Source organism: Vigna unguiculata, chromosome 7, assembly GCF_037176805.1.
Source record: "Vigna unguiculata cultivar grain cowpea cultivar isolate G323 ecotype 2 chromosome 7, ASM3717680v1, whole genome shotgun sequence".
NCBI classification, from domain to species: domain Eukaryota; kingdom Viridiplantae; phylum Streptophyta; class Magnoliopsida; order Fabales; family Fabaceae; genus Vigna; species Vigna unguiculata.
This window is the reverse complement of record NC_140798.1, coordinates 28,765,275-28,837,363: the sequence shown is the minus strand read 5'-3', so window position 1 is coordinate 28,837,363 and position 72,089 is coordinate 28,765,275. Positions and strand designations below refer to the sequence as shown.

General features: G+C 31.0%; 6 protein-coding genes and 2 non-coding genes across 10 annotated transcripts in view; 3 read left to right on the top strand and 5 right to left on the bottom strand.

Annotated features, from left to right (window-relative positions):
* Positions 1–20,814: 20,814 nt before the first annotated feature.
* On the bottom strand, positions 20,815–24,659 carry TLP3 (tubby like protein 3). Its single transcript, XM_028081389.2, has 6 exons — positions 23,853–24,659; positions 22,742–22,829; positions 22,418–22,547; positions 22,009–22,188; positions 21,344–21,831; positions 20,815–21,143 (listed from the first exon to the last, which is right to left on the bottom strand). The coding sequence occupies exons 1-5, from the start codon at positions 24,183–24,185 to the stop codon at positions 21,360–21,362; spliced, it is 1,203 nt and encodes a 400-aa protein (XP_027937190.1). The 5' UTR covers positions 24,186–24,659; the 3' UTR covers positions 20,815–21,143; positions 21,344–21,359.
* A 10,311-nt stretch (positions 24,660–34,970) lies between these two features.
* Positions 34,971–38,649, top strand: LOC114191805 (uncharacterized). 2 transcript variants are annotated; one of them, XM_028081207.2, is made up of 4 exons: positions 35,060–35,105; positions 35,247–35,347; positions 35,665–35,796; positions 36,554–38,649. In XM_028081207.2, the coding sequence occupies exons 3-4, from the start codon at positions 35,709–35,711 to the stop codon at positions 38,473–38,475; spliced, it is 2,010 nt and encodes a 669-aa protein (XP_027937008.1). In that variant the 5' UTR covers positions 35,060–35,105; positions 35,247–35,347; positions 35,665–35,708; the 3' UTR covers positions 38,476–38,649. The 2 variants fall into 2 exon arrangements, with proteins under 2 accessions (XP_027937009.1, XP_027937008.1); XM_028081208.2 differs by lacking the exon at positions 35,247–35,347 and having other exon boundaries at positions 34,971–35,105.
* A 352-nt stretch (positions 38,650–39,001) lies between these two features.
* AGP26 (arabinogalactan protein 26) lies at positions 39,002–39,864 on the bottom strand. Its single transcript, XM_028081209.2, has one exon. It carries the CDS (start codon positions 39,758–39,760, stop codon positions 39,344–39,346), a length of 417 nt encoding a protein of 138 aa, XP_027937010.1. The 5' UTR covers positions 39,761–39,864; the 3' UTR covers positions 39,002–39,343.
* Positions 39,865–41,999: 2,135 nt separating this feature from the next.
* TRNAL-AAG (transfer RNA leucine (anticodon AAG)) lies at positions 42,000–42,080 on the top strand. The gene has a single exon. It is a non-coding gene; the product is annotated as a tRNA-Leu (tRNA).
* Positions 42,081–42,606: 526 nt separating this feature from the next.
* DEG2 (DEGP protease 2) lies at positions 42,607–53,411 on the bottom strand. Its single transcript, XM_028082317.2, has 20 exons — positions 52,968–53,411; positions 52,140–52,190; positions 51,607–51,680; positions 51,467–51,530; positions 50,856–50,900; positions 50,161–50,268; positions 49,535–49,612; positions 49,357–49,423; positions 49,147–49,205; positions 48,394–48,493; positions 47,604–47,683; positions 45,596–45,652; positions 44,744–44,847; positions 44,252–44,339; positions 44,070–44,155; positions 43,935–43,959; positions 43,773–43,844; positions 43,509–43,559; positions 43,360–43,420; positions 42,607–43,268 (listed from the first exon to the last, which is right to left on the bottom strand). The coding sequence occupies exons 1-20, from the start codon at positions 53,265–53,267 to the stop codon at positions 43,024–43,026; spliced, it is 1,815 nt and encodes a 604-aa protein (XP_027938118.1). The 5' UTR covers positions 53,268–53,411; the 3' UTR covers positions 42,607–43,023.
* An 845-nt stretch (positions 53,412–54,256) lies between these two features.
* On the bottom strand, positions 54,257–54,328 carry TRNAP-AGG (transfer RNA proline (anticodon AGG)). Its single transcript has one exon. It is a non-coding gene; the product is annotated as a tRNA-Pro (tRNA).
* A 2,243-nt stretch (positions 54,329–56,571) lies between these two features.
* On the bottom strand, positions 56,572–59,286 carry LOC114189804 (U1 small nuclear ribonucleoprotein C-like). Of its 2 annotated transcripts, XR_003605735.2 has the most exons (8): positions 59,133–59,286; positions 58,987–59,028; positions 58,858–58,900; positions 58,150–58,191; positions 57,792–58,062; positions 57,059–57,325; positions 56,793–56,904; positions 56,572–56,606 (listed from the first exon to the last, which is right to left on the bottom strand). XR_003605735.2 is itself a non-coding variant. In XM_028078502.2 (7 exons), exons 2-6 carry the CDS (start codon positions 58,992–58,994, stop codon positions 57,072–57,074), a joined length of 618 nt encoding a protein of 205 aa, XP_027934303.1. In that variant the 5' UTR covers positions 58,995–59,028; positions 59,133–59,286; the 3' UTR covers positions 56,572–56,904; positions 57,059–57,071. The 2 variants fall into 2 exon arrangements, 1 of the variants encoding a protein (XP_027934303.1); XM_028078502.2 differs by having other exon boundaries at positions 56,572–56,904.
* A 7,215-nt stretch (positions 59,287–66,501) lies between these two features.
* LOC114192517 (Mitochondrial substrate carrier family protein) overlaps positions 66,502–72,089 on the top strand; it is a 9,929-nt gene continuing 4,341 nt past the window's right edge. Inside the window, exons 1-7 of the mRNA XM_028082262.2 lie at positions 66,502–66,710; positions 66,866–66,979; positions 67,859–67,920; positions 68,006–68,242; positions 68,317–68,487; positions 68,601–68,650; positions 69,052–69,184. Of these exons, the coding sequence (XP_027938063.1) occupies positions 66,671–66,710; positions 66,866–66,979; positions 67,859–67,920; positions 68,006–68,242; positions 68,317–68,487; positions 68,601–68,650; positions 69,052–69,184 (807 nt within the window). The 5' untranslated portion in view covers positions 66,502–66,670. The remainder of the gene's footprint in view (positions 66,711–66,865; positions 66,980–67,858; positions 67,921–68,005; positions 68,243–68,316; positions 68,488–68,600; positions 68,651–69,051; positions 69,185–72,089) is intronic.

Here is a 72,089-nt window from a genome sequence, read left to right as displayed (position 1 = left end):
TTGCCACATTGTCACTCAACATCTAACTCTGGTGAGTGTTTGTTTCGAATTTTCTTGCATTTTTTGTGTAGTTCATGTCTTTCTTGGGGTTTTTTTTTTTCATAAAGTTTGAGCTTTTTTGCTTCCATTGGTGTCTATGTATCATTGCATTGTGGTGGGATTGATTAACTCTCCAAAACGCGATCAACATTGCATCCTCTTCCATCTCTATTGCTCAAGTTTCACACTTTGAGGTTCCTATTATTCTTTTTTTTATTTACTAATGATTTTATACTTTGGTTCTCTAGAACTAAGGCCTAAGATTTAAGTTTATGCCTCGGTTGAGAATTGAGGCCGAAAACCCACATCTTTTTATGTCGCCCAGATATGCCTCGATTGTTAAATCGAGGTATAATAGCTAAAGAATTAGTGTCAAAACCCTTTCTTGCACTAGTGAGTGTTCCTCTTCTTTTTCGGAATGGAAAAACTAGATTGCCCACCTTTTAAATTAGTCTTCTACATGTTGCAAAGCGTGAACGTTGGGGTTGTTACATTTGTTTCCTTTGCAAGTTAGGGAATTTTTTTTCCCTTCACAACCCCCATCCTCCATCTATAAATAGGGCTCTATAATTCCTCCAAAAGACACACCTTCAACCTCTCAATTCTTCTCCTTTGTCTCTTGTTCTCTCATTCTCTTTTCTCTATTATTTTCTTTTATTAAATTCTTGGTTATTTATTTACTCTCTTAAGAGTTCCTTGCTAGTTCTGAGATCTTTAGAAAATTTAAAAAGTTTCTATTGTATCATGAGGGACTTGCGCAACACATCGTGGATAAGTTTTTAAGGGCTATGGTCATACATGCCTCAAGAATCAAGATTTATTGGTGTTTTAGTATGCATTTACAATAAAAAATATTTAGCTATAGTTATTGCCAATTAACAATCACAAGGTATTCGCACATACGAGGTTGGCTTCATTCCTAGTGGAATATTTGCTAAGAGGTTTTTCAACAACTCAGCTTCACTACCAGTCATTTCGAGAGCAATGAACTCATATTCCATTATTGATCTTGCAATAATTGTTTACCTATTTGATCTCCATATAATTGCACCACCCCAAAGTGTGAATACATAACCACTAGCGGATTTTGTCTCATATGAATCAAATATTCATTTAGCATCACTATACCCTTTCAGTACAATGAAAAATCCACTACATTCAATGGTATAATCCTTGAACCTCTTAACTATCTTATAAGACTTGCAAGTGCATCCCAATGTTCCTAAAAGGTGAAAATTATCGGTTCCAAGGGACATGTTTAATCTTAGTGTACAAAATTTACACCTTTTTCTTTTTTACTTTAATAATGTACTTCTAAGATTTTGGTTGAAAAGAAATGTTACTCAAGATAAATTAATTGTGTAATTAGCATGATTAACACACTCAAGATAAATGAATTGTGTAATTAACATGATTAACACACTGCTTACAAGGAAACGTGGTATTAACATTTTATAACAATAAAAAGATACATTTGAGTGTATTAGGAAGACTCAAATATTTAAGAGGTTTAAAGCAAATCTTTTTATCATAATTTTATTTCCAACTTTTCGAGACTTTTTTTTAGGTCTAAATCAATTAGTACTAAATAAAAGTTAAGTTTTTTTTTTTTTGTTAAAGGTCCAACGTGGAATGTATATATTACTTTCGTTTATTTTAAATTTGATTAAAAATATTTTAACACGTTTCATATAATATCCTTTGGATTTATCAGTTACATCGATTAATAATTTTATTTGCTAGTTATATAGGTTAATTAATAGATATCAACCACCAACATTTAACTATTAACCAATTTTTTGGGTTTTAATTATCTTTTCAACCACTTCCACTTAATTAAAATAGACTTCCTATAATCTGAAAAACTAATAATTTTAATCAAGTTATTCTAGTATTTATTCTCAATAATAATCATGATAAACTTTGGTTGCTAAGCATCTTCAGCAGTGGCTAAATGCTATATTCAAACCGATCCATGTACTTTCAAAATAATATGTAGTTGTCGGCCTGAACTTATAATATTTTTATGTATGAGAAGTATCACTTAGAGTTTCATTATGATTCAAGCTATGTACGTTTTCAAGCAATCAAAATTTGAAAGAGGAAGAATTTGAGTTCAAATTTGCAACTAGGATACTCGGGTTAATAAAAAAATGACTCAAAATGACTTTTTTTTAGATTTAAATAAATATTCGGTCTCTATTTCCGGTTGTTTTTATTCAATTTAATTTTCATTTTCGTTGTGCGTTCAATTAGGTCCTCATTTTCGTCAATTTTGGTTACCGTTATTTAAATAGTTAACGTTTTAAACAATACATGTCACGTGTCAACTCCTTATTTTTTTTATTTTAAAAAAATTGTCCATAAATCAAATCATAATTGTATCACGTGTCAATGTTAGTGTCGTCACGTCTCAGTTAATGGTTATATTATCTTTTTAGGTTTAATTAGTCCCAACATTCGTTATTTTAATTCAATTTAGTCTTTATATTCGTTATTTTTGTTAATTCTCATCCTAATTTTGGTTAAAATAAATAAATTGTATCCCTTTCAAGTTGATACCAAATTTAATATCTTTTATAAAAATTATACTAATAATTTTTTCTAAGACTGACATTTTTATTAATTATTTTTGAAATTCAATTATAAATTATTAAATTTAATTATAAATTGAATATAATTGTAATATAGAATACAATTATTTAAAATTTTATTAGAATATAATTATTAATTTTTTTTATAATATTTATATTCTAAAATATTAATACTTTTAAAATTGATATTAAAAAATATTACAGATATTAAAAATAATTTATTAAATTAAATCAATATTTATAAAATTAACATTTAAATATAAAACATTTTAGATTTTAATATCTAAAATGCAATAAAAATATTAAATATTTTAAATTTAAATATCCATTTTACAAATATTAATATATATTTTTAAAATATTTATTAATTTTATTTTAGTAATATTTTATATAATTATATTCTATTTAACAATTGAATCTAAGAATTATATTCAATTAATAATTAAATATATTATTATATAATTGAATTTCAAAAATAATTAATAATGATGTCAATTTTAAAAATAAATATAAAATATTGATAAAAAAATAAATTTGGTCTTTGAAAGAAAAAATTGTTCCATTTTAATAAAAATTGAGACTAAATTAAATTAAAAAAAATGAGACTAAATTGAATAAAAATAATAATAATACAACCACAAACTAGCATGTGGCACTGCATTGACATGTGACACAATTGTGACTTGACACATGGACAATTTTTTTATAATTAAAAAAATTATAAAAAATTATAAAAAAATTGTAAAAATTATAAAAAAAAAAACAGATGGCATGTAGTGCTAAAAAATGTTAACTATTTAAATCCATTAATAAAAAGGACCAAATTAATCAAAATTTAATGAAAATAGAACATAATTGAATGCAAGACAAAAATGAAGACTAAATCAAACAAACACACAAAAAATAGAGACTTAAGAAATAGGGACTAAGTGTGTATTTAAACTTTTTTAAATAAACGAATTCGATAATGTTAAAGCAACGAACTTATTATTAAAAATGAAAAATTATAAATTAAATAAAATGAAAAAAAAATATAAATTAAAATTAACTAATACACAAGATAATATATATATATATATATATATTATATAACAAAAATAAAATTTAAAATTTATTTGAAATTATTTTTTAATATAAATATTATTAAAAATACATTATTTTAAATAAAAATAAAAATAAATGAATACATGATTTCCAATTAATATTTTTAGATTACATTTTTTAAAATATATTTATTATTATGAATAAAAACATTACTTAAAAATTATTAAAATTAAATAAATATATGATTGTAAATCAAATTATTTGCAATATTATTTCCTAAAAAGGATACATGTGAGATTATAAATGACAAAATGGAATTTAAAAAATATTTTAGATTATGTTTTTAAATACATAATTTTAAAATTAATTATATAAATGTGATTAAAATTGAGAAAATATTTTTAACAATTTAAAGATATTTTTTAAATATATAAGTAATTTTTAGTTTATATATATATATAACTATTTTTTTAATTATTAATGATTTAGTTGAAGTTAGTTATAGTGACTCATCACAATGACATTGTATGTTAAAGAATAACTTACTCACTTTATAGTTAGGGATATTTTGGCAATAAATACAAATTACATATTATGTTAATAATAAATGCATTTCATTTGACATAAAATATTAAATTATTTGAAAATTGCACATGAAATTTCATTACTTTAAAACTTAAATCAGTTTAACAGAATATTTTAAGAACTTCAATTTTTAGTGAAATTTAAGTATTCAAAGACCTTAGGCAAGGTCATCTTAGCCTAAGTAAAAAGAACGGACCAAGTTCATATGAAAACCCTCCCATGAAGAGTTGATTTTTTTTTTATATATATTATAGTAATTATAAAATATTATTATCAGTTCATTAAAATTAACTTTATTATCTTTTAAAATTATTATTATTATTATTATTGTTTTTTTTCAAGTAACACCTACAAAATGTTCATATATTTTTATTAACTCAACACTAACTAACCGTCTAATAAATTAGAAAATTAATTTGTTTCGATGGCCAAAGTAGATTGAGTTGTGAAAATGATAGCTTAAATATGATTCGACTGTAAAATGTATAGTTACAAATATTATTAAAGTATATATAATAAACGAAAATGCTTCTTTTGATTATTAAACTTTAGTTATTTTTAAATAGATTTCAACATATGAGAGGAGTGTTAAGATTCATAATTTTATAGTTTTTATTCATTTTTAATATTATAGTTTAAAAATAATTTAGTCATTATAGTTAAATATTAATATAATATTGGTGTTTACAAATATATTGTTGATGTTGAAAAAGCATTTTTTTTAAATTCAATATAAAATTTCGTCAATTTTGTTCAATTTGATTCTTTTTTTTAATCATTAACGACCATGAAAAATGATTGTCACGTGTCACTTCGTGATTTTTTTAATTTTTTTTAAATGTCTACGTGTTAACCCAGTAGTGTGACACGTATCATAGTCAATGTTTTATATTTAATTTAGTCCATATATTTGTTATTTTTTTTCAATTGAGTCCCAATTTTGTTTAAAATTGAGCAATTTTGTCCCTCTCAAAATTGGGACCAAATTTAATTTTTATATTAAAATTCACATTTTTATTAAATATTTTTATTCAATATATTAAAATTCACATCATTATAAATTTTATATAAAAATTAAATTTGGTCTCAATTTCGAGAGAAACAAAATTACTCGATTTTAAATAAATTGGGACTCATTTGAAAAAAAAAATAACAAATATAGGGACTAAATTGAATATAAAACATTGACTCCGACATGTGGCACGCTACTGGGTTGATACGTAGACATTTAATAAAAATGAAAAAAAATTAAAAAAATTAAAAAAAATCACGAAGTGACACGTGACAGTCACTATTTATGGTTGTTAATGATTTAAATAATGTTAGCAAAAAATGACCAATTTGAACAAAATTGATAAAAATTGTGACGTATTTGAGCATAAAAATAAAATAAAGACTGATTTGACAAAATTTGACGAAAATTGGGACAAATTTTTTTTTAACCAAACATATATTATTTAAACTTTCTCATAAGTTTAAAAAAGATTTTGATTAATGTAGTGTGAAGACTTGAGAATACACAATAATATAAAATGTTATAAACAAATCAAAATTGAGTTTTTAGTAACTAATTTAATTTATATCAAGAGTATTTTTTTTTCTTCTTTTCCTGAGTAGTTTGTTAATAAGAGATGTTGAATATAGAAATCTCTAGTTTGGAAAGCTTATTTTGAGCTTGAATTTATGGGGGTATCAAGGGAGTTTCACGTTGTAGACATGCAATATTAAGATAAAGTATTAAATATCTTTTTGTCTTAGGATGTAAAATTGAAAATCATTCTTAACATAAACTTTGATATAACTTGACTCTCAAACATTAAAAATGAATATATATATATATATATATATATATATATATAAAATTATTCTAACTCAATTGGATGAAACTTGTTTGACATATTAAATTGCATTTCAAGTTATGTTTAAATTGTTTACACCATTTGACACGTTCCAACTCAATTCTAGCCTTCAGAATATCGTTTAGCACATTAAAAAAATAGCGCTGTTGATTTAAAATGACCAAAATATATCAAAGTTTAAGACATAGATGAATTTCAATTTCAAGTTCAAGTTTAAGGATTAAAAATATATTTAACTCTAAAGATGAGTCAAGCATATAATGTTAGATGGTTATGTGTTGATTGGAATAGATATATCGTTTAAAGTTTTTCAAGTTAAAATTATGTTTTTAGTTAGCCATTAAGAGTTGATTTTCAGAATAGATGATGATTTGAATGATTTTTGGAAAATGTTGTAAACGTGCTTTAATTGTTTTCCTTTTAATCTTTTTGAGAATGAATGCTTTCGAATTGGACATTTTTCAATTGTGTCACTCAAATAATGTCATAATAGTATGTGATTACTATCGTTTAATTCAAGCAATAATTTGAATGTTTGGAAATGATAAAGCTTGTAACTTAAGTAAGAAAGAGATCCGGACAACTTTCTCTTATGAAAAAATGTTGCTCAGGTTTTATGTATTTTCACTGCTTAAGTAATTGTGACGATAGTACATAAATTTTAGACTTATTAAGATTGTGTAATCATATTGAAACGCTGAAGTGACGATTAATCACTCAAAAGTTAAATAGAATGGTGAATTAAAACTCTAAAACTTGTTGAAAGGAGTCAACATGTATGTATCGAATGTCCAAACATAAAGATTGATATTTAAGTAAGGAAGTGACACTTTTAATTATATTTTCATAAAGTATCTTGTTTAAATGATACAATATGAGTATGTTATTTTAAATATGTACAATGATATCATGTGTTAAGTGATTATATTAAACATATTAATTCATTAAATAAAACGATATCATAATTTCAATAATTATCTAAATCACATAATTAAGAGTTTGGATAATAAAAACGTTGAAATAAAACTCAGATAAATAAATATACAAACTTCCTTAAATAGACAAAGAACGATTACATATAAGATTTATAATAAATTCGGAACCATTATGATTAAATTGAACTAGTTTAGTATTTTGATTTTAGAACCATTGAATAATTGTCCTTAAATCAGTTGTTGGATGATAAAAAAAGAAGAAGAAAGAAGTAAAAGTAACTATCAAACACAATATTTAAGAAAGTGAGCGTGCAATTTAAGATTAGACCTCTGACTTGAATCATGTTGAATAAAAAAAGTTCGATACTTTTTTTTTTTTCATTATGGTGGAGAGATTATTAGAGTTTCTTAAGCGAATAACTGGTTTTAAAACTCCTTATCATCCTCATGCATAATTGTAGAAATCATTAGTTTCAATTTTTGTAAATTGAAGAAGATGAAAAATAATAATCTACCAAGCTAGCTATGAATATATTGAAATTAAATTTTTGTATGAAATGAAGATTTGGACGATATACGTTGATAAGGAGGACATTGAATGCAATCTACGTCGCACACAGTTGCATGTATGGATTTGCATAGAGATGTTTCCCTTTCACTTTAATGACCTTTGCTTTTAACAAATGAATAATGGAAATTCACTAATTCTTCCGAGTGCTGCACTGCATGCACCAAAATTATACGCATAAAAAAATAATTAAATCATATATATCTCCGTTTTACCATATCTTATACTGTTCGATATCTTTTATTTTATATTATTTAATTAAAATTTTATGTATAATAAGAAGAAGAATAAGAAGAAGAAATGTTGGGTTGGGTTGGGTTGGGTTGGCAGTATCCAAAATTGAAGTTGGAAATCGAATTTTGAGGAGCCCACAAAGGAAAAGGAATTTGTTAAAATAATAATAAAGAAAGCATTGACGAAGAAAATAAAAGGAAGTGGCGCTTCTATCTGTTGCCGCCCCTGCACTGTCATATCAAAACCTGTGACTGTGACAAAACCTTTCCTTTCTATTTCTCTCTTTAAATCCCTCAATAATATTAGCGGTGCTGAAAATTACCTTTCATTCATTATTTAGATACTTGTCCCTAAAAATATAAAACAAATTATTTCACGCAACATTTTCTTCTACTTATTATTATTATTATTAATACAAAATATAAATTATTTGTAGGGCTCCTATCCCCAATTGACTAGGGTCATATAACCCTTAGGTGGTGATCAATTGTTCCTCCAATTAGGGGTGCGGGTCTTAAGGTGCAACGTTAGTCTTATCATAGGTAAGACTATGACTTTGTGGACCGTTTGATATAATTGCAAGGACAATGATATTCAATGCTGCTACTCTTTATTCATTATCAACATTTATCTTAAAAATATTGTTTTTTTTTTCTTTAAGATCATTGGGTAGTAACATAATCAAATTGATCAATTTTGTATTACAACTAATTAACTTCATATTAATCATGTTATTTGTGTGTGAAGTAGCATAGTTGAGCAAATGATTGAAAGTTAGTGCAATTCGATAAATGTGATGTAACTGAATGCGCAATATTAATCATGCAATGGTATAATGAATACTATGAGTGAGTGAAATTCTTCTAACTTCTTTTCATACAAGTCTTGTTCTTTCTTCAATCATGTGTGGGTTTGGGTTGGAAGGAAAGCGAAAAGAGGATTTCAAAACATTTTTAGGAACAATAAGATTGCTTAAAATAATTGAGATCACGTGTATATTTCATTTTTTTATAAATTGTTTTGCTTTATTTGATAAATTGCTTTCTCCTTTTATTTTATTTTATACTTTATAAATGCATTTTCTTAATAAATTGTCTGTCCAAGAATGAATGAGGTTCATGTTTTCCAATTAGATAGTACATCTATCAGCGTAAACCCCACATGCAATAAAAACTAGATCCGAGAACCTTAAATCTAATGAGAAAAGAAAAACTCGCTTTAATTAAAATTCTAGTGAGATAACATTATTCTAAATTCTTATAGCTTTTAAATAGCTTTCTCTATAAGAGAAAATGAAGAAATTTGTTTTATAGTAAGAGCAGCTAGAAAATCTAAGTTTCTAAAAGGATACTATTTTTTTTTATGAATGAAGAGTTAATTTGTAATCTTATAACTTCAAATAAATAAGTTACTCATTCTTCACTAATCTTAAATTTCCGCACTATATCAATAAAATAAGTTCTTGTGAGATGAATAAACTATATATGGATCTTCCTTACAAGGAAATTTCATGTGAATGATTTGATTTTAAATCACATGTGGGTGTACATAACAATAAAATTAAATGTGGTAAGATTGAAACAAATATTGAATGAAGTTAACATGAAGTGAAGATGTAATGGTTACATTAAATGAGAAAAGACATACATGAGGTAGCAGTGTGACCGAATTCTTAGTTGTGAGTTATGATAGTAAGTAATGAAATTTGTTAATGAAAGAAAATATTTTTTTTTTATAATTTCAATTATATAAATTAAGATAGTGAAATTAATGGATGTTTATATTTAAATCGACTATAATTTTTTATTTCGACATAGTAAGATTATACTATGTTGTTAGCTCTATTTGGACAGGTATTCACCGAAACTTCATTTATTTTGTTACAAATTAATATGATTTTTCTTCTTTGATGGTTAACAAGATAAGGATGTGTCTAATTGAATTCTAGATGATACTAGTGAGCTTTCTAAAAAAGTTACAAAATAATTTTACTCATCTGGCATGGAATGTGTGGATTGGAGGAATTTGATTTAGTCGAATGTTGTGACATCAACTAAAACTTTGATTATTTAGAAGTTGTTGTAAAATCGTTCACTTATTAATTTGGATGTTCAAAAAATGGGGTGTGATTTTATATTCTATGTGCGAGAATAATGTTTGATTTTTTTTTCTCATTGTTCTATTGTTATGCAGTTATGAGAATGGTTGGTTGAAGGGAATCATAATTTGCAGTTTTCCTCTTTGAATTTAATTGTTCAGTGTATAAAGTATATTTGTAATCCTTTGCTTAAGGTCATTAAAATGATTGTCATTAGTGTAGTTATTTGGATGATTTGGAAAATGAGAAGTCATAGTAGATTTTATGTTCTTATTGCTTTTACTTTGGTTGTTTTTCAACTTAAGGAGTTGATGTTTATGGTTGAGAATAAATCTAAGAAGCATATTTGTAATATTGTCTCTTATTTTTTTGTGTAGAAATTTTTCATTCACTACTAGAAAAATGTCATTTAGCCACCAACGAAATCGGTCACCAAATGGGTAAAATTGGTGGCTAACACCTCTAGCCACCGAACATAGATAGTAGTGAAAACCTTAGTCGCAAAATAGTTAGCTATCGATTTTTGTTTAAAAATGTTTCTACAAATATTTAATAAAAATGTCAATTTTAATAAGAATATCATCATAAGATTTATACAAAAAGTAAATTGAGTCTCAATTTAAGGAGTGACAATATTACTTCATTTTTACAAAATTTGAGACTAAATTGAAACTATATATATATATATATATATATATATATATATATATATATATATATATATATATGAATCAAACTGAATCATTTTAACATGTGGCACAACTATGAAGTGACATGTATAAAAAATAAAAAAAAATTCAAAAAAACTAAAAAAACCAAAAAATTGACACATGGTGTTGACTTTAACGTCGTTTGGTCAAAATTGACGACAAAGACTAAATTGAATCACTTTTAAAAAATAAGGACCAAATTGAGAAAAAAAACTGAAGGACCAATTTGACACTACTTGACAAATACAAGGACCAAAAGAGTAATTTAACCAAAAGTAAATTGAGTCTCAATTTAGGGAGGGACAATATTGCTCATTTTTTATAAAAATTGGGACTAAATTGAAACTAAAAACAAATATAAGGACCAAATTGAATCATTTTAACACGTGACACAATTGTGAAATGACACATGTAAAAATTAAAAAAAAAACAGAAATTCACGCATAGCATTGACTTTAAAACCGTTTGGTCAAACTGACGATAAAGACCAAATTGAATCATTTTTGAAAAATCAAGGACCAAATTGAGACACACAAAAAACTTCAGGACCAAATAGATATTACCTGATAAATACAAGGACCAAAAGAGAAATTTAACCAAAAAATTATGTTATAAGATGAAGGTTTGTTAAGAATATGACGAGGGTGTAAGACATAGAGATGACAATAGAACGGGACGGGAATAAGTTTTATTATTCCATATTTATTCTCAAAGAAAAATTTCTCTTGATTTTTGTATCCATATCTAATGGTAGAATGACTTTTTTGTTCATTCTCATCCTTACCGAGTAATGGGTATACACTCGTACCCATTTCCTTATCCACTTTCTTACTATTTCAATGTCAATTAATTAATTTTTATAAAAAAATAAAAAATCACGACAAAGAAAACATGATATTATCAAGTATTCAATATCAAATGAATATTTTTTTCTTTTTTGATATCAAATATTTAGAAAGAAAATATAATTTTATACATTTCAAATTAGAGTACCAAATACAATTTCAAGAGATCAAAATATTTATTAAGTTTGCAAATGTCAATGAAAAAAAATTGATAAAATTAAAATATATTTTTGAAAAAGGGTTAAATATGTTTTTAGTAACTTAACTTTGTCGCAAAATTAAAATTCGTTTTTGTTCGAAACTTTGACACAGTTTGGTCCTCAAACTTTGAAAATGAATTGATATAGTATTTTTAACCCAATTACGTTAAATATTTTTGACGCATTGAACGCGTTTCATCATATTATTTGAGTTGTTTACTCCATTTGACACATTCTTGTTTCAATGTCACTTGGAAAACGTGTTTGACAAGTAAAAAACATTTGACATAATTGAGTTAAAATGACTATATTAATTCATTTTTAAAGTTTTGGAATCCAAATGTATTAAAGTTTTGAACAATGACGAATTCCAATTTCAGGTCAAAATGACTAAAATTTTTTTTAACCTTTGAAAAATTATAAACAAAAAAACAAAGATCCAAGTTTAAAAATAGTTTAAATGTCTCTTTACTTCCTTTCTCTAAATTCTAATTAAATAATTTTTTGATAAAGTAATAAAAATTATAATACACCACTTGAACAAAATTGCTCAATGAATAAAAATTAAATTAATAATAATTGAAATTTAGCATAGATTTTCATTTTTTGAACTTTAATCTATGTTGTATGGTAATAAACAATATTCATGATAATGACATTAAATTATTATATTATAGTAAATAAAATATTTTTAAACAATTACGGTGATAAAATTACACTTATGAAAAGAGTTAGAAAATACAAATAATAATAAAAAATCACCAAATATAATATTTTACATGATGAAAATAAACAATTAATAAAAATATTAAATGATAAAAATAAATAAAAATAAAAATATTAAAAAAGAATAAAAGTTATTAAATGCATCTTAAAAATAATTTGATACACCATTAAATGAAATGCAAAAAAAAAAATGCATAATTAAAAACGTGATAAGATAAAAAATACTCTTTAGAAACATTTTTTAAACACCAAAGTAATCCAACTGGTAAGAGATAATTAAAGTTGTTTCAGAAAACCAAAAATTTTTCATAGGAACAAAAACTAAAGTTCAAAGAGAGTAAAAAAATAAATTTTTTATATTACCTACTGTAAGGCCCATTAAAAATCTTTTAGCTTTTCTGCCATAAAGTTAATGGGCTGCCCTTGTAAGTGGGCCTAAGGCCGGCCCAACATATATAGTCTTTAGGTCTGTCCTAAACCTAGTATTCCTTACCATTTCAGAAAAGTTGCCGTCCTTGTCTTGAGCCGCAACCGTCTTTTACTTCTGCTAAGGTTCCAACGTTCTTCCGATTTAAGTTTCATCTTGACCATAGTCTTGCTCACGTAAGTGCTCTTTCACCTTGTCGCCCCTGTCTAGAATAGTTATGTACTCACAGTGAGAAACTTTGTATTGATTCGTTTGACTCGCTGTTCCAGCTTGCGAGTCGGGTTCTAGAGCTACGGTGCCCCTTGTTTCAGTGCGGAGGTCCTATGCAAACCCATTTCCAGGTAAGGGAAGCTAGAACCCTCCTGTTGGCTTGGTCTGAGTTGCTGTTTTATGTGGTTGGTGACTTCTTTGTGGTTGCCTGTTAATATGGATGCATGATGCGATGTGATTATTGTTTATGGTATGTATTCACATCTGTTGCAGGGAAAAACAGTGGCGGGCTCTGATAAACTCGCCCAGGCGAGCTAGTCTCGCCTAAGCGAGATTAACAGAGGCTCGCCTAAGCATTTTCTCCACGAATGGTTGCCCAGGCGACCTGCTGTGGCTTTTGAGCGAGCAGGCAACTCGCCCAGGCGAGAGGGATCTCGCTTAAGCGAGATCCCACGTTGCCCACACACTTGTTTTTGTGCTCTCGCCTAGGCGAGGGGGAGGCTCGCCTGAGCGAGCACGTCTCGCCTGAGCGAGACCCCTCAGCCTGAGCGAGGTGCTGGACGAGACTGTGCTGTGTTTGAATGTCTATTGGTCCCTGAATGATCTGTTTTGGTTGAGTATGATTGTATGAGGAGTGATCTGTATATAATGGAGCATGAAGTATATTTTTGACATGATTCATGAATTGTGGATGAGGAGTTGGTATGAGACTTAGCATGCGAAATGAATGTGTGGTTTGAAATCTAAGGAACATGGTATTGACATGAGATGAGATCCTAGACTCATGGGATGTGATGATCAGTGGTAGGGACTCAAATGTGATGCGTATGAGGAATAAATCTCATGGATGGGTATGGAATTGTAAACATGCTTTTAATATTCTAGTAGTGCTGAGTTATGAATGTTGGTCCGTGTCAGCGTGTAAATTCCTTGGGGTCTCTAGGTGAGACCTCCGGGGTTGCGCTTCAGTGGTCGGGACGTAATCCCATGGCCCCTGTTAGTGGGTGTCCATGGTGGTGTCCCATCTGTATAATTAAGTAAGGATTCAAGGTAAGGACTGTATCCTGACACTCTAAGGGGCCAGTTAGTCTCACTTAGAGCGGACTGACTCCTGTGGTGAGAGTAGCAGGAGGCCTGAAATTCATTAAGGGCTAACCTTGTGGTGAGGGAGAATTGGTTTATCGTAACACTTGTAACACATAGCTCGGGGATGAGCAGCTCAGGTTCGAGCAGAGGTATCCACCACAAGTGCAAGCATCCGCTGAATCCGACTAAGTTATACGTATCCGGATGAGTCGAGTCGAGTCGTAGTGTATCGAATGAAGAGTCATGACATGCTTGATTGCTATATGGATATGGAATGATAATAATGTAATTGACTGTATGATAAGAATGTGTTGGCTCTAGCTTACCCTGTTTGTTGTATGGTTGCCTTGTATGTGGTTCTTCTTTCTTGCGATGATCATCGACTTGGTTGATGGGAGCAGATGGGCGAGCTTCTCGTGGTCAGCAAGGGAATGGCGATTCAGCAGCTTAGCCATCTGGACTGGAGTCATTTTATTCATGTTTTGCTTTAGGGCTACGGCCTCTGTATTACCTTATGATTTCTTACTCTACACTCTTTGTTAGATTGGTATCTGTTTTATGCCGGCATCGTGGTGCCAGGTTGTAGGGATTGCGTTAAGGACCCCAAGACTACGCTGCTATACCTTATCACGTGACGTTTTCTTTAATTTCGTTTAATAATTAAATGGGACCTTACACCTACTAAATAAAAGGTATGTTATTGAAATTTGAAATTGAGAGTCAAATATTTTTATGAGAAAAAAATATATTACAAATGAGTAAAAGTATTCAAAGATGGGGTATAAAATTATTTGATTAATTGTAATTAATAATATACCTTACAAACTTTATGATAAAAGAAAAATTACATTGAAAACATGTGTAAATTTCATCGATGTAAAAATGTCAAACAATTAAAAACAAAACACAAAAAGAGTATGTAACATTAATGTTTTAAAAATCATATAATAGTTTGTCATTTAATTAATATTTTTAATATTTTGATACACAAAAATATGTTTGATTGTTATTTTTAAACGATTACTTTGAATTATTTTATTATAATAATTATTATTATAACTTATCATGTTTTACTTGTAGTTACTTTCTAAATCATCGCCACGCGCGAGAATATGACCTATATGTTGTGGCCAATCTATGGACAAAAGTAGTATTAGGAGTTCCCATTATATGTCTTGGAATTTTTAAATGCTTTCTTTCGAAAAACACGTATGAAAATATCTTCTGTTTATGCATATATAAATACTAAACATACATGTAGTATATAAATGTTTAATTATATATTCTTTACGATAGCGAGTACTTCAATAAAGTTTAAACTATTAGCTTAAATATTTTCTTCATTTAATATGATGCATTACATACACCTAATAAAAATTAGTCGAATTGAGATCTTCTTCCACTTGGATTCTGCTTCTTCTATACTTCAAGCTCAAAATGTTAATCACCTTTTCTTCCTAATCATTAAGGTATTAAAATCAATATTGGCATAAGAGAGTACATGAATCTCATAGGTATTTCAAAGAAAAATTATTGAAAAGATATGATATTAATGAAACATAAATTTATTTTACATTAAAAGTTGATACCACGTTTAATTTAAAATCTTGAGAATTTTTTTATATAATATTCAATTTTCTTATCTTTACATACCTCATACATAAATTCATATTTATATTCTCAATTATACGAAAATAAATGTGAAAAAAAGTTTAAAAATTATAACACAACATATTATGATATATAATAAATAATTAGCATAAATATCCTCCAAAAAAAACATATTTAACATAAACATGAAAAAGCATAATGAAATTACTTTTCTCCTACGCGTACGTGTGTATATATAAATCAGATCCAACTAGGACACGAACACTTGAAGTGACTCTGAAATATGTACCTAGTATTTTGGATTAAAAAACAATTAATATATTTAAGAAATAGTACGAATCATTGTAAGTACAATAAATATTTTCACATGTATTTGTATGAAATATAAAAAAAAAATGATTAAACGTAAATAGAAGTATATAAAGTGTTTGTGAAGTGTTGAACAAGACACGTGATTCCTTGGTAACACAGGTTTCGTTGTCTTATTATCGAAGACGGGGTTTTGTTGTGTAGCCTTTTACGCTCATCACATGTTGCATAGGAGAAGGACAAAGTTTTTTCTTTCTCTCTTTCTCTGAAAATCTTTATATATTTTACTTTCAATTTTTCATTGGAAGGAAGTTCTTGACACTTGCACTTTCCTTCTTACCTTAATTTCATGGGATCTTTATGCAACGCTTTCAGAAGTGATTGGTTTAGTGAAAATATTTGATTAATGGGTCATTTGCTTCAAATTGTGAGAACGTGGAGTTTCCAAAGCCCAAAGGCTTGTTTCCATGGTCCATGGATAGAATGAACTATGAACTGTCACATACCTCAAAAACAAACATAGTACTTCCATAATGTTCTCATCCTTTGCTGGATCACATTCAACATTGGAATTAAAGGAACCAACATTTGCTACATTACCCCATTGGATAATACCAATATTTCAAATGGTGTGGTACAGAAACTTCAGACAAAAATAGAAAACGTTTGCTTCATTCGAGATTCTGCACAAGACATCAGTAAGGGCGAACAAAATTGTTGGGTTCTATTACCGCACAATTTATTGGACTCTTTAGAAGAAAATAGTTGAAAATTTTTAATATAAATACATCATGAACAAATCATATATGTATTTTTTACATTGTAATTTCATTATGAAATTACATAAATGGTGTAAGTTTTAGAAAATTTTGGAGCTTCATCGACTTGACATAACTTTAAAATAAAAAGTTGTATCACATTAAAACGATTTTATTTTTGATGAATTGAAGTCTTGTTATGTCAGCACAATTTAAATTCTATAATGAAATGAACTTAAATCGTGTCACGTGACGACTTCAGTTTAAAAATGAAATAAACTGAAGTCATATCATGTGATGATTTCAATTCTGTAATGAAATGAACTAAAGTTGTATTATGTTGTGACAACTTTAGTTTTGTAATAAAAAGAATTTAAGTCATTATAAAATTGAAGTCATCACAACATGATATGACTTTAGTTCATTTTATTACAGAACTAAAGTCATCTTAAGTTGTGACGACTTTAGCTTTTTTCACAGAAGTCGTTATGACTTGATATGACTTCAGTTCATCTACAGTGAAATTGCTTTAACATAGTAAAACTTCTTCGTCTTGAAGTCGTGCCAAGTTGGCACAACTTGTCCAGGCTCAAATTTTTTTTCCTAAACTTATACCATTCATGTGATTTCATGAAATTACAATAAAATGGTATCATATATCATTTTTAATTTAAAATTGTAAAGTAATTGTCCTGTCACAATAGTGTTTCAAGGACAAAGTTGGTTTTGGAATTATTCAAGGAATGATAAGTAAATAGGTTTAAATATATTACCGTAAAAATTTATTTTCATTCCCATTCTTATACTTATTCTTATTGGGAACGACCGTATTTATTTATCCTTTTACTGTCATAAACATTAATTAAATATTTTTTCACAAAAAATAAGTATAATAAACAAAACACGATATTATTGAAAAAGTAGATGAAAATACGAACAAATTGGGCTTCGTGAGTCATGTATAATTACTATCCTTAAGGGCTTATTTGCAGTATGTTGTGCAAGTTTTTCAAGATACAATAGGAACTTAGATTTTTTGAGGAACTCGAAACTAGTAAGAAACTATTCAAAGAGCAAATAATCCAAGATATAAAAGAAGAAATATGAAAAATAAGAGAAGATGAGAATGAAAAGTGTGTTCTTCGGAGGAACAAAGGAACACCTATTTATAGGAGTAGGAAAGGCTTGCGGTCACACGCTGTGATTTCTTGACCCACGAAGAGACCATTGCTTGCAGAGGAGAAATTGTACAACCAACAAAATGTTACACACGACCCTTTAGAAGCATCTTGCGACTAAACTTCATGATTCACACAAGTAAACCATCGCTCGTTATTTACATAGAAACTACATCCACAAAAGATAGCAACAAAAGCATAGAATATAGAGAAGATCGTGGAGTAGAGAGACTTTGCGATACTCTATTTTTATCACAGATATTATCAAGTATTTAATGATAAAAAGATGTTCAAATGTGTGTCTGAGAAATAAGTTATGAAATTAAGGATAAAAGAAAGTTAGAATAATTTTTTTTGTTGGGTTTCCTAATAAAATAGAGGTCTTTTAGTAATTTAAAAGAGAGTACGAGGACTTAGACCAATATTAGATGGATTTGGGGACATGAATGAGACGAATACATATATAGCTCCTCTTTATTCAAAAAAAAAAAAGAAGATATTACTCATTCTCATAACCATATATAATCAATACAAGGATTACTAAGAAAATTTGAACATATTTACATAGTACCTACTAAAATAAGTTCATTTGTCATCTATGAACTATAATGAAAAGTTTGTTGTAAAAGTTGATGAAATAACAAACAAAACTATAAAATTACAAACAAAACTTGATTTGTGAGACGTGCATAATCACTACTCTTATAGACTTATCTACATTGTATTATTGTGCAAGTCTTGTAAAATATAATAGAAACTTTTCAGATTTAATGAGAAATTGAAAACTGGAAACAAAATTTTAAAGAATAAAAAAAGAGAAAAGATGAGCGAAAGGTAAGTGTTTTGAGAGGAGAAAGAATGTGGTATTTGTAGAGAGGGGAGAAACAATCAAGAGCTTGAGAAGCCCAACGTCGAAGAAAGGGAGAATGAGTACGTGTATCTTTTGCTAATAACCTCAATTTGGGTTTCTCTTTTTCCTCTTCCCTGCACTGCAATGTCAAATTTGTTTTTTCCTTTTTCAATACTCTGTTTTCACAATAATCCCCAACATATTATAATAGGTAAGAGAAAAAAAAATTATAGATCTCGTATAAAATATAATACATCCAGTATAACAAGTTATATAATTCTAAATTGAACACAGTAATTTAGTGGACAAAGCCTAATCCAGAAATTCATCAAATAAAATATTGAGTTTAGAGGATAACAAATCTCAACCTTCCATTTAAAATAGGCTTATATCTAGGATTGTTGGTTAGTTGTACAGTGTAGAAAATTATTGGTGGCTGTTAAGGTGTGGAGAACAGAAATAAAAGCTGCTATTATTGTGAAACTTTTTGGATAAACTTTATCTGCCAGATTACAGAAGCTTTAATTTCACAATCGATAAGATATTAATAATTAATATTTTGCAGTTAGGTTTGGAGAGGACTGAATATTATTATTATTATTATTATTATTATTATTATTATTATTATTATTATTATGAAGCGTTGGAAAGAGGGTCATGGAACATCCATAGCCATTATTTAATGAACATAATGAGAATATGTAGCGTTCTGTGTGCTACAAACACAACTTACAGATGATAATATTCCAAATGAATTACACTCTGGAACTTCTCTTTCAAAAACCCACCACCACATTCTCTAACATATTTTCAATGCAATTTCTTTTATTATGATTTTGTTCTGTTGTTAAGAGGAAATTTAGTGGTGAATAATGTTAAAAATTTACCTAAACATTTTTAAGTATTCACAAGGAGAGAAACAACCCAAATGCCAGCCAATGATACACATTATTAGTATAAACTCTTTTTAAGACCAAAGTAAAATAAAATTAATTTTCAAATTAATTTTTTCATAGATTAAATTTAGTTTATATATAAAATCATTTTATGAATAATTTTATTCAAACAAACCCCTAAACAAAACAAAAAAATACTTCATTTTCTCTTTTGTTACACACAGTGATTGTGTGGATCTCTGTATAATAAAGTATATCATTAGTCATAACCATTGCATAAATACTCATCTAAAATTCTAAATAAATGAACAATCTTTAAATTAAATAAGATTAACGTGCCTCAGTAGTACAGTAAATTGCATGCATTTCTCCCCGTTTCTTTTATAAGATTTTAGAATTATTTCCTAGTGATTTTTTTTTAAAAGTTGCATCTCTATTTCTTTTTTAAATTGCACTCTCTAAAAGAAAATCAAATAACGTATTATTTATAACATTTACTGAAATAATATTATTTAATACTTATGATCAGAATTTTTGGAACCAAATTCTAACTTTTATTTTTGTCCATTATCATAAGAGAGCATGTCATAACTCATTAAAATCAATGCAATATTTCACAAGTTGTAAATGTTAATGATTTTGGTTAATATATTATTTATTTCTCATGCTACAAAAGTTTTTATTCCCTTTTCTCTTCATTTAAAATTTTCTTTTATTATCTTACTTCAATAAAATAAATTTTACAAATATCATAAGATCCAAATTAAATATATTTATTCAATTTTAAAATATTTATTACACTTAACATAAAAAAAACATCTTACATCAATAAGTCATTATTACAAATAAAATTCAAATATATGTTCATATCATTTTATATTTTATATAATGCAAAAAAGAAGAAGCAAATATAGTTGTTAATTTTCTATTTTGTAAAATTGCAATACAAAAAAGAGCGCAAGAGATTATTATAAACCACACAAAATTATCCTTTCTTCCCTTCTTTTTTATCAAGTATCAATGAACAGGAGGGAAAAATTAGCACACAGAAATTTTAGAATCTACTAGGAAGGCTTTGTCACTTAAAAAGCAGGTACATTACAAAAGCCGAAGACACAGCCTGAAAACTCACAAACCAATGACAACTAAGGTCATCTACAAACTCACAGCAAAAGAAAGTTTTTAGTCTACAGAAAAACAACACAAAATACAAAGCAGCATTGATTAAGTATAATGCAAACAAAGAACCATATATACACTAGACAAAGGAAAGGTGATTCTGAAACTTAGCAGTACTAAATAGAAGAGTAGAAAATCTTTTGCAGGTATTACCCACATTACTGTTTGTGTAACTCCAACCAGCAGCAGGATTTGTAAATATCTGGCAAGTAAAAAGTAGCAACTCAGTGAGCATTTATATTACACAGAGGTCCAAATATTATTTTGCAAATTGTAAGATGGCTCCGATAACATTGTGTTCCTACTTGCAGTTTCATATTTTGTGTATAAACGACAAACATCTCAAAGCATTAAATAAAGTTTCTGATTCATGGCATTATTCTATAGAATGAGAATACCTACCTGTCTATGGCAGCAATCATTCACAAGCAATCTTGGTGTCAAAGCTGCTAAGGCATATTGCAAATGCTTCAAAGGCCGAGATAGGATACTGATAATCCATGGTGAATACATCCTTTCCAACTTTTCCAAACTGTAGAATAACATTTTCCTGAGCCTGCTCAGAAACTCCGTTTTTTGGAGAAGCAACCAGCTGGAAATTTTTAACTGAAGCAACTGTCACACGTCCGTTGAAGTTCAGACACCAGAATTGGAGTTGTTCATGCCACCTGGGGGACTTGTTTTGCAGTACCAGCATACCCTCATTTTGACAAGTCAAAGGTGCTGACGTGAGACTATCCATGCGGGTTGATTTTGATCTGAAGAAAGGGATGGATGGAGAAGTATCAATTCTGCTATGAAGAAATTGAGTCTGTGTTGGGGCCACACCTCCAGGTTCAACAGCTGAGGCAGGGATGGCATCCATAACACAGTGCATTATTCTAGGGCCTCTGTTAACATTTTGACAACTAGTCAATAGAGCCACCTCTTGAAAGGAAAGCTGAGAACAATCAATAACATAGGAAAAGTCACCAAACATATTCATTCACTGATTGACAAAACATAATCATTCACCCAAATAATTCTCTTTACCCAAAACAGACACTTTTTAGTGACAACACTAATACCTAGAGCCCAAAACATTCAGATCATACGAGACATGAGCAATGGGGTAGTTGCCAGCAGGAACTCTGGGAGAAACTTGCTTGAGACTGACTAGCCTGGTGGAACGAGATTTTGTAACTTTGGCTCCATAAATTGGAGGGTGTGCATCATACACAGTGAACTTGGTGCCCAAAAAGTTTGACCTATTATTAATGAGAAAAAGAGTCAATTTAGGCCAACAAAACAGTTCATGTTTGGTTTAAAATTACAGAAATACTTTGGTGAATTCCAATGTGATTGCACGTTTTGATGCATGAAGTGAGAAAGAAAGATTTGTTGCTTTGAGAGTAAAAGTATTTTTCAACTCATCCAACTTTAATCCAAACATGCTCATAGTGATTAACAAGTCATGTCAAATATCAACTAAAATACCTCAGCTTCCCAATATAGGTATCACTCCCTCTTGAGACATCCTCACAGTTAAGAGAAATGATATAGTCAGTGTGAGTTGCACGTCGACACTTGCGTGCAGAAAGAAGGAACTTGCCATCCTCAGTTGAGGCTGGAAGATTATAAAAATCAGCATCACAAAAGCATCAACGTGGAAGGTTATAGAAGAAAAGAAAAGGCCAGCTCTTCACTAAATATTGTTATTCAGTACAGCCTAAAAAGAAGGATGATTGTTCAGCCAACCCACATGTCACAATGCTTAGAAGGCATTATACACATTAAATTTAGAAGTGTGGTAGTGCTCACCTTGGTTTAAACCAAGAAACAGATAATATGTTTTATTACTGTGATTTCGTTTAATATAGCACTGAAGAAGAGAGCCCCTTGGACCAGGCTGCAAGATGACAATAAGAAGCAGATTAATGATTGGCAATAACTAGAATATTAAAAAGTACTGATTATTTCATGTTATGTAACTAATATTACAACATGAAGCCAATCCTTATCAAGTTTCAACTAGGATTGTTTTTGCTTCTTTTGCATAATGTTATACTGTTCTTTTTCCTAGTCAACTTAAGGTTGAAGAGGATATAATAGGGTCTGTTTTGGACAAGAAAAATAAGAAGAAAAAACAAAATGAACTTCTTCATTATGCATAAGCTAATTTTAGTTTATGGAAAAACTTCCTTATTCTTCTGTCCTACAAATTTTTATGGAAAAGTATGTTGAAACATGTCTATAGAAGTATATTCACTTTAACGATAACAAAAATAATTGCAAAAGAGGCAGGCAATGTCGAGTGTACAAATAAGGAAAAGCTAACGGCAAAAAAACCATATTTCATACATTTTAACTGAATTTAGCGATTTCAAATCAATCACAAAAGCCTTCAATTAATCAAATTTCAACTATATTTCGTGCTCCCCCACCCAGGGTAAGGAGTGGGTTGGAATTCATCTCGCCATCCACATAACCCAACAGTACTTACTCGACAAATTCAAGTTTTATTGATTTCAGTTTCTTCTATGCAAGAGCAGCATTAAACAGTAAACAACTTTCATAAAGCAAATGTAACTCATCAATCTTCCTTGAACGAAGCAATTCATCTAGATCACTTAAAGCACTACAAAATATAAGCATATTGTCATCATTAAAATCAAACTACTTAAGCTTAAAATGATGTCAAGTAAAAAACTAAGGTTCTCTAAGCCCCACCCAAAAGCATAACAAAACAAACACAAGCAAGAAGGCAGCTGATCACTGGAATCAAATTGACTAACTTACAGTCACAAACAAAATACAGCACACATACCAAAAGTTGAAAATTTAAAACACATACATCCAAAGGAACCGTGCAAGAATCTAAGCATAGTCTAGATGATCAAAATAAGTGAAAAATGGTGGTGAGAAGTGAGACCTGCTTCAAGGAGATTGGGAATGTCAAGTTGCCAGATACTTGAGGGGATTTGACAATTTCCTTCATGATTTCTCTCCAACTGCGGCACACTCCGGCACAGGCGACGACGTGTTTTCGGGCAGGCCAGGAATCCTCAGAAGCCTCAATCCTCATGAGCACATCCCTCAAAAGCTCAGGGGGCATGTTAGCCCAACAACTCTGCTTCAACCCATCAGGTACCACCAAACGATCCTGGGCAATGGCATCACTGTGTGACTGTGACCTGGATCTCATACTATACCCAAACTTAAACTCAAATCCCTTCCTCTCCACGATGATACTCCTAAACGACATCGTCAACCCCTTTTTTCTTAACACCTCTTGCAGATCATCCCCACTTCCCCAACTCCTCTAAACCCCTCACAAGATTAACAAAACACCCCAAAACATGGAAATGTGAGCACTTTTTCTGAAAAAATAAAAATAAAAAATCACCTTTTGTCGAAGAAACGAAGCACTACGGGTACCCAGAGAGACACATACTAATTTTAGCTTCAGTTACACTGAATTTTCACAGAATTGAACACAACGGATAAGCAGCATGAATAAGTGAATAGTTGAGTAAGAAAGGCGTAATTGGGAGAAAAGGAGCGTGAATCCCTCCCCTCGGAAGCATGTGAGGTGGAAGGGGAACCCTTGCGATGATTGTGTTGAAAAATGGAAAGGAAGAAAACAAAGTAAGAAGTGTGAAGAAGATTCCTTGAGACCAAATGGCCTTTATCCAATTCCAATACCTATCTATGCATTGGGTTTGGTTTGGTAGAATTGCACCGGGTCGGGACTGAAATGGTAGTAGCACCTACCCAATACTCTAAAAAAACTTCCTATATTTCCTGTTTCACTCACACGAAAAAGAATACTTCTAAAAAAATTGGTGATATTTTTTTAATCTTAAATAAAATTATTTAATACTAATTTTTTAAATATAAACTTAAATGAAAGAATTAATTTTAAATATAATTTAAATAAAATTACAACTAAAATATTAATGTAAATAAATTTAATTTTCAAAATAAAAATATAAGTTTTAAAAAACTAATCATTTCAAAATTACTTCCATTTTATAGGTGTAAATAAAAAAAATATAAATATATAAAATTAAAGGTATAATTACTTATTTATAATCTTAATATTTTGGTTTGGTTCGATTTGGTCTCTTTCTTATTGGTTGGTTCAATTTAATCCTCTAATTATTTAAAAATGTTCCAAGTTGAAGTTAACATCGTGTTCGTATATGACATGTGTCAAGTTGTGAAATTTTTTCAATTTTTTTAGTTTTTTAATATTTTTTATTTTTTTTCTAAAAATTTATAAATTGTCACATGTTAGGTTAACATCGTGCCACGTGACAGTTTATAGTCATGACACGTGACAATGATAGTAGTTGTTTTCAATTTAGTACTCTATTTATATTGTTTATTCAATTTAGTATCCCTATTTTTTAAAACAGTCTAAGTTTGTCGTATCTAATTTGAGACCAAATTAGTAAATAAACTTAATTACAACTAGAGATGTCATAATGAGTTTCAACCCGTGAGCCAACCCAGCTCACCACGGGTTTGAGCTGGGTTGGGTTGAGAAAAAAATCAATTTTTTTCAAAACTGGGTTGAATTCAACCCGATCACTTAACCCACAGGTTCGAGCTGGGTTGAGGGTAGGTTGACCCACTTAAACCACCAACATTTTTTTTTTCAATTTTTTTATTTTTTAAATAATTTTATTTACTACTATTAATTATATATGTTCATAATTTCATATTTTTAAATGCTAGAATGTTGTTCAATAATATTTGAATAATTTGAATATTTAGTTAATTTGATTGTCAAGTTATATACATTGATACTTTAATCTTTAATTATAATATTTATAGGAAATTACTCAAGTAACTGTCTTATAAATAATTTTTTCTAAATTAGCATGATAAACATGTGTAATTTTTTATTTATATTTTGTTGAATAGCATGACAAAAAATGTGTAATATTAGCATGTTTTCTTGGACTATATGGACACTTTTTTGGAAACAATTAATCATATATTGGTGGTGTGCATGATGAAAATATTGGTTCTTGATTTTACTGTGATTGTCATCTCATGGGTTGCTTAAAAAATTGTTTAAATATTTGAATACCTAAAAATAAATACATAAATAATTTTTTTATGTGGGTTGGTGAGTCAACCCACTTAACCCACCAACCCGTGGTGGGTTGAGTCGGGTTGCAAAATTTCTGGCTCACCATAAAGTGAGTTGGGTTGGGTTCACTCATTTTCAACCCGGCTCGTGGTGAGCCAATCCGTGTGAGCCGGGTTGGCTCACTTTGACATGTCTAATTACAACTTATATATACATGTTAAAATAATATTTTTGAATTTATACATCAAATCACTACACCTAAATATTCAAATGATTTTATTTTTTACATGTAAAAAATTTCAAGTATGAAAAATTGCAAGGGTAAAATGTAAAAAATAAAATAATTTGAATATTTAGGTGTAGTGGTTTGATGTATAAATTCAAAAACATCATTTTAACATGTATATATAAGTTGTAAGGTTATTTACTAATTTAATCTTAAATTGAAGAGGACAAACTTGGATCGTTTTAAAAATAGAAGTACTAAATTAAACAAACAATATAAATAGAGTATTAAATTGAAAACAACTACTACCAGTACCACGTGTCACGATGGTAAACTGTCACGTGGCACTACGATAACCTGACACGTGGTAGTTTATAAATTTTTAGAAAAAAAAATTAAAAAATTAAAAGAAAATTGAAAATTTCACAGCTTGACATGTGATATGTACAAACACAATATTAACTCCAACTTAACAAAGATGACTAAATTGAATCTTTTTAAATAATTAAAAGATTAAATTGAATCAACAAATAATAAGTGGACCAAACCAAAAAATTAAGAACTAAATCGGTAATTATACTAAAATTAAATTTTAAATAATTATTCAATGTTCATATTTACGTCACTAATAACTTTATTTTGATTACTTGTTTTTTTTAAGTACTCAAATAAAATTTATCAATAATGATTAAAAGTGATAGGTATTCCTACGTTGGATATCGTGTACACACATGGATTAATCAAAAGACATTGACTCTAATACCAATTGTTGGATGAAAATCTTACTATTGGACCAATAATTATAGTTTATAGTCAATACACAAACCTTTCTACTTAAGAGTACATTAGCTTAAACATCATGGTTCGATTGTAACTTGACCTATATATACCGAACAATTGATTCAACTTGCAACATTGATTACAATGAATTGTTTTCTCTCATGTCTAGAAAGAATTCTCTTTAAGTAATTATGGTATTAGCAACTTTTTTTTATTTGAGTTACATCAAATGGATGTGAAACCAACTTTCATCAATGGTGATTTAAAAGAAAAGGTTTACATGACACAACATGAAAGATTTGTTTCTAGTAATAGTGGGTATTTAGTCTACAAGCTTAATAAATTCATAAATGGATTAAAACAAGCTTCCTATTAATGGTATTTAAAAATTGGGTTATTAAGAACTTTTAGTCTATGAACTTTGACGTAAAACTAGAATTCTTCCCCATCCAAAAATTTTACACATTTTGGTCTCCAAATTTTGAAAATTAATGGATATAGTCCTTTTAACCCAATTATATTAAACTTTTTTGACGTGTCAAACACGTTTTTCTAGTAAACAACTCAAATGCTAGCATGAAACACGTTTAACATGTCAAAAAAAATTAATATAATTGGGTTAAAAGGACTATATCCATTTATTTTTAAAGTTTGAGGACCAACATGTATCAAAGTTTCAGACATGGACCAATTACAATTTTGCGTCAAAGTTCATGACTAAAAACATATTTTACCCTTAAAAATTGATGGAATTATATCTTCATTCAGTTTTAAAGAAAACATTATGAATCAATGTACATTCTAGATGGCTAGTGGGAGTAAAATTTGTTTTTTTTGTTTTATAAGTGGATGATGTTTTACTTAGGTGAAATAATTTCTCTCAAAGAACTTCAATATAAAAGATATGAGAGAAACATTTTATGTCAAGAATTATGATCCATAAAAAAAGATCATGAGCTATTTTGAATTTATCTCGAGAGACTAATATTAACAAAGTTTTAAAGAGAGTTAACATGAAAGATTTTCACTAAGTGTGACTCCTATTTCAAAAGGTGTTGGACTTGAATTGACTCAATGTCGGAAGAATGACTTTGAGCATAAACACATGAAAAATATTTCATACTAAACTATTGGTTGTCTTAGGTATGCTCAGGTTTGTACAGACTTTACATTTTTTTTATCGACAATACAAACTTTACATTACATTTGTATTTGGAGTTTTGGGAATATGTAAGATAATCCATGTGTTGACCATTGGAGGCACTATGACTAAGAAATCTACATATCTAGTTATCCTTTTATGTTAACTTGTTGAGTTGTGTCCTGGAGCAGTAGAAAACAAACTTGGACTATCACTTCTATTGTGGAGGTTGAGTTCATTTTTTATTTTATGACTACCTCACATGATATATGGTTAAAGAGTTTTATGTATGCATAAAGTTATGGACTCAGTTGTTAGATCATTGAAGTTATATCGTGATAATTTTGATGCATTATCTATAACTAAGAATAATAAGAGTATAATGTCGAAGTAGACATATCAACATTAAATATCTACCCATAAAACAAAAGTGTTAAGGAAAAAAAGTAGCCACTAAACATGTTTGTATTGAGTTGATAATTATCAACCATTTAACTAAAGGCTTGCCAACAAAGATTTATGAGGATCTTGTGACTCAAACAAGCCTTTGTTCCATGTTGTGACAATAATTATATGCTTGTATTTTAAATATATTTTTTTATGTTTTCTCATTTATTTTGTGTACATGTTTAATTTTGAGAAAACTCATTGAATTGTGAAATAGAAAAGTATATGGTTTATTCACTAGAGACAAGAGTTTGTGAAGAGACTTAATATGATCTATTATATGGGAGATAATGATCATTATCAAGTGACCCATGATTAGTATATTTGGTTTCTTGTTATGATTGATAATTGAATAAATGGATCAAGAGGGAGAATGTTAGCATATAATTGTTGCACTACATCAACAACATATATGTGTATCCTCCATAATGTGCATGTGTACTTTGCAACGAGTGTATTTTAGCTTTGTCTTTTTTTGTCCATTATTGAATAACAATTCAATCTTATTATATGGAAATATATAGATATGGTGACATGGTTTTGCATGTTTTTTTTTTGGACGTTCTTAACTCCACAATTGATTGAAGCACTATAAATTAGACATATACTCTTTGTTTTTGGTCACTGAGTCTACTCTTTTTTTCTCATCACACAACATAATTGTGTATAGAGAGCAAGAATTCAACAATTGAAAGAGCACAACGAGAGCAACAATGACAAGATGTTGGTTCTTTTTAGCTTTGCATTTGTATGATTTGAATGCATTTTTGTTTAATCTTTTGTCATGTTTATATCATTAGAAATGTTTCTTTTAAAGAAAATCAATTTCTTTCTCCATTCTCTTTCATACATGTTGATAGTTGTTCCCCTAGCCATCTTATTTCATTGACTAGTCATAAATTATTTCATACCATTGTAGATGATTATTCTTATTATGTTAGAATATTTCTCATGAAATCTAAAGTTGGAACTCAAACTCACATAAAAACCTTTGTCATCTTTGTTGAAAGATAATTTACACCAAAATAAAATTGATTTAAGTTGAAAAGGGGTTAGAATTTATCAAGCAACATATTTATGTTGATTTTGGTATTACTAGGCCTTATGCGTTGAAACCCCATAAGATGGTGTTGTAGAAAAAAAAAACGCTAACACTTGATTAATGTCACTAGATCTTTAATTTTTCAGTCTAACTTTCTCCTGTCCTTTAAAATGATTCAATTTTGTTCTTTCAATTTGAGACCAAATTAGTAATTAAGCTTAATTACAACTTATATATTCATGTGAAAATATTTTTTTATCATTTATACATCAACTCACTCCCTAAATACTCATGTTATTTTATTTCTTACATTTTTCCACTTGTAAATTTTTACACTTTAAATTTTTTACACATGTAAAAAACAAAATAATTTAAATATTTAGGTGGAATAATTTGATGTATAAATTATAAAGAAGTTATAATAATATGTATATATAAGTTGTAATTAAGCTTAATTACAAATTTGATCTCAAATTGAAGAGAAAAAAATTGGATTATTTTAAAAAAATAGGGGGACTAAATTGAATAAAAAATTGTAAATAAAGAGATTGAATTGAAAACACATTGTTAGTTTGACATGACCTGTCACGTGGCAACTTTTTTTAAAATTAAGAAAATAAAAAAAAGAGAAAATTTCACAAATTCACATGTGACACAATCATGATGTGACACATGATAGTTAATTTTTTTAATTTTAAAAAAATTAAAAAAAAATAATTAAAATCACACAAAATGACACGTGACATAAACTGACACGACGTTAACGTCAACTTGACGAAAATGATCAAATTAGACCTTTTTAAAGAATTAGAGGACCAAATTGAACCACAAAGTAATAAGAAGAACAAAATGAATCAAACAAACAAATTAGAGGATTAAATCACTAATTAAGCCTTATTTAAACTATGGTGTAGTTTTCTATATTCTTTTTTCTTCTTTTTTATGACAAGTTACTGAAGATACGAGCAATCACACCTCCACCCTATTATACTATTTGCAAAAAAATAATATCATTATATATACATAAGACCGTCAATAATATAAGTTGGGGGGATGTGGGGCATTTTTTATTTTTTTATCAATTAAGACCATTTTTTTACCCTTTTAAATAGGTGTTTCATAATATTGAGAACAATCCAAGTGTGAGCTTAAGTTCAACATTGGGTATAAATGTCAAAGTTAAACAACATGCTTTGAGATTTTAGGTTAAAAGTGGTTTTAATTCATTATATGGGTTGAGCTCAAGTCACATATATGTAATCTCTCCCTAACGAACCCTCCTAAAAAAACCATCAATGGTATCAGAGCTAATAATTCATCTTGATGACCGGCTTAAACTGTTGTGATAACAACAACACCATAACAACAACTGGTACACTTGAGGAGAAATATATCAATAAAATGGACTCACTAAAGGGAAAAAAGCCATTGTTGAAAATAATCCAAGTGAGTCTAAATCTCATATTGGATAAAAATGACAAAGTTAAACACCATATAAGAAAATGAACCATAAACCCAATGGTTCAAAGTATAACACAATTTCCCCTAATAAATATCCGAAAAAAACATTACATAAGGATAACACAATTTCACAACAAATATACTTATAACTATATGGACTTGGAAGGGAGATTTGCATCAAGCATAAAATTGTCTTACTTGAAGGTTATAGCTATCAAAACATGTCACCTAGCCCGACCCAACTTGACCCACCACAACTTGGTCACTCAGTGAGCCAAACCAACTGACTCATTCATTAGTGAGCTCAAGAAATTTTAACTCGGCCCGACCCACCACGGGTTGTCTCACTTAACTAAAAAAATAGAACATTTTCCAAAATCCAAAAAGTCCAAACCTATTTTAAAAATTTGTTTTTTCTCATTTTAGATAATAAATAAATCATTCATCCTAAAAATTAAATCATAAAGTTGGAAGAGAAACTCATAAACCTTGGACTATACCTACCTTATTAAAAGAAAATGACTAATGAAAGACGAATGCACAGAGTGAATGAAGTGTGATAAGTGTGGGTCTCTCTCCCCTAAAATTTTTAAAAAAATGCTTGTGTTTTGGATTAGTATGTTGAAGAGTGAGGTGGATATTCTTTTATTGTTCGCGTTGGTGAGCCGGATTCGACCTAGGTGGGTTGGATTCTTAGTGGGTCAAGTCCATTATTGGTCCGTACTGAAATTTGTAATTTTTTTTAACCAAACTCAACTCAAATCCGTGATGGAATGAGTTAACCCACAAATTTTAACCCATTTTGAGAACTATATGAAAATAGCATTTTTATTCCATATGAATTAGAAGCAAATTAAAAAATTAATTTTTATTTAAAATTTATCAATCCATCATTATTTCCAAATAAAAGAAACATAAAGAGAAAAATAACAATGTAACAACATTTCAATAAAAAAAAGCAAGTGAAAAAGATAAACCGATTTTATTATTTGTGGTACAAAAATCAACTGTGTCATGTTGTGGTGTTTATTTCTTTAATTAAATAAACATTTTTGTTTTTTCTTTAATTTCTGTGTCTTTTAATTAAATAAACAAAGGTAAACCGATTTTATTATTTGTTGTACAAAACATACATTGTTTCGATTTTTTTTTTCTTTTAAGAAACAAATTTATCGATTCTCGAAATAGATGATCATAAATTATTTATCTTAAAAGAACTTTACATTTAAATTTAACAAGATTGATTCATTATTGGACTTCGTAAGTTTCAATAGACATGATATAGTTGACTTTTCTTTTTTACTGTTATAGATATTTTTAAACTTTATTAACTTGAATAGATCATTTAAAAAAAATAAATTAGGTTTTTTTATTGTTCAAGTACAATTTCTTTTGCGAAAGGATAAAATATCATCATGCTTTTTCTTGCAGATTATTTGTGGTTGAAATTATTTAAAAAACAATTGTTAATAATATAATATTTTTTCTAGTTTGGTAGATTTATTTATTTATTTATAATAAATTATTTTATTAAAAGATTATAATTGTTTACAAACTTGTTTGAATATAAATTTTAAAAATATATTTAATTTAACATTTATGAATTAATTAAAATAAAAAATTCGAAGACTAGTAATAATAAATAAGATAATTTAAATATATTATAATTATGATAATAAAAATTATCATAATAAAATATTGTAATTATAGTTGTCTTTTTTGTAAAATTATTTCTGATAAATTTATATTTATTTGGTTAAAATAATACATATAATATTTTTTGTGTGTAATAAGTTAAAAAAATAAATTAAATTTTAACTATGTAAATTACATTTGTCAAATTTAATTTTAATCAATTCTCTTAATTCATCTTATTTTTATTCTTTATTTACCAGACATATGATACTAACTTCATTTTTTCAAAACTGAAAATTTAAATATTAAGTAATTTTTTTAATTATTAACTTTAATTTTAAAAACTAATAAGTTCAACAAATAATTATTTAATTTAAATTTGACCTTTTGAATTTTATACCTTTTGTATTTTAAACTTTTTATAAAATTCTATTAAGAAATTTTATGTTTTTCTATATTTTAAATTTCTATATTTTTTCTAAATAAAACTTTATCTAAGAATATCTATATTTTTTAATATTTTCTTTAAATAATTTTTTATAAATAAATTTAAATATTTTATATTGTATTACTAATTTTTAACTTTACATTAGATTTCTTTTCATATATTTTTATTTACAATCATATTATTATTTAATTTTAATCTTTTAACTTATTACACACAAAAAAATTACATAAATTGTTTTAATCAAATAAATATACATTTAATAAAATGAATTTTACTAAAATCAAAATCATAATTACAATATTTTATTATGATAATTTTTCTATTACCATAACTATAATATATCTAAATTATCTTCTTTATTGTAACTACTCTTCTTGTTTTCACGATTTATTTATTAATATTAAATTAAATATGTTTTCTAAATTTATATTCACATTAATTTATTAAAAAAAATATAATTTTTAATAAAGTAATTTATTATAAGTAAATGTACAAATCTATAAAATTAGAAAAAAAATATTATTAAAGATTCGTTCCTAAAAAACATAATTTCAGCCGCAAAATCAGAAAAAATATGATGAGAATTTACTTTTTTGCGAAATTAATTGTACTTGACTTTAATTTAGTTAATTGACTTTTTTGACAGTATAATATTTGTTATTAATTGTAATACTAATGTCAAGGATATAAGGGAAAATAGGGTAAGTGGTGGAAAGTTAAAAAAATTTGCACACACAAATGAAAAAAAAAAAAAAAACTCATCACATTATTTTCATTACAATAACCATCATACTATTTTTTAATTTATATATTTTTAATCTTCACTAATTTCATCAAACTCATTTCTTTAATTTTTTTTTATCAGAAACAGAGCAGACTGAACTTTGTTATGTGGATCTGGTTTTGCTGTATACTATTTCATTCCACACACAGAAACTTGAAAAAGCGTATAATAAAAGTACGTAATAAGCTTGAAAAAAAAAAGAAAAAATTCAACAAACTTCGAATTTTCGTGACAATGATATTATAAAATATAAATTTCTTAAGTTATACGTCATTTTATAAGATATTAAAGAAACCACGCTATTATAAAATTATAAAATACAATATGTAATTCCATGTCTTTACATAACATACAAAAGACAGAGATGAAAAGATCATTAAACAATAGAATTAAAAACTGAAATAAATCAAATATTTAAGCTGTAATGAAGAGATAAAAACTAATAAAATTTCTCTAAAAAGTTAAATAACCCATAAAAAATAATAATTACTAGTCAAACTAATTTATTGACACCACAATAATTTAGACTCAAAATGATACAGCCACCCAACATAGTGTCACCACAAACTGATCTGTCACTACAAAATGCGTTTATTTTGAATTAGTTTGTAGTTTGGGTTCGACCGTTGGACCAAAATTTTTGTCTTCACATCACGCTCCCCAATTTTCCAACCAAAGTCACACGCCAGATATTGCTTTTGCCAAATCAGAATTTTCGGTAATCACCCATTTAAATAATTAATACATCATTTAAGCACTAGTTATTACATCACTCAAGCACTAATTTTTTCTCATATCTTCTTGCTTTTCAATTTAAATCTTCCATAGATTATGGCAGCGGGATCATTGACTGAACTATAGCATTTTGAATTTGGGTGTGTTTGTGTGAATTATTACTATTATTGGTTGTATTTGCATTAGGGTCGAGACAAAGGGTTGATTGTGAAATGTTGAGTAGACGTGTCATAAGATGATAGGTGGAGGGTTTCAGAAGAGACAAATCAAGAATTTCAAAACCGAAAACAACGGTGTATAAAATGGTCCTACTCTAATATCTTGCTATGTGTGAACTCTAATTCTATCGCAGGCGGTGGTGGCAAGCATTGCATTAATTCATGTGAGGTTTTCTCTTTCCTCTTCTTCTTCCATGTTAATCTTCTTTTTCTTTTCTTGTGTTTAATTTTGTCTCGTTTTGTTTAGTTTTATATTTTAGTTTTATATTTGTATGTATGTCTTTGTCTCTGAACTTTCAAATTAGGAGTGTTTTCTGCTAAAGGAAGTGGCATTGTTCGGGGAAGTTTATGTTTGTTTGTATGCGGTGCCTTGTGAAAGACGAAGTGGTAGTGTTAGTGTATCTCGGTAGGTGCATTTGTCATTCCATCAAACTTGATTTGTTTTGTTTTTTTCATTTGTATATTGTCAGACTATTTTTTATGCACTCTGTGAATCGATTAATTATGGTTATTATTCGAAATGAAACGGTTTCCTTCACAGTAGTTTTCTCACCGTATATTTCTATTGCAACTTCTTTTTCTGACCAAGACGTACTAATTTAGTGATTGAGACGCGATAATTGTTTATGTTATTATTATGTATATGTATATGAATTTTGAGATTTTTGTTTGGAGAAATCAGGTTTTCTTTTTGTTTTTTATTACGTGTTTTGCCATACATAGGCTCTTGGTGTTCTTGATAACATAAACAACTGAAGAGGGCTAAAATGATGAAGAATCAACCGTCACAGTGGTGGTGGCTTGAGAGCCACAGTAACACTAAACTATCCCCTTGGCTTCAATCCACTCTCACGGGTACTGTTTCCTTCCTTTTATATTATTGGCTTTAAGAACTTCTATACATTTCTGTTTCAGATTTGTTAAATGGTTTAAAAGTTGAGTCTGAAAATTTGACAAACATGTTACTACTTGATTAGTTGAACAGTAAGTTAACAAAACAAATGGTTTCAAGATTTTACTGAAATCCTGTTTCCTACAGTTAGATGTTTAGTGAAAATTAGATGCACGAAAAGTCCATTAGTGCAGAGATGGATTGACTTTAACCGAAATGTTTTTCATGGCTTATCATCATCATGCAATGATGGTGTGTAATTTGTTACCCACCTGCCCTAATATTAAGAGCATAATATTTGAATGAACCAAGGTCCCCAAATCATTCTCTGGTCCTTTGTTATTACTTTTTCGATACAAGTATTTAGACCTATATATTACACGTGTCTCTCTCTACTTTCTCCAATTAAAAAGAATTACTTAAAAGAAACAGGACCCTTTTCAAAAGAAGATACTAGGGTTTAAAGAAAGTACTGGTTTAGAAAAATGAAAAACCTTTGTTTTCTTATGTTTCATGAGCTTTACTTTTTAAAACTTTTTTCTCTCACTCCCTTTTACTTTGTCCCTATGCATTTGTTACTTCTAGCAACCAGTGGTTTGTATATTTTTTTTTGGAGTGGAAGCTTAGTTGGATTATTAGGCCATGCGTATGGTGTCCTGGCCTTTTTGTTAATATGTAGTTTAATAATGGAACGTGATTTTACTGTGCTTTCTATGGCAGAGCTAAATGAGAAGACAAAGGCAATGTTAAAACTAATTGAAGAAGATGCAGATTCCTTTGCCCAACGTGCTGAGATGTATTACAAGAAGAGACCACAGCTTGTGAGCCTGGTTGAAGATTTCTATAGGACACATCGATCATTAGCTGAGCGGTATGATCAAGTCGCTGGAATTCGTCAGCAGAAGACTGGAGGATCCCCCTTTTCTCCGCTCAAGCATCATCAACCAGAGAAGTTGATGAGTTTTGCGAATGACAGTTATGATAGCTATTCTGAGAGTTGTGATGTGGAGGAGTCTGGGGAATCTGAAATTGATGATCCTGAGCAAGAAGAGGAAGAGGATTCCAAAATCGATAACTGTGTAGAACTGGACGGAGTTCAGTTTGTGGCTGCAAATGATGTGATGGAAATTGAGAGACTTGGTGAAGAGAACAAGGATCATAAGGATCTGAACAAGCAGAAATATAACATTTACGAAGCAGTGATGTTATGGGAAGAAATAGAGCAACTCAGAAAAGAGAGCAGGGTTCAAAAGGATGAACTCAACCGGAAAAGCATCGTTTTTGGTGAATTAATGATTCTGAAGGAAGAAATAGAGCAACTAAGCAGAGAAAACAGAGCGCAGAAGGATGAACTCAACCAGAAAGCTATCATTTGTGGTGAAGCTATGATGTTGAGGGAAGAAATAGAACAACTCAGTAAAGAGAATAGAGTTCTGAAGGATGAACTAAGCCAGAAAAGTATCATTTGTGATGAAGTAATGATGTTGAGGGAAGAAATAGAGCAAATCAGAAAAGAGAATAGAGCGCAGAAGGAAGAACTCAACCAGAAAGATGTCATTTGTGGTGAAGCAATCATGTCGAGGGAAGAAATAGAAAAACTCAGTAAAGAGAATAGAGTCCTGAAGGATGAACTGAACCAGAAAAGTATCCTTTGTGGTGAAGTAATGATGTTGAGGGAAGAAATAGCGCAACTCAGAAAAGAGAATAGAGCGCAGAAGGATGAACTCAACCAGAAAGATAACAGTTGCAGTGAAATAATGATGTTGAGGGAAGAAATAGAACAATTGGGAAAAGAGAATGGAGGGCTGAAGGATGAACTAAAGAAGAAAGATAACATTTGCGGTGAAATAATGATGTTGAGGGAAGAAATAGAACAATTGGGGAAAGAGAATGGAGCGCTGAGGGATGAACTCAAGAAAGATAACATTTGCGATGAAATTATGATGTTGAGGGAAGAAATAGAACAAATGGGAAAAGAGAACGGAGCGCTGAAGAATGAACTCAACAAGAAAGATAACATTTGCGGTGAAATAATGATGTTGAGGGAAGAAATAGAACAATTGGGAAAAGAGAATGGAGCGCTGAAGGTTGAACTCAACAAGAAATATATCATTTGTGGAGAAATAATGATGTTGAGGGAAGAAATAGAACAACTCAGGAAAGAGAATAGAGGGCAGAAGAATGAACTCGACCAGAAAGGTATCAAGTGTGAAGTAACGATGTTTAGGGGAGAAATTGAAGAATACACAAAAGAGAATAGAGTGAAGAATGATGAACTCAGTCCAGAAGACAGCGTTTGTGGTGAAGAAGTGATGTTAAGAAAAGAAATCGAACGACTTGGAAAAGATGAAAGAGCACAAAGTGGTACCCTTTGTGGTGAAGTAAAGAAGTTAAGGCAAGAGAATAGCGCGCAGAAGGACCGTCTTAAGCAAAAAGACCAAGAGAAAATAGAGGTGATAAGAAACCTGAGTTTAGCTATAGATATGCTGAAGCAGGAGAACGTAAAGATGAGAAGCTTCATTGCTAAGGAATCTGCCAACAAATGGAAGAATCCATTTGGGTTTAAGAATTTCATGGGATCATTATCAGAGCAGTTGTTTAATGGAATTACGAAGAATCAACCTAGTCTTGTAGCTCTCTAGATAAGGTTCACAGAGTAAATAGCTAAGTTTTGTAGAACATAATATTAAAAGAGGCTTGTGTACATGTTATGGGGACCTGCTCAAGTAACCTGCAGATCTTGTATACAGTTTAGTATATTCCTAACTAATCCAAGACCGAGTATCTAGAGGATTTCCTCTACACTTGTTTTTATACATACTTTGTTAGCGACATATGCATATTCTGCTTGTCTCACTTTTTTGTTAGTTACCTATATTGTAATGTGCCCAACTCTCCTTTTCATGCCAAAAATGTTTTCTCCTATATAATAATGCTAAGTGCCCACGATGCAGAGTCACTAAAAGGTTCTTTTTCACAACAACAAAGTGATTTGTGGTCCTAATTCCTAGGAGAAAAAATATCTTTGATTCATTGATTGCTGAGGCCAGTGGTAATATGTATAAGTAGGAGAATAGGAGGATGTCCTCCTGCGTGTCCGAATTCTACATCCAGTATAAACTATATAAGCAGAAGTAAAAAGAAACCAAGAATTACTACAATAATATATACTAAAAAATGAAAATAATGTAATAAATACTAAAAATTAAAGAGTAAAAGATCAAACACCACAAGTTTCCTATCACATTACATCTCCTGAGTAAATTCTGAACTGATATAACGATGAAAACCATTTCCTCTGAACTGTCATTTCTACACTCAAATAACCCAAAATATCAGATAGAAACTTGAAAATGTTTACAAGTCTTAATGTTTTGAAACATCGTAAAACTGTAGCACTTCAGGGTACCCGCAATCAATGCCTTGCCGCACTTGATATACAGACTGAACAGTAAACGCTGACAAAACATGATTGCAGAACATATGCAGAAACTGCAACCTCTATTCACCTCATATGCCATGAAGCTGCATTATGCAAAATACCAGAATGGCAAGATGAAAAGCTGAAGAAAAAGGGAGAGATACACCGTGGGAAGATGGGGCCAAAGCTGGCATAGACTCTGAAGGTGGAAAAGCCAAAACTGAGCCTGGATTGTTGGTGACATCAGGGTTGGGAGGGCTGGGGCTTGAAGGAATTGTGGGTATTGAGGAGTCTGAGGGAGAGAAAGCAGCATTTCCAGGGGTTGGAAACAAAGGCTCAATATCTGGTGACATAGCAGGAGAGAATTGCAGAGGGGCACCTGGTAGAGTTGTTGGTGCTGCTGAAATGGTGGAAACATGCATGTTTTGTCGAGAAGCCAAAGCCAATGAAGAATTGCATGCCATTAAGGCCATCAGCATTACCAAGAATGACCAAAAGGAAGCCATAAATGATGATGATGATGATGATGATGAAGCAAACACCCTTAATGAATGTGTCTCCAGAGAGAGAACTGTTTTGGAGAGTGGTGAAACTGAGGAGGTTCATCATTGAAGTACTTAACTTTAAAAGGGTCTACAAGAAGTGGTGGTGGGGCTCCAATTTTCAGTGGCAGTGGATCATTGGAACCTTTTCCATCTAACAGCTGCACATTGTTTGCTACAAGACAAAACTGATTAGTGAATTACCTTGTGGAGCACATGAACATTAGGTGTCACTCGCATAAAAGTAAACACAAAAAAATAAGAACAAAACATAAAGGAATAGTCACAACTTAGAACTTAGCAACCGAATTACTAGGAATATGTGAGATTTAGTTTTCTCAAATATTTTTTTAGTCTGAATTTTCCTTCCTTTTATGTTTGTCCCCACTTATTTTCTAGAGACATATCAGGGGGTCACCAGTGTGCACCACCACTGAGTCCATGTGACATGTCCTACTCTGAAAATACAAATAAAGAACACTTAAAAGGAGTTTATGGGAAAAGAAAAATAAGAAGTGCAGAAATTCTTAGGCATGAAGTAAAGTTCCTTTGCTTGATTCTAACTTCCTGCTAATCTTCAAAATCGAATCATGCAAGCCGGTTTATGTTCGAGTAGATGCAGATAAAGGGTGCTTTATTTACACACAACCAATCATTAGAAATGCAGAATTTAACTCAACTTATAATATTAGTTAATCGTTTGCTTCTTGTTATGGCAAAATACAATAAGATCTAAGTTTTTATTTTCACATCAAACTTAGGATATTTATATTCTATATTTTGATTACAATTAGATAATATGATACTTTGTTGTATGTAACAATTTACTTGAATAGGAAAATAAGTATTACTCGAAGTTTAATATTATGTAATAATTTAGAAGTAAAGAGCGTTCTTCTGAAATATTCTCTCATTTTGAGTTTTCTCATAACACTAAATAACTTATTATTGTATATTCTTAAAGAGACTTTATAAACTTAGTCAAGAGAAACGTTGTATATTATACATTAAATCACATTAAGAAATTAATATATAGCTTAAAGAAACTTTATGTACTCTTCTAAACTAGAATTGAAATATATATATATTTGCGATCTTAAGATTAATGAAACCATTTACTATGGCTAATGATAACTTATTGTAAATCATGTTTCGATGAATTGATATAAAACTAAGTGTTTATTATCCTTTAAATTATTTGAGTAATCCCTTTTAGATGATTATCTTAAAAAATGTGTAAACTTTTTTTGAATAACATCAAAATTGATCCCTTCAACGTCTAGTTGAATTAGCTAGTAAAAATTTTCAAAAATACTTTTAAGTTCTATTACTTTTAAAGCTAATATTTTTTTTCACTTCTTACTGTTACTCTTGGAAGTCTTGTAAATATTATTTTAGTGAGAAAGACTTTTTTTATATTAATCTGATAAAAGACCATGCTTAGTATCAATGTAACACTGACATTATTTACTCATTTTTTACATTATATGGTTGTTGTATGGTTGGTACAAAACAATTCAGTTTAATTTATGATTAATCATTAGTCAAGAATTTGATCGACCACTTTTTGTAGTTTTTTTTTTCTCAATTGTACATAAATTTTTATTTATTCATCTACAAAATTCTAAAATTTTAGTTTAAAATCTGAACTAGTTTTTTTTTGAAATTGAGAGAGAGACTGTTTGACATTATTTATTTTACCATCATATCATTTCAACTGATTTCACCCATCATCCAAAAGAAAATGGCATTTGGGGTCCTCAATATGTCAGGTGTCAGACAAACTTTATAGCAGAAAGGAGGAGGGAAAAAATTTCAACGCAGTCCCACATCGAAAAAATAATTATGAATGAGTATTGTACAATCATAGTAACAAATATGCCAATAGAAATGGTATAGCACTAGTATGAGAATGTGAAGTTACTGCTCTTTCTTCTTCCATTCATGCCTTCTTTTTCCTTCTTTTAGTTTGGTGGTTTCTTTTGTAGTGGGTCACTTTGGTTTGGACTATTTTTTCCTTGTGAACTTATTTTGTCATTGAAGGACATCACATATGAAACAAATATTTGTTTTTCATTGTCTGCTAGTAACTTAATGGTAGGGACAACAAATTGTGGAGAAGGTGCACTCACACCTCATTTCACCAACTGCCACTATCGTATGTTTTAAATATTATTGAATACTAATACCTGAATATCATTAAGTTGAGATGGCCGAGTTGGTCTAAGGCGCCAGATTAAGGTTCTGGTCCGAAAGGGCGTGGGTTCAAATCCCACTCTCAACAATATTGTAGTATTTTTTTCAATTTCCGATTTTTAATGATTATGAAATACTCTACTGTCTCAACTATATCTCTTTATATTTTTATTGTCCAAAGTAATATAAGATGCATTGATCTACATGTTATAGCTTCCAAAATGTTTCTTTGACCTTTTTCTTTTGCTCGAGTTTATGTATTTCTTTGTAAATTTATAAACAGAATAACAAAATGAGTGTGACTTCTTTTTCCTGTTGTCCAAACAAGAATCTTTTAGCTTTTTCTTTTCCTGCTGTGCTAGTCCTTTCAGATTTGGTTGGGTTTGAATTTATTTTAGTTTTTGTTGTCAATTTGTTTTTCTTAGTAATGTCATTTAACTTTTAGATAATTAAGTGCAAATATCTATGTATATCTAATACAAATTGAAGTTCTGATGGACTGTAATCAATTCAAATGAATCAATCTGCAAAATTTAAAAAAGACAAGCGGCTCATTCAAATTGAGCATTACACTTGATCTCAGAAAGAGATTCACTCAGACTGAGCACTGATAATTTCATAAATATGACATTGATATAATTTTAACTTCAATCAGAACAAATGTAAAATCAATGTATTGAAAAATGTTACATTGATTACATCAAAGAGGTGTTCGAGTCACTCCTATGTGCACTATTGCCTTAAAAATATAGAATGTGTGAGAAAAATTTAGACGTCAAACCCGAAGTGATCATTCAGGTTCATCAATTCAAGAAGAGTGACACAAGAAATAATTATGAACTCTCTTTCTTACAGTCCTACTCTAACAGGTCGCTTCTGATATGCCCCAGTGTAGCATAACAGCATTCATGTGTTCAACATTAAGGTTGTCTCATACTGTTGCAGCACTTTCTGCAACCCAAAATTGAGATTGCTTGCTTCAAATAACGACGCCATGTGAAATTTCACAGATATCTTCAGGTGCAAGTTTCTTATGCCCAGAGTAGTCCATCAGAGCCAATTTCAAAATTTGAAACTGGGCTATCACCAAATTCCTGGTTTGCTGGTTGATCACCTTCTGCTGTATCCACATAAGGTTTAGAAAGATCAGAAGATCTTCCAGATGGGATTCCATAATCACTCAGTATGGAGGATGAAGCACCAACAACAGCTTCTCTGTCTAAAACAGCTACATAGCTATCTTCAAATTCAAAACGTAGATACCTGTCCTCGCATGCTGAGCAAGACAGAAGTAATAGAACAACCCTGAGACATATTTTTAAAACAAATGAATGCACAACAAATAGATAAAGAATGTAAGAACCTACAATCAACGAGATGTGCAAGGTGATGAATGTTTTTGATTCGAGTTCCGTTGAATTTTACAACCTGAAAAAAAAAATCATTTTAGAGAAACATGCATATGCATAATGTATTGGGTATGTGAAAATCAATCTCACATATGGAAATGACTTGCCTGTTGATTGCCCATGTCTTCATAACCTATGTTGACTTCGTTTGCCAAGACCTGTCAAACATAAAGCAAAGCAAACTTATAGCACACAATACAAAGCAACTAAATATTCGATTAGAAAATGGTAAATGCTATGACATTGTTGAATAAATTAATAAAATAGATCAAAGCATGTATAAAAGTAAATGCCATATGTGATATAAGAATTCATGAATACAACCAAGCTATACATATGCATGGTTTTTTAGAAGTAATCCAGCACCCCACCTGAGAAAGAATTACAATTTGCTCCCCTTTAAACCTTGCTAAAGAATAACGTGCCCTTGCCAATAATTTTAGCTGACAGAAAATAAAATAAAACCGAGTCACAAACTAATTGGATTTCAACTTTTTTGCTTTAAGATTAATCCATACAAATCCAGAAGTTACCCCTATAGAGTCTTCACATTCTTCCCTGCCAAGATATCATAATGAATAAATTAAATACTAACTCACGACACCCAGCTAAAAAATAGGAAAGAAAAAAACACTGTAAAATCTGCAAATATAATAAATACAACATACTCAATCAATGGCTCTGAGAGGGGTGTGAACACTAAACCAGCAATTATTAGATAGGAAGGTTGACCTTCATCAATGTGATAGGGAACCTTGAAGACAGGAAAACAAAGTTGCAAAATAAATAGCATAAGATCAACAATATCATGAAAAAGATTGATGCCAAAATTCAATGATATGTCACATACCAAATGAACTCGTGAGTTTAAAACAATTTTAGTTTTCATAAATGTCCCTGCTCTGATGATACCAAGCTCTGCAGTATCACCTGAAAATCTGTATAACACCATTACTATAGGCTTCAATTTTAAGAACATCAACAGCCAAGAAAAGCAAATGCCAAATGCTCTGAAACATGTCTCATCATATTATCAAATGAAACCTTTCAGAAGCTTTCCAATAAACCACCTACGAGTATATCCATCTAGCATGAATTAAATGATCTTTGCACAAAATTGTGAAGTGTTGTATCCTCAATAACCGCAAAATTTAATGTAGGAAAGCATAGAAAAGCTGGGGAATGGTTAGCAACATATACAAGGGGTTGTTAAATTTAAGAGAATATTTTCTTTTATAACTTTTAAATACAAAAATGTCACCAATATTTTTACTTTATTTTCTTTTTTCAAAAGTTTGCGTATGATAATACAGAGATTATGGGAATGAATGAAAGCCCCTACTTTTGACTAATGAGGAAGTGGAAGGCTATTCGCTCATTTGTTCTGAATGGGACTGTTCCTTCACTACCAACAGGAACATCATCAAAGCTGATAATCACATCACCCTGTAATGGGAAGTTCGTTCAGAAAGGTTAATGCATTGATCAGTGAGAATTCACATTAACACCCAAGCGTGCATCTTCTACACTTTACTTTAAAATGTTAATGACAAAAAATAACAAACTTTTTTACCTGAGACGACAATGATGATTTTTAAAAAAGGATAACAAAGAAGACATGCACACATCAACACAGATTAGACACCTCACGGGTAATAACTTTCAATTTTTGAACGCAACGGATTTCTGTGACAATGGACCATTTTGTTGAAACTTAAAGTAAGTGGTTTTGAAGTAAGTAATGTTTAAAATAATCACTTACTTAAGAAGCAAAAAAATTTTCTTACTAAATAAGTAGATTGGATAAACATATAAAAAAAGCAAAAATCTGTTTATTTTATTAAATAAACATGTTTTCTTAAAAAATAAGCACAAACAAACTCACTCAATATCTAGACCCCCAAGCTAGCCCATCCTTTATTCCAATAAACAAATAGCATTTCTTAAATTTGTCTGACCCCTTAACTCACTAGACCGTAAAGAAGGGTGATAGAATATTTTAGAGGAATGATTCAAGGTTTTAGTTGCCTGTCCCTCATGGTTTCTGTTTATGTAAAATTCAAATGAACTAAGCATTTTAAGCATTCTTCTAGACCGTAGAGAAGCTTAATAGAATATTTTAGAGCAATGATTCAAGGTTTTAGTTGGTTGCCCTTCGAGGAAAATGTCCTGCAAATTAAAATATCCACATTACCTCCTTTAATACGTTAATTGCATCAGAAGTAGGCTCAACTCTACGAACCAATACACCCTGCAAATGACAATGTGAAATATCCAAATTTAGTGCTATGAAATTATTGTTGAAAAAGTGAGGGTGAAGGAAAGAATAGAAAAAGAACACTCAACAAAATTTTGTTGATAATGCAATCTATTTGTATTAATAAGTAGATCAAGTCCTAGTATGGTACCAGCCCGAGCTCACCAATACACTAAACAATGATATGAATCAATAATAAACTTGGAAACCCCTCCTAAGATATCATCTAACATACTCCAAAATATTCTAATTTAGACAATAAAGATATTATGGGATTTTTTTTTAATATATTCTAACATTATCATTCAAGTTAAAGCATACTAATCTTTTATATTATTTACAAATGAACAATTTAGAAAGAAAATAAGACAACTTAAAATGGGATTCCACAACAAAGTGTGGAAAGGAAACTGAAGGATGCCAGAACAAAGTAGAGATGAGCATTGTAAGACAGACAACCTAGCAAGACGGGTAGAATGATCATCATCTTGAAAATCTGGTTTGAATATTGCATGACCAAGGAAGAGACTTCTCAAGAAAAGCTGCTCAGAAGAAAGTTTCTCTTATGGCAATAACTAAAACTTCTCCAAGCTAGTCAAGCAGTAGCAGAATTGAGGAACTCAGAAATGGAAATTGAAATTAATGGTTGTCAACACTAGACAGAAATAGAAAATACCATGACCATTATTCATGATTGGAAGAGAAATTACCAATGTGATATGATATGATTAATGGTGAGAGGAGAATATCGCAGCATCTGTGGTTAAAAATTGCCTCTTTATTTCATATACCATATACCAGGCGAGTATTGGAAACCAATAGGAATACCGAAATGAAAAATGAAAGAGAGCAAAGATGAAGACTTCAATCAAGTAAATGGGAAAGGGCATCCAGGAGAGAAGATCACTGTAAAAAGAAAAGTAGTGAAACAATTGCACGTAGATGGAAGAAGATAAGAGTTTTGCATGGTGTAATTGGTGTGTGCCAATGAGAAAAAAAAAATCACAGAGATAAAACATTGCCAAAGTGGAATTCTATATTTTAGTGACAAAATCAAGTGACGGAAGATGGTACTGCCATAATGCTGTGTTGAAATTATAGGGTTTAGGTATGGGTGGAGAAACAAGAGAAAGAATATTTGAAAATAATAAAATATTATTGATATGGTGTGAAAGATATGACACAACACTGATTTACTGATTCGTTTACATTGAGATACTTAAATCAAGAAAGTAGCACAACTCCAAGCACACAAATACAAAAAGACTACTAACTAATAATAATGAAAAGTGGAAAATGTTCCTAAGAGGTTATCTGAGATACTTAAGTGTTCTTAAATGATATTGTGAGCTGTTTTCAACTCTAACAAATACAAACATGATATAAAAAAATCAGACACATCATAAGAACAAAAGTTATGTCTGTTAACCAAACTTAACCACACTAAAAGCCTTGGAACAAAAATTATTGCAAGGTGCATTTTTTTCATGACAAAATGACAAAAGTAGTTGTACCACATCACCAGAACATTCGATAAAAACAAGGTCCTACCAAGTGATACTGAATCATATTAAAAATCTTTTGGTAACACCAGAATATCACAAGTATGTTCATCAAGCAACTAACATTGCAAGTGTTCATCTAAATACTCTCTTTTTCTCCCCCACCCTCCTGTCTTAACTAACTCTTTTTGATTTTAAGTCCTCATAAATGATCCACCTCATACAAGCAAACCCACATGTGCAATCACACTGTAATCTTTAAGAGTTATGAGCATAACACTAATTAAATAATTCATACTGCTATATGCATATACTGCTTAAAAAGTTGGAATAATAACAGACGTGAATTAAAGATAAGAAGGTTCCAAAAGAACACGTGGCTAATGGATATTGGCATCTTCAAACAGCACCATTAAAACAAATCATCTCCATGCATATCATACCTCATTGGACTGTACTTTCAACCATGCACGTAGTGCAGGGTTCTCTAGCTTCTGTATAAGTACCCCAAGGCAAGGGAAACCTGGGAGTAAAAGTACATTTTCAGACTACCAATATAGTTTCCGTATTAAGCTTGATCAGGAGGCATCATTTATGATAGAATATAACATGCTTTGTGAAATACAATAGTAACCTTTTTTCTTTTTCTGGAATCTGGACTCGTTGGAATTATAAGTGTGTGTGTGTGTGTGTATCTTTTGCAGAAGTGTAATTTCAGTAGCTTATAAATTTTAACAGCAAGACATTTTCTGAGAGATGGTCGAACAAAATGATATTCACATCACACAACCCTGAATTTCCCGTAACCATATGACACAATGTCTGAAGCATAGCGATAGAGATACACCTTGGAAAGAGTATGTGAGAAGCGATAAGATGCAAACAAGGCTCAGTTGGAGTGAATTATGGTGTTTGTGCAGTAATAGTTTCCTTAGGCAGTTATTAAGGTAGCCACGAATCTGTTTTTCTATTTCTGTCTTTATGCAGTTGTTGAGACCGCTATAAAATGGGGACTGTTACTGCATGATGCATTATGCGTATGGGGCTAGGATATGGTTATTGATGATAGGGTAGTTTTACTAATTGCTGGATGTACCCATAGGTTGTCTATCCCTTACAATAAAAAATCAAATCGTTTCCAGTAATAAATGCACAGTTCAGCGTGCTTACTCAAATAACAGAGTGCCATGCCAAATCTATCAAATATAACCATATTCTAGAAGAGTTTCTTACCAGTATACCTGCCATTCTTTTCATAGTCGGTCAAAAAATGAGATACAACAGTTGTAGGAATCACATATCCAATATTCTCAGCCTCTTCAGATCTGAAGACCTAAAGGTAATGTCCCATAAGAAAATGCTCCAGATTAAAAAAAATTACAATATTAAAGAGTTTCTGTTGTGTTAATCACACATGTAAATCATTTACTTATAATTTTATTCAAAGTATAATTTGGGGAAATCTAATAATGGTTAATAGTGGAGAATATCCCTAGTTATCAGTAGTATATATTTTCCTAATAACTAAGATCAAATTTATCTGTTACAAATATAATGAAATTTTTATCAATTAGCATAAGATACACATATCATGGTATGTCAAGAAAGAACCAACTTTCCTAGAAGCTGTAGTTGAGAAGGTTTGTTAATGATTTTATATTTCACAGGCCCCCTCATGCTAGAGGCTTTAGGCTATACTAAAGTTCAATTTATAATCTAGACAATGAGGCAAAGAATGTTCACCTGACCACACTCCCAAAAGCATAAGTTGTTCAGGAATACTCATGAATAATTTCATATCTAACAACATCTAACGTAATACTATTTCTTAATTAACATAACTAAAGTAGTCATTCTCTCTAACAGGATTATCTTAATGTCCAAGTTCACAAATGTTTAATAATTGTCTTACAAAGAGAATCTTTCATGGCAAAGTATCCAAGCCAAGTAATGAGACATCGACTACTTGCATGCCAAACAATCTACCTGAAATGCTACTCCAATGCACTCCCCTTGGTCATTGAATGCTGGACCTCCACTATTACCTAAAATTTAACAATTTTGAGCACTGTCTATCATAAAAATATTTCAATGGTGGGTTATAGATATACTGTATAATAGGAAAAGATAGAGTGGAAAGAGTTTTTGCTAGAGAGGAGGAAAAACTAAAATTTAACCACTTTCAGACATACTGACCAGGATTTATTGCTGCATCAATTTGAATGCCCAGCAAATCAGACGATCCATGAGCATATGATGTGACCTAGTTAAAATTTATTTTCAAACAACTGAGCACTAAGACCATAAACCAAAAAAAAATTATTGATTTGACACAGATGAAATGGTGCTTTACATCCAATTTAATATATCAAACCTCTATACGAGATACAACTCCCTTTGTCACTGAAATTGTGTCTCCTCCTAGGGGATATCCCACAACAGTTACAGAATCCTTCAAATCAGAAAAAAAGCAAATATAAATTTCAGTATGAACCATTTGAACAGAAATATTTAAGAAAATTTATAAAACTATATAAAATTGGCCAGTTAATTTTTTTTTTTTTCATTTTTAACACACAGACACGTATCAAACCCCACATCATTTGGGTAATTGGTGTAGATCACTAGGAAAATAAATCACTTACTATTTTGTAAATAGAATTGGTGGGGAGGGTGTACAAAAGGAGGAAGTGTGAAATGTTACTCTTCCCAGCACCAGTTAATCTTGTTGAACAGGTGTGTAATAATTTATTTATGATAACAAATATTGGCCTCATGATATCAATCAGAATAGTTCCCAATACTTCATAGCAAGAAAGAAAATAGAACTATCATCGTGTACCTTGACACTGAGAAAATACCATTTCAACCTAGTTCTCTAAATCCATCATCTAACAATCCCCAAACCAATTTATATATAATTCATTAACAAATCACTTAACACCTTTCTTTAGGGTAGATTACAAGTCAAGAAATACCAAGACAAAGAAAACTTTACACCTGAAGATGTGGCAAACGTCCAAATGTGAGAGGCTCCACATCTCTCCAAAACTCATCATTTTCTACCGAAAGCAAAGCTATATCACAATCAACACCTCTAGCCAAAACCTGTACATTCCATCAATTAGTAAAGTAAATATATGAACAAGTGCTTGAAATATATGAAATAAAGGCCATATATTATAGTCTAAATTTAACTTACAAATACATGCATTTTCAGTATTATCAATAAATTATGCTTATCATGAATACATTTTGTGAATCAGGAAAGCATTTTACGTGATAAGCTTAAACTGTTGAAAAGAATCCTTTGCAAGTTACCTGAATTAACCCACAAATTTATAAAAAATTGCACCACCATTCCAAGTTGCAATTGGGTGCAATATACTTTCCTAAGTTCACAAATGACTATAAAATTTTACCCATGTAAAGGTGACTTGTACTCTACAGTGTACAATTGAAATTTTTAGCAAGGTATAACTTAGAAAGTAAACCCAAAAATAACACCTTTTTTCTGCACTTAAAGTATTTTACAAACTAATTTGCTAGTACTTTCTGTATTATGGGGTCTTAGTTCAATGATAAATGAGATAATATTACGGAGCCAGATAATTCAAGAAAATTGTTATAGACACCTAAAGTTTGAACAGATAATAGAATACAGAGAAAAAACTAAAGCCTCACACCAGACACACCTTAGCCACATATTTTGAATCATCCCCTCTTTTCTTTACTTTGACCTGCAATCATCCCAAAAGAGAAAAAATTATAACCACCGAATCTTCTTAAATTGCTTTACACAAAAGACCTTACAAATGATCAGATAAAGCAGAAACATATCAATCTAAAGTTTTAGTATCATTGGCCATATTATTAATAGCACAGATATACAAATTTGTAATATGTAACACAAGTTATCTATCAAAGGCAAATTCTATCAATTACCTCTTCTATTTTTTTTCTCTTCAATCCAATTATCAGGAAATTGACTAATTGAAGGTGAGCATTAGCATAAACACTAAGGTAGTTGCTTAGTAACATGGCGGTCACTAGTTCAAATCTTGGAAATAACCTCTCACAGCCTGCCAGGTAAGGTTACGCACTAGGTGGAAACTCATGCATTGGGTTGCCCTCTTTTATATCTGAAAATTTCTTCTAGCTATCCACTTTTGGTTGGCTAGTTTATAAGGTCCATTTAGCACAAAATTATAAATTATAATAACTCATACTAAACCCATTAATTAATTTATATTACAAATTACAAAAATCAACATTGTACTGAATATAGGATAATTAAGAAAATTACCTGGGTATCATGTTCCACACAATGTGCATTCGTTAAAAGTTTCCTGTCTCCAATCATAAATGCACTGCACAAAACGTGGCCTGTAAGATTAATAAATAAGGACTCTAACAATTCTACAGTCAAGGCTTTCAAAAACTTACCTTCCAGTGCTAGTGTATTGTCTCTGTTTTTGCCAAGGAAGTGAATAATCCGGGGCAGTGTGGGTGCAGTAAACCTAAAGATGTTACAGGAACAAGATATATTATCAAAGAAAATCCATACATGAGCAATGCAAATATAAAGCATAGCACAAAAATATTATAAGAAATTAACAAGGATGATTGCTTGTTGCTAAAAAGAATAGATACTGTTTTAAGGCACTTTGAAGGGACAAACTATGGCCAGTGTAGAAAAAATACTATGTTAACACTAGGTAAGGAATCAGATCATATTATGATAATGAATAAGAATTCAGAAACTTGACATCATTAGATAACTCAGAAATCTGAGAAAGTTCCACACCAAGGAGGCGAACTAGCCAAAACACATGCAAGCAAACAGCGGCATGAAGTAAACAACATTTGTTTTCGAACTTTGAAATTTGAGGTGCAACTCTTCCCCCTCACATCCAAAGGTTTGAGACAAAAAAAAAAAATTAAAATTCTTAACCAGGAATATAAAATTTAAGTTTCACCTTCACAACAGCATTAAGGAAAGCCGAGTCTTGTAAATCACTTGGTTCAACCTGAAATTATATAATTAACTGAAATTAGGCTACCCACATAAAGAGAAGCAATCAGTTTGGCATTCTGTACCCACAATGGGAAATTACTCTTCAATGGCGGCCTAAACCCCAAACTTAAATTTAAAAAGACTGCATATTCAGGAGGGATTCTTGATATGGAAATCAACATTCCAGCAAACCTTTTACCAAATTGATCAACCTACATATATTTTAACCAAAACAGTCATACAGATTCTGACTAACACCAGGGAAGTTTCCCTCCCATTCCGAGGTGAAGAAGCATGCCACCAGAAACCGGAATCAAATCCAAAACCTGTTTTTCAATGGTGTTAAGGGCCTACCAGTGAAGCCAACTCTCACACCCTGACACGTATTTTCAATTCAATTATCATATATGCCGCACCACAAGTGAAAAAACACTGCTTCATGTTTCGACTTTCCACACACAAAATAGTGATTAAATTTCCACGCAATGTCTGATGCACCCCAACCCAAACTTAACTTCCTCGACACAACAAGTTACACTACAGTATGTAGGAAGGGGAGGGAAGGATAATTCTTCCATCCAAAGCACAAACACACCCTTCCTAAAACGCAAAACCCAAGTTCTTAACTTGTCACTACAACCACATAATTCACTGCATAGCCGCCACAATAGCACCTCGAAATATGAAGACAGACACAAGTCACCTATTTCAGCATTTTACAGGCTGCTCCGAACACAAACCATGTGAATTCAATGCTAAAAAGTAAAAAAGGTAGGATTGTGTTATACACCTGCTGATCCTTGGAATCAAACATCTCTTTATTTTTCCTAAGAATGCCAAAAGCTTTAGAAGAAGTTGGCTGGGGTTCCACCACATTCCCTCTTGAAGGCCTTTCATCTTTAGAGTGCTGTTTCTTGTGGCCTGCACCTTCCTTTTGGCGATTGGATTTGGAGGAAGAGGAGGAGAGTCGGTGCGAGTGATTGCAGCGAATAGAGGCAATGATGGGTCTTTGTCCGAATGAGCAGCGGAATTTAACAGTGGAGAAGAGCACAGAGGATAAGGAAGTGCAACTTGATAGTGCAACTGCCATTTTCACAACACAGTGAGTGAAAAAGAAAGAGAGATTGTAAATTGAGTTTGTCCGAGTTCAGTGTTGGCGCAGCAGCAGCATTTCTACTTGTTCGTGTTTTTGTTCCTTTTCCTTATCCTCTATCCTATGTTCAAACATCTTAATTTTATGTTTCACCGGCTTTTTTAGTTTCACTGTTTTGTAGATACGTCTTCATATGAAAACCTAGCCATTTTTTTCATTGAGTTTATATTGTTATTATGATTATTATTATTATTATTTAATCATTAGGATCTGTATTCTGTTTTTTATACATAGTAATCTCAAACTCGTATTAATAAGCTAAGAAAAGTTCATTGATTTTTACAAGAGTAATGCTTACAACAATTTTCAAATATCTTATTTTGAACACTCTTTACTATTGTATGAAATTATTAGAATTGTAAATTTTGGTGAATATCATCTTAGTTTTAACGAGACTTTCTTCTTATTTTACAATGAATGGTAAAATGTGTTAGAAAGTGATTATTAACAAAAGTTTTTTAATAAATTTTAATTTATAACAGGGTTAATAAATGTGGCTAGTAGTAGAACTTATTAAACTAAGCTGTTAACCTTTTAGTCATTGTCAAAAGATATATCGATAGTAAGTTTTTCTAAGGTTAATCATTTTAAGTGCGTAATTTTTTAACTTAAGTATCATTATAAAAGAAAATATTATATGAGCAATTAATGCAAAACAAATTTATAGTATCATTTAACAATAATTCATTTTGTTTGATAAATGTATTTACTTTTGCCATAATTATCCTAAATTGGGCATTAATAATATTTTTTCTATTGATTAATAATATAAAATTTATTTTAACAGTAAAAGTACTTAAACTCTTACTCCAAACAAAATCTAAAATGAAAATAGGATAGTTTGAATTGCAGGTAATGTGTAAAGAAAAACAGAAAATCTATTAAATATATAATTTTAATCATCGAAGGCAAGGATAAATAAAAAAGGGGCATTCCGAGAATTGAACTCGGGACCTCTCGCACCCTAAGCGAGAATCATACCACTAGACCAAATGCCCGCTTACGTTTTATTATATTATGAATTAAAAATAACACAGAAGGTAATTTTGCATTATTCTTTTAAATTTTCATACATTTTGTATATTCTAATCTGCCTTTTAAACACGACAATAGAGCATCTTCAAAAAAATATTGAGACAACATCTAACTATTTTTATTTTTTATTTTATACACTTGTTTTGAAACACAGCTTTAAAACTAGGTTTTAAAAAATATTGAGAAAACCTTTCTAAACCATCAGAAAAGAATCCCACCAAACTATAGTACAAAATTTCGTAGTCATTAGTGCAAAATTAGGTGAGATATTTCCATATTACACGATCTACAATCTTTTCCTATGAAAAAACTAATTATTGAATTGTGTAATTTAAAACTGTTTATTGTTCATGTAAGCAAATTATTTTTGAATTACACAATTTAGAAATAAAAAAAAAAGTTTTCAAATTGGAGAATTCAAAAGCAAATATGACTTTTCAATTATGTAATTTCAAAATTATTTTCGAAAGCAAGGTAAATGTTTTCATATTTATAAAAAGGCAGAAGAAAAAGATGGAACGTGCACAAAGAAATCCCCGATTAAGCGCCATATCCAAACGTTGGGTGAACTCTAATGTCTGCGAGAAGAAACCTCTCTTTGGGCAGGATTTTTGTATAAACTGCATATGCCTCGTCCGAAAATTATTTAACGATACTACACACTACTAGAATAGTAAACCAAGAAAACAAAACAATTTTATTTTTATTGTCTCATTCATTGCTGCTATGTTAATTTGAAATTAATGAAGTGGGAACTTTTGCTTTAATTGCCCATGTCGCAAAATATTTTAAAATCTCATTCACCATAGTCCCCTTTACTGAAGTGAACAATTTACTCCTTAGACCAAAGTGGAAATTTCGTCTTCAGCAATCACTTCAGTACTGGTTTTCCAGTTGAGAACCGTTAACACCAAAAAAATGGTATTCGAGATCATGCATGCTATATTTATATATACATGCTTGTCAGAAGTAAATATGACAAGCATCAGTTCATATATCACACATGGATGGAATATAAATTGATTGAAATCTATATAAGTATTTTTTTTTTCTTCGAGGCTAATGAAAAGCTAGAACCAAAACATGCAAATGAAAATTGGTATAATTATTTCCTGAAACCCAAGATAATATTTATACATACAGGGACACCAAGTGAAATATCTCTTCACAACAATTAATTTTAAAAAATAATTCAAGAAATGAATCCCCCATATGTGAATACTGATTGACTTGCCAAATAAATAGTTGGTACGACACAAACAATTATGAACCTATATCAGATGCGTCAAGGTGGACAAAGGAACTTCAAACTGATGTTTGCTTTGAGGGTAATTTGATAAAAATGTGCTAAAAAAGTACCAACACAATTAGCAAGGGAAAATGTTATTCCCTAATAATTTAATCACTGAATGAAGACATAATGAATGTAAAAAGTTATAACAGTAGAAAAAATGCATAATCTGAGACCATGAAATAAAAGAACGACCATTTCTAAAATTTCAGAGGGGATGGATCAAGCAAGACACCGTTAATTAAACGTTTTATAGGGAGAATATTGCAGCTCAACTTTAAGTCCACACTCATTTAATCTAGCGTTAAAATGTGCTTACCATACGCATACAAAGTTACCGTTAATTAAACGTTTGCTTTTACAAACGATATAGTTTTAATAGAATAATTAGGTAAAATGGTTAGATTCAACTTTTAGCTTTAGAAACTAAGGGTTTTCACTAAGCTGGAAGCAGACAGTATATACATTGTAATTTTAACGAGACATATAACTTGAAAGTAAAAATAAGAAATGTCACACCAGTGGTTTCTAAATTAAAATGATTGTGATCAGGATTACTAAATGATGGTGAGATGACTTAAAATGGGAAAAAAAGTCATTAGTTATTTGTGATCAAAAAATAAAACTGCCAAGAAAGTTTTATCACACTGTTATATATTTTGGCTTTTTCAAATAAAATAAAATAAAAGTGAGGAAAATAGATTGCATGGCTTTTTCAATCTTTGAAAAGGAGAAGGAAGACCAAGAAGAACATCAAAAGAAGTTGCTAAGAAGGATCTCGTGGTGAGTAATATCTATGAAGATTTAATCTTAACAGAGGAAAATAGCATCTGATCTATGTAACTGACCTTACATTGTGAAATAAGACTTTTGTTGTTGATCAACAGGTAAAGCTTTTAGGAAATTCAGAGCCAATAACACAATACGAAATAATGAATTTTTCTCCAAACCTACAATACAAGTACATTTATCACTAATGAAATTCAGTTTAGAAATAAACTAATTGCAGAATAGAAGCTATCATCAACAGGCCACATTGGAAAGTTATGGCGATCGGCACTTAACATAAATCTTCCATTAAAAACGTAACTTATAAGATTTTTTTCTGCATTCAAGCTGATGGACATGCTACATACCAATGATTACTCTACATATGACCACAAATGGCAAGTCCTCGTTTGATGAACGGCAGGTAGGGAGAGCACAAATAGTTAAGATTCCAATAGATATAGCATTCTACAGAGAGAACTGCATAGCACAAATAAATGAAACAGGAAAGAATGTTAATTAGTTGAAATTCAGTGGATGCGTGATTCCAGCAACTACAATGCTTTCTACCCGAGTTACAGTTGAACAAGTATTGTATTTCATAAAATTCAATAATTAATATTAAATAATATACCAGTTTAACCAGGTCAGTGATTGCCCTCAGGTGCTTGAGCACTGGCATTGTAATTATCATAACCTCCAGGTGCTGGTGGATTAGCTTGGTACACTGCTGACGATACCATAGAGGGAGCACCATTGGAAGCTGGGGGCGCAGTGCTACCAGGAACAGTTGGAGGGGGAGCTAATGAAGGGGGTCTTGGTAGGGTATTAAGTTGACCTGACACCTGGGGAGCAGCAGGTGGGGGTAACATTGGAGGCATGGTAGGTGCAGAAGCATATCCTATACATTCCAATTGAAAACCACTTACGTCAGATATTGGGTAATAAAAGAACAAGTTTATAATGCTTGAACTTGGCTATCAAGTTTTTCAGAACTTTCAGCATTAGATAGAACTACAGCTTAGAGAAGAAACAGATAAAAGCATAGAGGTTTTCTTGTCGAAAACTTATTTTAGTTATTTAACAAAATAATTATTTTTAATACAGAAAATCCAAAGAAAGAAGCACCATATAAAAGAAAATTTAAATAACAAGGTCGTTGCAACAACAGAAACCAAAATTAATTTGTGGTTAATCCTTGGCATGTGATAAGTAGTCACTGTCAAGATAATAATTGAAAGAACCACATGTCTGCAAGTAAAATGCAAAGACATAAATATGACAGCCAGAGTCGGATTGAATGTTTCAATAAGGGGAGATGGAAGCTTTATGAACTTCACAAAAGCAATGTGCAAGATAAAATTCACCTGGTGCCCCAGGAAGTGGTCTAGGAAAGACAGGTGGTCTCATTCCTGGCATTAGTGGTTGGCTTCCAGGTACTTGTGCATTTCCAGGAATAGGCAGTCTTGGTGGTGGCAACACAGGAGGAAGGTTTGGCCTCTGAACCATCAGATGATTATAAGCTACACCAACCTGCTGAAATGCTGCAGCTTGCCCAAGATGTTCTTTGATCCTCTGATCAATTAAACTCTGTGTTTGTTGTTCTTCAAATTGCTGGTAGTAGGTTCTCACATTTGCCTGAAGATATGATCAGATGCTAAACGCCATAAATATGGTGTACAATGTAGTACATTTGATTCCAAGAAGTTAGAAATTTCACGGTACCTTGTGTTTGTAACCTGCATTGTGCTGCTTTCTAACAGATGGCTGCATAAGACAAACAATGAGGCTAAAAAACCTTCATGAAACACTAATGGTTAAAGTACACCTTTACTTCCTCTACCATAATTAATGTGCAATTTGGCCCCCCAATAACATCAAAGTTAATCCCCCAGTTTTTTTAATTTGCCACAACAAAATCCTTTCCTTCGCTTAAAACATTAAAATCATCATTTTCAAAATAAAATATCAACAAATTCACCTATTAAACCCTCTTACATTCAAAAATCACCAATAAAAACATTATATATCACCCAAAATCAGAGAATCACAAATCCTCACACTTCTTAAAATCATGGCACATCTAACATGATCCTTCAAATTTCCACTTCAGTTTGTTTTGCATCCCAAATTACACTCCAACCCCAATTAATTGAGTAAAAAAATGAGAATTTAGGGGGATTCATGTGCAAAACCTAAACCATAACAAAGAGGTCACTACACCTGAGAATCCCACATGACGCAGGAAACAATACACATTCATCTTGCAATTGCATCTTCTTATTGCCAGGTAGAAAATCGTTCTAGCAGGCGATGACAATGACAGAAACAATAAACTATTTTCAAATGCAGTTTAGGTACAACTAAATGCAAGAAATTCACTAGACTAAACAGACTCGAAGTAAAGAGGAATTGATGAGGAAAACAACTTACAGAATCGTGGGTCAAATAGGTGTCGCAGTAGTCACAGTAATACCTGCAATGCAAAATTGATCAAGAAAAAATGAATACCTCGGATTCATGAAAACTGAAATATAAAAGAATCCACAATTTTATATGTACCGAGGCATGACTGTGTCAATGGCAATGAGTCCCGCCAAAACCCTAGAAGTGGAGCAAATTATCAAAATCGTGAAAGGAGAAAAAACTTAAAACCCTACAAAAAATATAAAAGAATAATAATAAGAGGAATGAACGACGTTAGTAACCTGAGCTTGATGTTCCGGATGGAAAGGGTGAAAAAATCGAAACAATGGGCTATTCAAACAGAGACTATGTGCAGAAAGCGCGGAAGTTTCTGGATTCCATCAGAGGTATGGATTTATAGTCTGATATGATATTGAAATATTGCTGAGTAAATACCAATTTAATTCCTATTCCTATAAACGTTTCTAAATAATTTTAGATTTTTGAATAATTTTATTTAAATGGATTTTTAACTTTTTTACTGAGTCTTTTTTCAGTGAGATTTTTTTGTAAAATTTTACATTAGTAATTAAATACTATGTGAGACATCCTATATGTGAGACAAGATGATGCCTTTTAAATACATATAAATGAACTTGTAAATAATTCATCACTTAATGTTCACGTCTTTCTTATATAAAGTACACTCAAAAAATTGAAATCAATCATTTTGTAAAACTATAATGCACACAATACTTAGTTAATAAATCAATAATATATATATATATATATATATATATATATATATATATATATATATATATATATCAATAAACATTATAAAACCAGAAAGTGAAATTGAAATTTAATTTATCAAATAAAATACACTACTTAGACGTTATAACCTCTAATTATCAAAATTATTTCAAAAACTTAAATAACGACCTTTGTATTTTATGTTATTAAATTATTTTTTTGTCTTTAATATTTATAAAAAAATAAATCAATTTTAAGAGAAATAATTATATATCTCATAAAATTAATACCTATTTTTTAGATAAATAATTATGTATTTATCATTGTTCATTACAAATTATTTAATATGGGGATTTTGTTGAATGAATGTTAATTGAGATACATTTGTATTATTTAGAGGTTGTAATTGGTTTGGGATTGTTTTTGACTTTTATAATTGAGTTTCGTTGTTCTAGTATGTTGGTTAGTAACAAAACTGCAGATTTTGAGTTTCTGCATCGTGTAGACTCACGGCTTGCCCAGCAAGTGTCAAAATCAATTTTGATTGAGAGTTTTCCTCATTAGGCAAGCAATTCTCGTTGGGCTAGCAATCCTCTCACCGGACGAGTGAGTTTTCCAACTCTGAGTCATCTAGGAAAATTTTGAATTTTCATTTCGTTAATTGTCGGATCGAACTGAAACTTTTACAGCATGTCTTAAACATATGATTATTTGTTTTGACCGTTGTGATCTTTGTTTGAAAGTCTATAGTGATAGCAATTTTTCTTGTAAGGTTGTAGTAGATTAGGTTGTTGACAACTTTGACCTTTGTCATTTGTTTAGTGCATACATTTTTCTATAGGTATCCAATTGGGTTTTTTCTTTTTGCATTAAGTTCTTAATTCAATTATCTTTAATTTGAATGTAAGAAAATAATTTGTAGAGTTTTGTACAAGTTGTAGTTTTATTTTTAAAATCCTCAACTAATTTGCATAATGTTATTAAGTTATTGTGTAATATACTTGGTGATTACATGAATGTGTGGGGATGGTATGAAATTTTTGAATATAATGATGTATGAAACTGTAATGATGATGACTTTGTCAATGGATATGTGTGTTGCATATTGATGATATAACATGATACTTATTTACCTGTGAATTGAGAATGATGAATGGATTTTCAAGGGAAAATCCTTTTGAAGGTGTGCATTGACGTAGGGACTCATGCATTGAAGTTATTTTGACACTCTACTAAGCGTTCATACTCATATATAGGAAAATTAATTAGGAGTAATTAGGAGTTGAGAGTAGTAAGAGGTCATGGTCAGAAGAACACTTTAGAGTTTTAGGGGGTTTGTATAGGATTAACCTTGTAGGTGGAAATTATCCATTGGAAGTGCTAAAACTTCCAAGTAATTCTACATTAATGTTGGTTATCCGGATAATTGAGTCTAATAGGTCTTTTAAGATGTGGTTTGTGGCTTTAATGGTGTAATTACATAGTTTCCTAATATGATTTGATTCATGATTTATGACACTTCTTTTATATTAGCTTACTCTCTCTTGTCCTTTTGTCTTGTGTTTGCTATTCTTCTTTTGTGATGATCACCTTTAATAATGAGAGCAGATGGAAAAACAGTTAATGAGATATCCAGGAGGAAGATGTTGATGCAGTTGTATAATTCTTAGATTAAAACTTCTTAGTTATGTATGGTTTATATATATATATATATATATATATATATATATAATAATAATAATAAGTTGGTAGCATCTATTATCAACTCTTAATTATTTTAGTTTGTAGACGTGGAAAACCTTATATATTATCATGGAAATCTTGAGATGACCGTAAAAATGTCATTGTATATCTTGTTCTAATTGTTTATGGATTATGATTTTTGTGAAATTTTATTTAATAATATTACAATATTAAATGAGATGTTAAAAAAAACTTTAATTATATTTATATTTAATAAAATATATTATAATTTTGCATAATAAATATATTTCAATCATACGTTAAAAATAAAATTGTATAATAAATATATAACAACTTTCATAAAAAAAATATACAGTTAACTAAAATAGTGAATATTTTAGTTTTTAATCATATTAATATTTTTATACATTACTAATTATTGAATTCAATTTAAAAATTAATATTGAATAAAGCAATGACACCCTAATAAAGGATTGTCCGATTAAATTAACATTTATTTGTATCATAATATTCATTGATTTGAAAAGCTCGTTAAATCTATCAAATTCATGTATAAAAAGGTAAAGAATAAAAAATTTATATCGTAAATTTTACGTCGACCAGATAAAACTAAATTAGAATATAAAAATATATACAAATTTTATATTATAAATTAGTTTTTATGAAATCGAATTAAATTTTATGAAATCAAATTACACTTAAAATATACTTATTAATATATATCTCAGTGTATATATATATATATATATATATATATATATATATATATATATATATATATATATATATATATATATATATAAACTAGATTATATATACTAGTTTTTTTAGGGTTAAAATATTTTTTTGGTCCCAATGTTCGCGGGGTGCTCAAATAGGTCATAATTTTGGTCAATTTGATTCAATTAGGTCCTAATTGGGTAACGGCGTTTAAATTGATAACTTTTCACTGTACAGTTAGCTTTTCCTTGCTACGTGTCGAAATACTAATCCTACGTGTCCGTGATTCTTTACAATGAGGTGGTTAATTAGTGGGTTAAACACATTACGTTTTTAATTAAATGCAAATAATGAAAATTAAAAAATAAAGTGTTAGGGTTTATAAAAAGTCGAAGAAGCCATCTCGTGTGTGACCTTGCTCATGCTTGGAACGTTGAAGCTTTGTTGCAGCTATGTCTCTGACCCAATCATCTTCTTCATACTGTAATAACTGTGTGCAGCGTAGTGTTCCCTCTTCTCGCACCCAAGCTTTAAGACCCATTTGTGATTGTGGGGAAGCTGCAGTTCTGAGGATAGCAAGAACTCCGAGAAATGTGGGTAGAAAGTTCTGGGGTTGTACTAACTACAAGGTAAGATTGATTTAATTGCTATTGTTCTGGGTATGTCTGATTTAATGAATCTTTTATGTATTTTCTGTTCATCAACAGCGCTAGAGTGAAGGTGGTGGTGTTTGCTGCAATTTTTTTAAATGGTGGTATGAAGACGTTGATGAAGAAAAAGAAGTTATTATTGTGAACCAAAACATGAAGATAGAAGATCTCGAGAATGTAGTTAGGGTTCTGAAGAAATGGTTTAATGTATTAGCAGTAGTGGTTAGTATTGTTGGGTTGATAAACGTTGTGATGTTGGCGTTGATGCTGAAAAATTGACAGAAAAGGGTTGTAATTGTGAAGGTAATGATGTATGAAGTTTCCAAAATTATGAATGAATAAGTTATTTATGTTCAATCAGGTCCTCAATTGTGTTAGTTTTGTTCAAATAGGTCCCTACTTTTGTAATTTATGTTCAAATAGGTCCCAAATTTTAAAAAAGATGTTTAATTAAATTGTATACTGGATAAACTTTTCCTGTTTAATAATGTTCTCAATAGATCAAATGGCATTGTAACTCGTATAATAATGTCAGTACTAATAAAATTTTAATTGATAAATAACCAAAATCCTCATAATTGTGATTAAACAAATTGTTCTCCTTCACCATAATCCTGAATTAACCAACTTACAAAATGAAAAAGTTTGTGATCCAAATGATCCAAAAATGGCTAATGAATTTTACAAAATAATAGCCATCAAAGTACAAACTTAAAGACCAAATTACATATACAGTAAAAGGTCGCTTAAACAAGTTTTTCAGACTGCACAATTGGTTGGTTCTTGAGATGGTTGGGTTGGTTGTGGAGTAGCAGAAGTTGGTTTCTGAGATGGGTTGGTTGTGGAGGAACATCAGTTGGCTGTGAGGACTGTACTTGTGTAGGCAGTTGTGGGCAATGTCTTCTATTGTGCCCCAGTTCACGACAAACTCTGCATCTTTTTCTATGGCCACCTTTTCGTAATTGCGTGTCATCTTTCCTCAACTCCCATTGTTCCAGCCTTCTCTTTTTCTTGGGTCGCCCAGGCATAATCCTTTTACGTGGAGGCATGCCATCTAGGAAATCAGTGGTGGGCCACATGTTTTGTCCATTGATAGGGTAGATAATGGAGTTGTACATCTCTTCAAAACTTGATTTCCTGAAACATAGAGGGATATAATCTTTTGCATTCAAGTTCAAGAACCTGATGGCAGCAAGTGCATGGCAGCACGGGATGCCAGTTATCATCCACTTCCTGCAGCTGCAATCTTGGGTGTCTAGGTTGACAACATACTTGTCACCTACCACTGATAGGTGTGCAACTTCAAATAGTTTCCCCCCCCCACCACAACTACATTAGAATTCATATACACCTATCAGATTCTACATCAGAAATCATCAACACAGATCAGGTTATACATCAACAACACTTAAATAAATAATACCTTGTGATCTAGTATCTAGTTTTTTTGGATTCTTCTTGTAGTCTGCTGTTAATTTTAGGATAGATTTGCCCCTTCATTTTTTCCAGCTTTTGTCTTTTAGATTGCCACCTCTTCATCATGTATATTCGTATGTCTTCCAACATTGAGATAACATGCTTGCTTCTAGCATTAACAAGTACACTGTTAAATGCCTCTATCATGTTATTTACTATTGTGTCAGTGACAACATTCCTAATGAATCTTGATCTGTGTTAGACTCTTGCTCATTATTCACCTCCACACTCCCTTCAAACAAATTGTGATCACCATTGTCCAAACTGATCTGGACATCAACAAGTCCCTCATCCTCATGTTGAACTCCTTCCTCACCCCTCAAGTGAGATTGCACCTCACATTCACTTAAACCATCACCCCCATCTGCACTTCAACTTGAACCTCCTCCTCAACCTCCATATTAACCTCCTCATTAGCCTCCTCGTGAACCTCCTCATTAACCTCCTTGTGAACCTCCTCATTAACCTCCTCCTCAACCTCCTTTTGGACCTCCTCCTCAACCTCCTTTTGAACCACCTCTTCAACCTCCTGTACCTCCGCATTTATGTGACTGCCCTCCCCACTCTCTAACTCAGCCCCACAAAGCAAACCCTGTTGATCCTCTAAGTCGTTTTCCACAACTTCTGCTTCAGATATACCATGCACAACAAACATATGAACCTGGCCATAGTGTTTGGTAATGTGCATCATATTTATTGCACTTTTGTCATCCTCCAACTTATACATGGCATTCTCTATTGCATACCATAACTCCTTAACATTAACATACCCCATTTCCCTTATTTCCCCTATCACCTCAAAATAACTCCACCTGTCTGGGTCACAACCCCAAACAGTGGTTTCCCCACCTATGTAATTAATAGGACCATGCTGTTTAAAAAGTCCACCATGGTGGACCACAACTTCGAAACTGTCATCCCACATTACACACCACTTTTTCAAACAAGTGATATCTGGTAGATATAAAAAAGAATTGTAAGCAGGGTCCACAAACACATTTAATATGGCATAAAATATTTGAAACAACACACCCAGGGTCCACGAACAAAAAAGGGACCACAACTTTCAAACAAACCACACCGACACCGACAAAGCACGCAACAACCCCAATCTACTGACAAAGATGTTCAGGAAAAACGAGTGGGACACTACAACGAAAATCAGAATGCCATACAATAGCAGACAATGACAACACAATAGCACAATAAAACAAACAAAACCGCTTTCGAAACAAACACCAAGCCAATCGCAAACCACCAAAAACAAAATTGCAAACGAGCAAAAACCAAAAACGAAAGCGAAAGCGCTAACGCAATAGAAAACCTAACCTGGTATCGATATCTGCGATGAATTGATGATGATCCTGTAGCAATTGCACACCACAAATGAAGTAAATTTCCTTTTCTTTCTTTCCCCCAAATTCGAGCGTAGGTAACCTAAATCCCCAATTCCTTCAGCACAAACCTAAACATGTTTAACCCCTTTTACTTTTTAATCGTGCTGCAATTTCTTTTTTATTTTACTTTCTTTTATCTTTTTTTTTTCGTTAAATCATGTTAATTAAAGACTTAATGTGTTTAACCCCCTAATTAACCATCTCATTATAAAGAAAAACTGACACGTAGGATTAGGAAGTGGACACATAGTAAAGAAAAGTCAACTGTACAATGAAATATTATCAATTTAAACGACGTTACCCAATTAGGACCTAATTGAATCAAATTGAAAAAAATTAGGACTTATTTGAAAAAAGTTAACGAAAATTGGGACAAAAAAGATATTTTAACCTTTTTTTACTATGTCACACAAACGAAACATCCTAAACGTTCTAATATTTAAACACAATTATACTTTGATAATAAAAGAAACCCATAAAAAAACTTGCGGCCTTTTCACAGTCCAAAAAAAATCAAACCCAAAATCATAAAATAAAAACATGACAAATGATCAAAAATAAATTCAAGTGGGACTCAGTATGAGAAGTGAAATCCATCATAATTATTTTTTTCTTAATAATTTCAATTAACAATAAAGACTGTATTACTAACATTTTTAATTACAATATCTATGAATCTTTAGTCTCACATATAATTAAAATTTCTGAGAGAGATTTGTACAACCTTTTCTATTGAAAAAATGATGGGAAAAATTATATACACTGTTACTAAAATTATTTTATTCCATTTATTTTCTTCTCACTTTCTACTTTTTTTTTATTTATTGTAGAATAAATAATCCATTCTACTGTTATTAATGGATCCCAAAATTAAAACAATCTACATAATTAATCCATCCTCCAAATATATTTTTGAGAAGAGATTGATGGTTAATTCATTTATTAGTTATTAAATTTCAACAAAAAAAGAACATGATTTGTTTGGTCATATACTTCTCTTTCCCGAACCCACAGGAGCAGGTGTTTTCTCTTCACCTTGGCTGCATGTGCCCAGGTTCGAATCACGAATCAAAGATTAAGATCTGGTAAGACATTTTAGTTTTCACACATCAACAGTGATCGGAAGAAAGCTACAACATGCCTGAGAATTCTTCCTCCAACAATTCCACACCTTCAGGTTATGTTTGCTTCTATTCCTTGAACCAAAATATCAAATTGAACAAAATGAATTCGTTCTTTTAAATGTAACATCGGGTACCCGTGATTTCTTCTGCACTGTCAAGTATAAAGTTTTAATTTTGAATGATGGGTATTGAGAAGAAAATGTGTCAGGACTCCAAAATGATGAGAAGCAGAACTGGGCTGCGTCACCTTCCACTGTTTTCAACCACTTTGCTACCAGTGGACTTTCCGTGGCGGTTGCAACTGGAGTTACTCACCCTTTAGGTGCTTTGATTCTCTCTGTGTCCCTTGCAACTTAATGTTTATTCTGCTAAGGGCTGTTTGGATATTAACTTGGGTTTTTAAAGTTGTCTGTGACCCTGGTTTGTGCATAATTGCAATTTGAATTCGTTGATTTGATTGAGTATAAACTGTGTACCAGTATAGACACACTTTTCAGCTTCCTTTAGGCTATGCATAGCATCAGATTGGTCCTTCAATGGTCAATTTGATTTCATCTTAATGTCCAAATTGATGGCAAAAGTGTGACATTTAAAGCCAATTTTAATGTTCAGTATATCATATAAAGATTGGGTTTGAGAGTGAATTAAGTTGTATTCAATATTATCTGACTTACATAACGTGGCACTGTGCATATAGAGATTGGATTTGGTTAGCTTTAGTGGGAAATCTTAACTGTTGATGAGAGAATGAATAGTTGGCTTCAGGTTCTTTAAAATGAGATCTGCTTTATGGTGAGGTTGGTATAGAATAGAGGTTCTCAAAATCAAGACCTCAAAGTTGAGAATGAATAGTACTAAAATAAAACTCTCTCACATGCATAAAAAATTATGAATTTGTTAGAATCCACTAACTCGATTTTCTCATCAATGGTTGAAATTACTTTCACTGACAATACTCATGTAACACCGGTCAGTGTCCGGTATTTTAAAAGTGCTAGGACAGAGTGTGCATATGATGTCTGAACGGTATAACCGTTATTGATTTGTGTTAGACTGTGAGTCTATGCTCCTTTATATCTTGAAGACTGGTTTGATGTATTTATCAAGTTGGTAAGATCAGATGAGATTTACCCTTTGCACATGTTATCAAGTTGTGAATAGTTAAAAACATCTATATAATATGTTTCTATGTTCTGTGCAGATGTATTGAAAGTTAGGCTACAAATGCAACTTGTTGGCCAGAAAGGTCCTTTGAGTGGAATGGTAGTTTGCTGAGTACAATCTTTCCTCTTTAGACCTTTGTTATCACATTATAATACAAAAGTTTATCAGCTGAGTATTTGTTCAGGGAAAAATATTTATAAGTGCGGTGAAAAATGAAGGACCAAAGTCTTTGTATCAAGGTTTGACACCTGCACTTACAAGGTCAGTTGTTTATGGAGGACTCCGCTTGGGCCTTTATGAACCCTCTAAGCATGCCTGTGATCTTGCCTTTGGCTCCTCCAATGTTTTAGTTAAAATTGCTTCGGGAATGTTTGCTGGTGCAATTGCAACTGCGCTGACAAATCCAATGGAAGTTCTCAAGGTGAGTTTCATATCTTTTAGTATTGAATTAAATATTTTTTTCCTTTTTCTTCAAAATCATATTCCCACAATCAGGTTCGTTTGCAAATGAATCCAGATATGAGAAAGAGTGGACCAGTTTCAGAGTTTCGAAGGACTTTATCTGAAGAGGGAATCAAAGCTTTGTGGAAGGGAGTGGGCCCTGCCATGGCCAGAGCAGCAGTCTTGACTGCATCCCAGCTGGCTACATATGACGAAACCAAACAGGTCAACTTTTAAAGCGTAATTTTGTTTCTGATTCTCTCCCATGTTCATTTTTGTCTCCACTGTTAACTCTCTTATTACCTTTTTATCATTTGTTAAATTTTGTTATTATGCAGATTTTAGTGAGGTGGACATCTCTTGAAGAAGGATTCCCTCTACATCTGATGTATGACACTGCGGCTAATTTGTTTCTTCTTTGCATCTTTTCTGATGCCAACTGGTTCAAAGTAAATGGAATATTTGTTAAGGCCTGAAAATTGATCGAAATCATGGGTGACAGACTTAGAATAATAAGACTAAAGAAATTTGAGCAACAGATTAGTCAGTATAAATTCAACAAGGGTTTGCTTTAGAATTGATTTTATTGTGTACATATCTTATGGAAGTTGTCTTACCTGTTATTTTCATCTGACAAACTGAAACAGTCTTTTTTCCTATATTGGCAGACCATACAACTATGGATTGATTATCTGAACTTGTGCCTTCCTAATTTATCATTATTTTTTAAATAACTATTTTTCCATTATCTGACCTAGCTGAAATAATCACGGTTTGCTCCTTGTATAGCTCAAGCACTGCTGCAGGCATACTGAGCACCCTTGTAACTGCACCCATAGATATGGTTAAAACACGTCTAATGCTGCAACGAGAAGCCACTGGAACTAGAATATATAAAGGAGGATTTCATTGTGCATACCAGGTATTAATTTTTTTTTCTTTTCCTTTCTTCCAGTCTTTTGGTTTTTTACCCGATTAGATTATATTGTTGCCCAATATAGATTTATCATTCTTCATACCTTCACAAACTTTTGAGAGGACCTTGAAATGATATCGAGGGAACAGGCACTTTGATGACTACTTGATGGCCGAACCTTGAGAGTGTAGGTGGGCTTAAAGAGCATATCTCAAATTTTGTCTAAAATGTGACTTAGCTTATTATCATAGTGTTATGTGAAATGACTCCCTATCTCTCCAGTGTCACAATATCACGGTATGTGAAAACATACTTCAATCCAATACTCAAGATTGTATTTCAGAATGACTTGTCTTTGATTCTGCAACACCCTTTTCTTAAATAGGCACTGCAGAATATCTTTACATTAATATTCAATAAAGGGGGAGGGATTATAGGAGATTTCCTATTTACATGGAGTAATTGAGAATCCCTAACAGCTAGGTGTTACATGTATAGAATAATCTATTAAAGACATAATCAATTATATTTATACACACTAACATCCCCCCTCAAATTGATGCTGGTAAATCAACCAGCAACAATTTGCCAACAAGAAACTGATGGCGCTGTCGAGTCATAGCTTTGGTAAAGATATCTGCAACTTGAAAATCAGTAGAGATGTAAGGAAGAGAGATGACATTGTTGGTCAAGGCCTCTCGAATATAATGACAATCCACTTCAATATGCTTGGTACGTTCATGGAACACTGGATTTGCAGCAATCTGAATAGCACTTGTATTGTCTGCATGAAGAGGTGTAGATGTAGGTTGGGAAAACCCAAGCTGGTCCAAAAGACTACGTAACCATATAACTTCAGCACAAGTAGCTGACATTGAACGATATTCAGCCTCAGTAGAAGATTTAGAAACACGATCTTGCTTCTTACATTTCCAAGAAATTAAGGCATCACCAAGAAACATACACCAACCAGTAGTAGACCTACGAGTATCTGGACATCCTGCCCAATCAGCATCACTATAGGCCATAAGCTGTAAAGATGAGGCTTTGGGAAAGAATAACCCACGTGCAGATGAACCTTTAAGATAGCGGATAATACGACGAACCGCAGCAAAATGAAGATGACGAGGAGAAGACATAAATTGGCTGACCTGGTGAACAGCATACGAAATGTCAGGTCTAGTAGTGGTGAGATAAATAAGACTGCCTACCAAACGCCGATAGAGAGTGGGATCAGGCAAGAGATCTCCTTCATCTTTCCTGTACTTGACATTTACTTCCATAGGAGTATCAACTGAAGTAGTTCCAACTAAACCCGCCAATTTGATTAAATCTTGAATATACTTTTGTTGGTTTAAAAAAATGCCATTGGATCGATGATGAACCTCCAATCCCAGAAAATATGTGAGTTGTCCAAGATCTTTCATGCGAAATGTTGCATGGAGCGCAGTTTGCAACTTAATAATTAACTCATGATCAGTTCCTGTAATAATGAGATCATCCACATAAACCAACAGGAGAACGATACCGACAGTAGACTTGTGAAAGAAAAGAGAATAGTCATATTGACTCTGCGTAAAGGAGAACTTAAGCAGAGTAGTACGAAACTTCTCAAACCAAGCCCGAGGAGCCTGTTTAAGCCCATACAAGGAACGTCGAAGTTTACAAACATCAGAAGAGGAAGAAGGAAGCATACCAGAAGGAAGTTTCATATAGATTTCTTCTTTGAGATCACCGTGAAGAAAAGCATTCTTCACATCCATTTGATGCAATGGCCAAGATTGAGAAGCAGCAATAGCAAGGATAGTCCGAATTGTAGTCATCTTAGCAACAGGAGCAAATGTCTCCTCATAATCAATCCCATACTCTTGTCTATTACCAAGAGCGACCAGTCGAGCTTTATAGCGACCTAAAGAGCCATCAGATCGAAGTTTGATAGAGAACACCCATTTACTTCCAATAGGTTTTACCGTGGGAGGACAAGACACAATATCCCATGTGTGATTTTCTTGAAGTGCTTGTAGTTCTTCTTGCATTGCCTTTTTCCAACAGTCATGTTCCATAGCCTGGGTATAACTAGAAGGAATAGAAATAGACGACAATGTAGTGAATAAAGAAATAGGTGTAAAGAAGCCATACCAATCAGGAGGTTTTGATGATCGAGTGGACCGACGAAGAGGTAGAACAGAGGTGACAGGATCAAGTGCCGGCGGAGGGACATAATCAAGTGTCGGAGCAGAATCAGGAAGGGTACCAGAAGGAAGACAACGTCTTGTATACACCAAACCAGGCTTGAACCGTTCCATAGTGTGAGAAGAGTCTAAAAATTGTGGCATAAAGGAAAAAGATGAAGATGATGGTGCAACATAAGAGGGAAAGAAAAACTGATTTTCAAAGAAGACTACATTCCTAGAAACTCTAATGCGACGAAGCTGCGGATCATAGCAAACATAACCTTTTTGATTAATAGCATAACCTAGAAAAGCACACTTAACAGATTGATTAGTGAGTTTGTGACGTTCATGAGGAGCAAGATGTACAAAACAAACACAACCAAAAGTACGGAGATTAAAGTAAGAAGGAGAATACCCAAACAACTTATAGAAAGGAGAAACATTATGGAGAGTAGGAGAAGGTAACCGATTTATTAAATGAACAGCAGTGGAGAGAGCTTCACACCAAAAACGAAGAGGAACAGAGGATTCTAGCAAAAGAGTGCGAACAACATCAAGAAGATGACGGTTCTTTCTTTCAGCAACACCATTTTGTTGTAGTGTAGAAGGACAAGAACGCTGAGATAGAATTCCCTCATTTTGAAGAAAACTTTGAAATGTGTTAGACATATATTCACCTCCAGAATCTGATCTTAAAATTTTTATGTGAGCAGAGAATTGAGTTTTAAGGAACGAAA

Excerpts from the sequence above, each read along its gene's own strand:
- TLP3 (XM_028081389.2), bottom strand. The coding sequence starts at position 24,185 with ATGTCGTTTAGGAGTATCATCGTGGAGAGGAAGGGATTTGAGTTTAAG. Across the intron at positions 22,189-22,417 it reads ACCTATATTGGGAAGCTGAG|GTCAAACTTTTTGGGCACCA; the intron begins GTATTTTAGTTG and ends CATTAATAATAG. Across the intron at positions 21,832-22,008 it reads CTGAATGTTTTGGGCTCTAG|AGGCCCTAGAATAATGCACT; the intron begins GTATTAGTGTTG and ends AAATGTTAACAG.
- LOC114191805 (XM_028081208.2), top strand. The coding sequence starts at position 35,709 with ATGATGAAGAATCAACCGTCACAGTGGTGGTGGCTTGAGAGCCACAGT. Across the intron at positions 35,797-36,553 it reads GCTTCAATCCACTCTCACGG|AGCTAAATGAGAAGACAAAG; the intron begins GTACTGTTTCCT and ends TTTCTATGGCAG.
- AGP26 (XM_028081209.2), bottom strand. The coding sequence starts at position 39,760 with ATGGCTTCCTTTTGGTCATTCTTGGTAATGCTGATGGCCTTAATGGCA.
- DEG2 (XM_028082317.2), bottom strand. The coding sequence starts at position 53,267 with ATGGCAGTTGCACTATCAAGTTGCACTTCCTTATCCTCTGTGCTCTTC. Across the intron at positions 49,424-49,534 it reads GAGTTGTATCTCGTATAGAG|GTCACATCATATGCTCATGG; the intron begins GTTTGATATATT and ends AATTTTAACTAG. Across the intron at positions 43,845-43,934 it reads AATGTGAAGACTCTATAGGG|CTAAAATTATTGGCAAGGGC; the intron begins GTAACTTCTGGA and ends ATTTTCTGTCAG.
- LOC114189804 (XM_028078502.2), bottom strand. Across the intron at positions 58,192-58,857 it reads CCTATTTGACCCACGATTCT|CCATCTGTTAGAAAGCAGCA; the intron begins GTAAGTTGTTTT and ends TGTCTTATGCAG. Across the intron at positions 58,063-58,149 it reads ATGCAGGTTACAAACACAAG|GCAAATGTGAGAACCTACTA; the intron begins GTACCGTGAAAT and ends TCATATCTTCAG.